Source organism: Hippichthys cyanospilos, chromosome 21 (assembly GCF_059441005.1).
Source record: "Hippichthys cyanospilos isolate Australia breed blue-spotted pipefish chromosome 21, RoL_Hcya_1.0, whole genome shotgun sequence".
NCBI classification, from domain to species: domain Eukaryota; kingdom Metazoa; phylum Chordata; class Actinopteri; order Syngnathiformes; family Syngnathidae; genus Hippichthys; species Hippichthys cyanospilos.
The window spans coordinates 12,265,010-12,328,912 of record NC_142389.1 but is presented as its reverse complement, the minus strand read 5'-3'; the positions used below and the strand labels follow the sequence as shown (position 1 = coordinate 12,328,912).

Sequence of the window (63,903 nt, the reverse complement as noted above, 5' to 3'; positions counted from 1 at the left end):
ATATAAACACAGTATACCTACAGTATTTATTCCCAACTACGGACCTCTTTCAAATGGAAATTCTCAAAACTGAAAAAAAAAAACTAAACAAAACAAAAAAAATGCATTAGTGAATAACACAGAAAGTTCCCGCTCAGTATAGTGGAATTGTGTCTGCTCCTCCTTTTTCAAGCTAATATCATTGAATCCAAAACAGTGACATGTAAGTGACTCTGTATTGTTATTGTTTGGCTATAATTACAAAAGATTTTACTGTTATTCATTTAAGTCTTGGTGATCATGGCGTCCAAAAGAAAAAGAATGGTAATGACCGTGAAATGTATCCGATTGAACAAAGCAGGATGAAAAATAAAAAAACATTCAGGAGACAATTGGAGTCGAAAAAACTAAAATCTACGAGACTTTGAAAAGTCACGACTCCCTAGGATACTGGTCTGATATTGGTCGGCGTCACAGTCAAAACGGTCGCATGCTATGGACTGGATCGCATCTCAGTGCTTAAAATAACTATTTATCGTGCATTTTACTGCTTAATTCAAACTTGAATGGGTAAGCCATGGGTCCTGAGATGGCTAGTGATGTTAAAGGGAGACGTAAGAAGATGATTTCTATGGAAACAAAGCTGGAGATGAAGAAATGAAGCCAACACAGCAATTCAAAATAGACTCCTTTGTTCCCAAGATGGACAAAACTCAAGATTAAAAATAAAGTCCAGTATATGACACTGTGGTTAAGTACAGTAGTGTACTGTACTGTATTGGTGTTATTTTATAAAACAGTAGAGCTTTTGGACCATGCTTTTGCATTTTCCAGTTCATTTACTGTACATGTTCTGAATACTGCAGTTTTTGTTTAATAAACAGGTTTTGGACAAAATATTTTTGCATTTTATTGCTTGTGTTGTTACACACGTCCTTTATTTTGTTGACGTACTTGCACATTCACGCAGGGCATGTACCATTGTTTCCCACAAATGGAAATTCCATTAAAAGTAAAGATTGGATGACGCACATATAATTCCTTACAAGAGGGAGATTACATGATATATATCATGAGAAAAGGTGCTAACCAATTCTGTAAAATCTTGTTTCAAATAATGAAATGCATTTAAATCGTGGTGGAAAGGTTTTGAATTTAAAGATTCATTATTGGTGTCTGTACTGGTCATGCATCATATGATGCGGTGCGCATGCATGTGGATCTTGTGATCAATATGAAATTGCACTCCCATTTTCAGTCCCTATTTTTCCTCTTCTGGAGAACCAATTAAAGATTCTTCAGCTCCACTTTGCTCTGCACGCTTGTTAATAACGTGCTTTGCAGTCTACGCCGGACAAGAAGTAAGCTTATTACATTTTTGTTGTATTGGAAGTGAGAATGAGGAGAGCCAAGCAATGAGATGAAGTGTAAATCCTCGGAACACATGTACAGTAATTATTGGAGCGCTGCTCTATTGAGGGAAATGAGCCAATTGATGAGTAGAAATCTTTCTCAAGTGACGACCTTTGATTGAGCGCATTTGCTTTTACCATTGCTGATGAAAGATTTTTTTCCACATGCACTAGCTAATGTTAAATATGCAAATTCTACCTTGACTAATGTAATATTGTAATATGTTTCTTTGATTATTCTTAATTAGAAACATGATGGGTATCGGTTTCCATCACAAATATCGATACCTTAAAATATTGTCCCGATCTTGATACTTAGTATCACCACTCGTTCAACCTGAAAAGCTACCAGAATTTTAGGTCATTATCTAAACAACTGCTTAAAATTGCTTAGCAAAATTACTTAGACACGCTTAATTTATATAGCCATTTTTCAGCAACGACAAAATTACCAGAATATTTTGTCTGGATCTAATTTGATAATTATTGTAATTATTTCTATACAATTTAAAAATGCATTTTCCGTCTTGCTGCCAACTGAAAACGACATCATATACATTATTAAGGCTCAAGTGATAATGACCAATCAGGGCTCTGCTTGTGAACGCCATATATGCAATAACAAGACCAGTTTAATTTATATGCAATATTCATATTTTGTCCATTTTTTTCTGATAGTGTGCTGTGGGGTTTTCCAACGGAAAACTAGCTTATATGCCTTGGCTCAATACTGTACAATTTGGGAAAAGATGCTATAGACAGTGGCGCCACACGCTTGGGAAATCAGCAGAAATCAATGACATGTGTCTGACACAAAGGTCACAAACCGAAGTCACATTTGGATTGTTAATGACAGTATATGGGGGGGTTGATTTAAAAAGTAACTTGCGACCATGGAATTAGCGCTCGCACGCAAGCAGTTGAGTGTGCGCAGCTAATTACAGTCTGTGGACTGATGAGCTTGAAAATGAGCCCACCTTGATGAGGACAAAAAGGGTGTCATCGGCGGAGCTGCCGTCTGTGATTAAAGCACACGAAGATGGCCTATAAATGCAGCAATCAAGGAAGCACAACAACAAGAGGCTTCCGATTCCCCACTAGGACATCTTAGCATTTGCGCAAATGCTAAGGATCCGACTAATTCTTAACCAATCTTGTTTGAAACGTTTTAAGTACCGAGCATGTATGTACACAGACTTTAACCAGTTAGGTTGTGGTGTTAGAATTTAGTTAATTATTCCCATTAGGGCTTGTTTGTTAGCGTAAAAAATATCATGCTGGCATTTTCTTTAATTGGACAAGGCTATAGCCTGGCTAAATTAAGATTATCTTCTCATTTTAACACACGCCGTTTGAAGATGTAAAAGGGTGGCTCCAAAAGCAATATTTTCAGATTATGTAGACACGGTTTTGGCCTGAGCACAAAACAAAGGATTAGGTCAGATTTGCTTAGCATTTATTTTTAGAGTTGCTTAAATGGCAAACGCAGGGATTCACGCTCGTCTTAATTCTTTCGTTAATGTCGAAAGACATGCCACGGATGTGTACAATTTAAAGTACAGCATCTCACACACAAGTCTTTGACAATACATCAATTTTAACGTGTAAAACTACTAATTGAAAGAAGATATGCATCTATTTTTTCACACCACCTCAGTATGAAATATGCTTTGTTTTTTAGCACCAACTTTTGGCTAATTAGTTGGCATTTTTTTTTTTTTATAGGTTCATTTTGCTTTGAACACCCATTAATTAGTTTTTGTACATTTTAGTTCGCACAAATATATTTACCAAATCTATAATCATACTTAAATCATCAACAAAACCCCGCGTGAATGCGTTGTTTTATGTCTACATGGAAAAACGTTTACATTTGACAGAGGTGAAATGCTCACGTGTCGTGAAGCGACACTAAAAGTACAAGTGCCCCATCTGGTGGTCGAAAGAAAAATCACACTAAGTAATTTCAACATTCAGCATCCACAATAGACGAGACAGACTTGAGTTGCTAAAAAAAAAAAAAGTTAGCTGTATCCTACTAGTTGTCATTTTAACAAGAGCTGAAGATCAATTTTGATGAAAGCATGCCACAGAAGTCATATTAAGACATTTGATAACAGAAAAATATACTTACGTAAATAATTTACTCTTCATGTTTACTTTTGCAAAGTGTGGTTTTCTCCTATTTCAGAACAAACCATTAAATGGGTCATTTTTACTTGACTGTTGCAGTGAAGTAAAAAATCTCCAAGAAATACTTACCCCCGAGCAGCAATCAGTGGAATTTGGAAAGCTGATCGGCGTGCACATTCTAAGGTCTACATCATCATCCACAATGTCACAAAAAGTAGACAGCGAATGGAAGTTTTAAAATGTTTATTTAAAAAATAAAATAGAAAAAACATACATAAAAATGTCCAGAAAAACAGCCCCGAAACAAAAGCTGGCCAAGTGGTTTCTGGCTCTCAACTATCAGCCAGGTTGAGAATAACAGGGGGACAAGAGGGGGCCTGCTTCTCCAAAGAGGAGCCACACTTTTAAAACCCCTAGTCAAATTCTTAACAGGAAGGAGGTAACATTGCAGCTCCACGTACAATTTAAGGGCTGAATCTCAGCGGCCAGTTGAGCAATTCTGACCTGGTCCAACAAACTGCCAATTGCTTATTTCCAGGAACCGTTGTCTATGATTCTATCAGCTGATTCTAGGCCTTTTCAAAATAATAATTAGCCAAGGGTTTATCGATTATATAATCTTACATTTTCTCAAGGCTTGCCAGGAGTTAAGAAGTTATGACAAATCATGGCTAACAATTGTCCAATATGCTCAATAAGATGCAAGTATGTAACTCAAACCTTTGCATGACAAAACCAAAAGTCATTTTATTTGATATCAATACTTTAGAATCATTGGCTAATTAATCATTTATCAGATTTTTTTTTCCTGCCAAATTCATGAATTTGAAGCAGCCTCCAAAATTGGTCAGGCCCTACCAATTTCATCCTCGCTTCTTGGTAAAAGCAGATGTCAACATTGTTTTAAAATGTGACTTGTAGATGGAGGAAAAAGTCTGCCGTTCTAATGTAATTATAAAACATTTGAGAAAGGTGGCGGTAGAATCCATAATTCAAATTTGGCTCAGATCATGTACGTATATTCATGTTGGTGATCAGCTCATGATCTACCTTTTCATCTTGGGGTCAAATTGATGCTGGGCAGGGCAGTTGTGAAGTGCCGGGTCAGAGCTGCCTGGCGCTTTCCTTCCGTGAATGGAGAAACAAAACAAAAAAAAAAAAAAAAAAAAAAGGAAAGAAAAAGTTAAAATAGTGTAACTGCATTGAACATCAATGTAATGTAAAAAGCTCGTCTGATGCTGCAGGTTGCAGAGGGCAAGCCGCTCTCTGTCTGACTCCAAAAGCGTCCGAGACGTTCCACACGCGCACTAGACGAGGGTACACACTGCACAGACTCAGACCCCAAACACGGATGATAAAATTCCCCCCTTAAACTCCTTACATTTGGCAGTTACATGTACAAAACTAGAGTTTTTGAGACATCTCGGGAGTTTCATACTAATATAAGAGGATGGGGGTTGTGGTTCACACGCACACAGACATATACTCTCACACATACACAATACAAATTACTCCTGTCTAGTCCAATTTAGCACTGCTTGTCTTCGAAGAGTGGCGGGCGGGGGTTCAAATGCACATGACGGAGTCATTCACTTGCATAGAAATAACACTGGCGTGCGTTAGTAGTGTAGATGGTGAGTCACAGCCTTTGCTGCGTCCATTCCGTGAGCACACCGGGTAAACGGCAGAAGAAGAAGGGGAAAAAAAAAAAGGCATCGCAAACAATTAGTGGAAGTACCTGGCCATCAAATATAATACACAAGATTCCTAAATGGAATCAAAATATAATTCCCTTTAAATTGGGTCCTTGGATTAGGAGGACCGCATCCCAGCCCTCCCTCTCCCTTTTTTTCTTCCCAGGCCACAAATGGGAAGAAGCCCCTTACCGCTGGGCACTTTCTGGTGCTAGCCTGGGCACAAATTTACAGCGTCACACACCCACAGTCGCTCTCACGAGTCAGTCTAATCCCCACCTTGGTGGGGAAAAAATAATAATAAAGGAGAAAAAGGCAGTGATGGAAGAAATATGGCAGCAACAGCGTCCACGAAAAGACGATAGACAATCTTGAGGTTGCAAAAGCCAAAACACAATTACATCCTCTCACCGAGATATGCCTGCAGGGTGCAATTTTCCTGTCGCTTGCGTCCGGGATCGAAGAGCTGGGTGACCTTCCTCGGGGAGCGACGGGCTGGCCTGGTTTCGGAAGGAAAAATGTGAAGCCTACTGAGAAAAAGAGCTCCTCCGTAAAAGATGAGGAGGGGTCTTGGACCTGGGCTCCTTCTCACCAGAAATACTCAAAAAGGTTCTGTAAACAGAATGTAAAAACTCTACAAAAATAAAATAAACTGTATAAAAATGCCTCTGACATTTACACACTAAAAATTAAATAAGCATTTAGGTTTCCAAAAGAAAAAAAAATATATGTATATATATATTGCACAAAAAGAGGATGTGGAAAAAAAGCCTCGTAAGAGCTTTGCGAGGCTTGCGAAGGGCAACGGCGGCTCCTCACTCCAAAAACGAATCAAGACACGAGCTCTGGAAAGAGCTGGAACCAAGGGAAGCTAAACTACTGAGCGCAATGCAATACTGAAAAGCTACAAGGCGGTTGAACAAAAGGTCACGCAGAAGCAGAGCTGCGGGTTGCTTCATGTCGCGACCGCTCCGCTCGAGCGAAAACTGCTGGTCTCCGTGAGGGTGGGGGGAGGGGATGACCCGTCTCTATCTGCTGGGGCTGACCGGTAGGCTGTCCCTCTTCCGGCGCCGCCAAGTGTTCCGGTGGTACTGTGCGTGCGCGTGAGCGTGTCCACGGGTCGTCGCAATCGGGTTGGTGATGAGCGGCGGGTTGTGAAAGCCCTTCATGTTGAACTTGACGGTGTTCTGAGGAGAACATGGTGGGGTGTAGAAGGTAAGCCAGTCAGTTGTTTGCATGACAAAAGGAGAGTGGTGTTCCACTCAAACCTGGACTTCGAATCACTCCATTTTAAATGTTGTGCCCAAGGGCCACATTTGATTTTTAAAAATAAGAAAAAACAAAAAATGGAGGTTGCCACCTGCTCACTTTATGTTAAACTCTAAACTCAATTATTTTTTTAAACATCAACGAATACCTTTTAAAAACACATTTTGGCCCTTGATGTCAGTTGAAAATGACATCACATAAACTTGGTGCTCAGGTAATGACCAATCACAGCTCAGCTAGCAAATGTCACATGACCAAACTCAGAAAAGAGATGAGCTGTGATTTTTTCTTACTTGAGCAATTTTTTAGCAGACAAGTGACACCCCCCGAAATGGAAAAAAAACCAAGAGGATTTTGCTGCATAATTCATATCTCATAAACACTTTATGTTTCTTCTTTAGCATTTTCAGCTGTAATTTAATATTTTGTCTAGAATTAGATGATAAAGTTATTTTTCACAAACAATTAAGACTGGTAAAAACACCTTTTCCCACTTGTTGTCGACTGAAAATGACATGTCATATGCTCAGGCAAAGATCGATCACGCCTCATTTGTTTTCCGGGGTTTGGTCATGTGTCAGTCGCAAGCTGAGTTATGATTGGTTGTTACCTGAGTCCTGAGTGAATTTGGTGTCCTTTTCGGTTAACAGAAAAGGGCAAAATGTGTTTTCAAAATATATTAATTGTGCATGCACAATAATTCAGTTATGACAACAATTACAGACAAAATATATATTATATATATACAGTATATATATATATATACAGTATATATATATATATATATATATATATATATATATATACATATATACATATATATATATACATATATATACATATATATATATATACATATATATATATACATATATATACATATTGTGGCGGACACTAGGACCATGTCTCTCACCCAGTAGGCATGTCGCTATGATCCTTTGATGCTTTGAACCTGTTGGCTTTGTCTTTGCTGTTTTGGACTTTGTTGTATCAGTTTTGTGATGGCATGCGAAGAGTAAAGATCTCCACTAGCACAGCGACGCGTGGTTCCTTCGCTTCGCCACATTGGTGACCCCAGACATTAGAATGGGTGACCCCGGATGGGTCATCTTGCCATGTTATTATCCCAGACGTTAGAAAGTTTAGTCAGGCTGTTGGAGATGTAGTCTCGCCACATGGGTGACCCCAGACGTCAGAATGTTTCAGCGAGGAATCACCGCAGACGTCCCACATCGTGACATTCCTCCACCAGCCTACTATACGTCAGGTAATGCAGCAAGCTGGTACCACGTCAGCCAGCCAGCACCCCGACAAGGGTCCTCTCACCCGTCGCCCAGTCCCTTGGCGCACCAGGGATCGAGCCAGCCAGCAACAGGCTGGTACGGGCGCTGGTGAGAACGGCTGTGCAGTCCAATTTCGGAGTCCCTGGCCGTCGACCGGGATCTTCCAGCCGGGCGGCCTCATCTACTACCGATGTCCGTCCGGCCTCAGCAGTAGGCCTCCAGCCACCATCATTCAGCCGCCCCTCCGATTCACCGTGCCCGCAGGTATGGTCCGAGTATACATCGGAGCGGGTCAGCTGGGGTTGGTGCCGCAGCAGGTTCATGCCCAGGCACAGACTGGGACGCAGCCGCGACCGGCCGTCCTTTGGAAGCCACTGTGCCTGCCAGCATGCGGGTCAGCACTGCCACTCCGGCTCCTGCGGAACTTCAGAACATCCCTTTGCCAACGCTACCTCATGGTTTTCACGCTGAGCGTCTCACCCTCACTCCTGTCGCACCTGGGGCCCTGGTGTCACATACACCGCCCAGGACCGGACTCAGGGTGCCAGACTGGTGAATACCCTGTGGGGTTTTCCGTTATGCCTTTCTGGGTGTTCGGGGGGGAGCTGTGTGGCGGACACTAGGACCATGTCTCTCACCCAGTAGGCATGTCGCTATGATCCTTTGATGCTTTGAACCTGTTGGCTTTGTCTTTGCTGTTTTGGACTTTGTTGTATCAGTTTTGTGATGGCATGCGAAGAGTAAAGATCTCCACTAGCACAGCGACGCGTGGTTCCTTCGCTTCGCCACAATATATATATATATATACAGTATATATATATATATATATATATATATATATATATATATACACACAGCTAAAGATAGCAAAAATAAATATTCCCCTTAAAATGTTTGTTTTGCACATGTGTGAGAGTAAATGCTACTTAAAACAGGTTTGATGTTAGAGGTTTGACAATTGGACAAAATATTTCACTTCATAGTGTCTATTGGATATAAACGGCTAAATAAATAAAGTACAGTTATCCCTCGTTTTTCACGGTTAGTTGGGACCAGTACCCCCCGCGATAAATGAAAACCGCTATATACACCGACACCCCCCCCCCCACACACACACACACAGAATTAAAAAAAATACGTTTGTTGGTTTTTTTTTTAATGTGAAAAGTCTTCATTCTATGCATAATTAAGACAAACATTACTGCAGTACTGTACTGTACAATTATTTACTTAAATCTTAAATGATCAAACCTTATACACTAACTGAACAGTAGTTACCACTTTCCATCTTTTGAACTCTCGCGAGCAGCTGCCTGTACATCGAATTAAAGTGAAGCCTCATATATCTTAACAATACACTTGAAATTTTCATTTATTACAACAGAAATCTAGGTAAAAGTCAGATTTCCAAAGCTGTGCATATCTTCGTTGCTGTCTATGTAGGCACACAGATGGGTGTGTGCGTTCACTCTCAGTACACCTATGAGTCACGTGATCAGGAGCTCCAGGAGACCAAATTGTCAATCGACGTGCTTACTAGCACATTCGTAACGTGTGTGCATGTGTGCTGACCTGAGCTGAGCGCACACAGGCGGTTACAGGAAAGACGATAGCAAGCTTTGGGATCCTCTTGCCTTTTGTAATAAATTGGAATTTAAAGTGTAAACTCTATGTTTTAATCATGTTCGGGAAGCTTCCTGTTACTCAGTCTCATCGGATGTCCGAGGAAGTGCGAAACGTATTAGGCATGTGACTAGACACGGAAGACATGGAAAAGAGAGGGCATACCAGTACATTTACTGTATAAGGTTTAATCATTTAAGATTAAAGTAAATATGTGTACCGTAGTAGTAGTTTAACTTCCAAGGAGTGCCAGTGACACGTGCACTTATAGATAACTCGCCTATTTGGCACGTCTCTCTGCAATATAGTTTTTTTTTTTTCCTCCCTCCAAAAAGTCCGCGATAGGCGAGGCGCGAAGTAGCGAGGGATTATTGTAATCCCTTTCATCAGAATGCTCTATTTAGACCAGTGGAGTCACATAGAACAGTATATTGGAAAGTTTTTTTTTTTTTTTTTTTTACTTCCCATCAAAAATGATGACTGAGAAAATGGTGCTGGAGAATACCTTATGTGCGTGGCTGGAGTGGGAGCTGGGTGGAGGCTGGGGACTGCAAGGGGCGGGGGCAGTGGCTGGGGGGGCCAAGTGGAAGAAGGCGGGGATCCCGGTGTCGATACACACCTGTCTGCCAGGTATGCTGTGCATTGTGAGACCCCCAGGAAGTGAGGAGCGAGCCTGGCAAGGGAGATGATTAAAAATGACTCGCTGCTTTTCAGAATCCAATAAAAAGTATTAAAATGTTATTGCTGCTGTGTGTGTACCTGTGAGCCAGGAGGCAAGAGCAGATGGTGTCCTGCCATTCCTGGTTTGGCGGTGCCCATGCTAAATCCTGGAGGAAAAGCAAGTCCCAGTGGTGGGAATGACGCAAACGGTGGCAGAGGGGGCGGGGGCACCGGGCAGGGTGGGGCTGAATCCGAGTCCTGATGAATGGCACAAAAATCCAAGTTAGCACTTTCCAACAGAAGGTACTTTACATTTAATACAGAGGGATGTTTACAATTAATGACATTTATGTTTTTCTTTTCTTAATGTGTAAACAAAAACTTTTAGATGTTGTTCTCTCAAGTGTTTGCATGACTGCTGAAGAAATGTTTACAACTTTCTTCCAATATTACTGGTATTTGTAAATTCATTGGCCACACAGATGCACAACCAGCTGTTGGCTCTCGCCACCTCTGGCATGAGTGTGAAGCACCAGTGGGGATTCCTCCAGAACTCCGGAACAGTATCAACAAGAACGCAAGGCCGGCGTGAAAGTGCCATATAAGAAGAGGAAATGCAAACTTCCGTTCGAGCTATCAACATGGGAAACATTAGGTCGTTTGCAAATAAAAACAGACAAGCTCGGTTCATTGATAACATGGCTAGCTATACAAACTTCACTGACACCAATCTTTGGGACAGTGCTATGAACAAAAAAAATCTTTTTCTCAGACGGAACTTCAATTTTTGTCAATGAGAGGTGGAGCAATCTGGGAGACATTACAAAGAATGTCTGCACACAGGACATCAAATTGTTAACTGTAGGAATTCTATCTGCTGTGGGAATCTTTTTCTAAAACAACTGTGTACATTCCACCATCTGCTAATGAAGCAATGGCAAGTCAGTGACTTTATACAACTGTTACCAGGTTAAAGATCCTCCACTCAGAAGCTCCTATTATCATCAGCAGGGATTTTAATCATTATAGGCTAGCACTTAACCAATTTTAACCAGTATGGCTACTGCAATAAAAGAAAAACAAAAAAAGAACAAAACACATTGAACTAGTAGGAAAACACCAAGGACGCACAATCCTGCCACGCTTCCTCCACTTGGATTATCAAACCTCGATCTCAAACAGTTCACACCTCAGTATGTTTCTGTAGCACAAAAACACAATAGCTGTGAAAGGGGTAACAGGATGATCAAAACAAAAGTCTATCGTCAGGGGAGTGTCTATTGCTTTTTCAACATGTTGAGTACTCTACCCTCTGCTGTTCATCTTCCCATTGCCTTGACCACGCCCAATTGGCAACCTCCAAAATCCCTCACCTTGCTCTTGATTAACTTGTCCTCACAAGACAGCAGCAGTACCCACAAGTGGCTTAAATGTTTGAATGATTGGTTTTCATATGGAGGTACGTTGAGGCAATTCAAGGGTTGTGTGAAATTTTAACTTTGAAGGTATCAGTCATTTTAATTTAATGCTGTGACAGCAAGTTTTTTTTTTCTTTACAAGAGCAGATTAACTTGAACATGACACAACTTACTGCTATACTGTGTTATAGCAACGCCCTTGAAAAAAGGTTGCATTTACAGTATTTTATTTTGTTCATTAGATTACTTACATTGTCAGATCCAGAGAGTGAAGAGACAGAGGAGGCCGATGAGTGCTGCTGGGGACTGGAGATGGACATTGGTGAGTCGGCACTCTGGGGGGACACAGAGTCCCTCTGCTGCTCTTCTGACCCGACAGCACTGTCAAGTGCACAGCTGGGGTCCTGATCGGACACTGGTTCCTTGTGAATTGGCACTAAACATGAAAAATGAAGGTAATGCTGGAATATACGCAGAGCGAATCCCTGCCACATAACAATATTTGTTTTCACAGCATACAGGCATGTCTAAATTTCCAATTGCTCACCTTGAGTGTAATAAAATGATGCATTTTGCAGTTTTGATACTCCCACAGAGCAGAGAAAGCTCGACTATTACTTCTATATTCTTACTTCATGTATTGCTGGCGGGTCAGGTGTGTTAAATTAACAGTTGTTCAAAGGCATAAGTATTGTAACCCATCTATTTAAAAATCTTAGCCTGCCCAAAGTGTTTTGCATTTATGTTAGCATTAAGCTAACACTTTGCACATTTTCCATATTACGAGCTTTCACTGAACAACAAATAGTACTAAAAACAGATCTGAAAATTATTACCGCTGTTATCCACTCGAGCCAGATCCCTGCCCCCCCACTTTTTGATGATCCACTCCCTGTAGTCGATCACTTCCTGGGTCAACTTGATTATTCTTCCTAAGGTGCTACAAAGAGAAATGAGGGAAGAGTTACAGTGTGACAGTTTTATTTCTAATCACTCCCTTCTGTGAACTCAAGCCCCCAACCTTTCGGAGTCTTTGTTGGGATATGATTGGGCGAGCGGTGACACGGCGTGGCTGAGGACCGTGTAGGCGTAATCAAACACCTGTCTGACGTGCATGGCGCCGTATGAGCCCCTGCCGACATCATTGCCTGCATGGCGGGAAGTTGGCATGTTGCATAATGTTGCATTTGCAGCGGTTTTCATTCACTCAGTTGAAGATACATATACCTGGAAGCAATGGATCTTCGATGCAAAGCTTGGATGGCCTGTATCCGTTGGTCATGGCCATGTCGTCTTTGGCAATGTACGCGCCTCCATTTTTGATGCGGATCCCAGTTTTCAAGTAGTTAAAATTGCGACCGTATAACTCAAAAAACTCAATTAGCAGGACGCCCAAGTTCTCGCTGGGGTTCCTGGCATCGATGCGAGGATGAAGCTGAGGATAGATGCACCAAGAATTGACAGTTCATTCATTAAAGACAAAACTAACCATAAAACTAGTACTGAAGCTTGTCAATGAAAGTTATTATTGTGACTATGTACAAGAGCAACATTCCTCTTAATTAAACCATCTGAAAAAAAAAATTGCAAGTACCTGTAAGAAGCTAATGACCATAAGGATGAGGCAGTAAGAGCTTATTCCGCCTGTGAAGACTTCATTGAGATCTCTCTGTAGCAGAAACTGCTTCAGCACAAAAATCAGGTAAGGCAGCACTGGATACTTCTGAAAGTGGACAATGCAACACATGAGTGAATTGAAAATGATGAAGAGACTGAGTTTCAAGTCTGTAAAAAAGTTACACACACACTTTTAGATGTTTTTTGTTTTTATTGTGTGCTAAATTTAAATTTCACCTCAATGAACCACTTTGTCATCTTTTCGGTAATTGTTAATTATTCGCCAAATACAGCCTAAAAAATGTTGGTGCACCTGGCTTTTGTACTGGCAGACCCAATAAAAATAGTGGGATGCAACAGTGCCAATATTTTTTTTGAAAAAGAAAAAAAATCGAGCCCTGAATAACTCTTTCACTCTCCCCTTTTTCCCCTTGTCAGAAATCCTTGATGCACCTAAATGTCACATTGGGCTGAAAAAACTTGTAGTCTTGTTTCCACACCTATGATTAAAATCAATATATTTATGAGGCTCCCTAGAAATGTTCTAATGCACTATGTTAAAAACCCAGCAGGCATGTAGACAGGAATTACAAACATTCGTGTTCTTTTTCCAATTGCAAAGATTGCAAAAGACTGTTGCGCATTGTGTGTGTGTCTGGCTTGACTGACTTTACAAAAGGCTTCAAAGAGGTGAGAACCAGACTGGAAGCTGCATAAGAGGAAGCCCGACTCCCCTATCTGCCCTCCGATAAGACTGCAGTAGAGCCTCACTCCCTGGCAAATTAACAATGTGGCCGCTCGCAGGGATTTGATTGAGTGCGGCTGTCAGCGGCAGGCTTTCAAGCCGCGACATGCAATCCCGGCAGAACGGGCGACGCAACATAAACAAAGGAACAAAAGCCAAAGGATGACATCTTGCTGGAAACTCAGCACCTGGAATTCCTGGGTTGTGTTGGCTAAAACAAGCATGACTAAATCGGGCAGACACGCGCCCTCAGGAGGAGAGACGGTCGGAGTACATTAAGCAGGAGCACAAAATCTGGGTCTGATTCCAGAATGAGGCAAAGTGAGTCAAGTGTAATGCTTTGAAGTGCTGGCCGGCAACAGTACACAGAGGGGAATTTCCAAACTTCTATATTTAGATGCCTCTCTAAAACAGTAATTATGCGACTCCACTGGCGCTCTGTTTGATTTAACTGGGGGGAAAATGTCAACAACTAAACTTGGGAGTTCAAACCGTCAGTCAGCAAATCTTATGATGCTTCAGATTGGCTGCTCAGTTCAATAGGAACATTGTGCTTTACCAACATACTTTTTTTTCCTTTTTTTTTCTTTTAACCCAGCAAATGGTAACATGAACATGGAAGAATAGATGTGCCAACGCCACTTTTTCCCCCCAAAGTACCTACATTTGAGTAGAATAGGATAGAACACATTAGTTCATTTTTAATTAGTGCAGGGGTTTTTAACTTAGGTTCTAACTTACTAACTTAGGTTCAACTGAACCCCTGGGGTTTGATGAGTCTGTTTGAGTTTTGTCAGAGGTCTGGCCACACATATTGTTGATGTGTGTGCTTCCACAAAAGTTCTTTTGCAGCATTTTAATATTATATTTTATTAAGTGTATGATTCTGTGAATGTGTGTATAAAATTTTAGGCGTTCCATACCGCCAACAAGGTTAAGAACCACCGCTTTGTTGTCAGTGTATTGCTGATATACAACAAAATTGGGAGCGATGCTCCGATTGGTGTATATAGCAGAGGCTAAAGGCTTCAAAGACCGAACGTTGAAATACTGCGCATTATAGATAAATGGCGAAGGCACAAGGGGGCGCTGTACCATGATGTGATGCCTGAGTTCTCTGGGGGGGGGGGGGGGGGGGGGGTGCTATTATGCTGTGCAGAGTTTTGTCTCATTGACAATCAGCCGCGCTTCACTTTTGTTAGTGCACTTCTCTTTTAACGTGTTTTTTTTTGTCTACTTGTGGTTCTCGATTTGTAGTTGTTTTTTCTTTGCAGATCATTTTCTTTTGTTTTTTTTTCCTTTCGAAATGTTTTTTTGTTTGCTATTAATTTTCATCTTCACTTTTTTGTTTGTGATTCCTTATTTGTAGATGTGTCGCATTTTGCAATGTGGTTTTTGCTTGTGAATTATTTTATTTGTTCATGTTTTTGTTTGCTTTGTTTGCAGCAGAAAGAAACGGATAGTGTTCCTGTATGATATAACAATGTGACAGCATCTCACCTGAACATAATCTTTAATGAAGCTTGCCGCCTTGACACCAGTTTCCACGTTGAAGCTGATGTCCACTTTCACCTCAGTCTCCTGGTCTGTTAGCTTGATGATTGGCACCTGTAAAACGCCAAGTGTAGTGTATGTGTCAGGAACTGATCATAATGACATTCAAAGTGTGTGCGTAGCCCTAAATAGCTAACACAAAAGAGACAGATTAGCGTTTTCAGTCGTCTTCTAACAGCAACTCCTCTCACCAGCTATTTTTATGAAACTACCTGCCAACAGGGTTGTCCGCACGCAAACAGATGGGGGACACCAATTATTTTTGCTAGTTTAGTGCGCCTCTTCTCCACTCCTCTTAAAACAGATAAAGGAGTGATGGCGCCAACGCTTTAGATTTTTGGCTGACCACTTGAAGTCTAAAAAAAGGCTTTTTTAGGGACACATAAAAAGTGGTGCCAAGTTGTGAATTGGCAGAGCTTCTTCCACTTCCCCGCAACGCTACTCATTAGAAGGAGCCTCCTTTGCTTCTACAATGTGAAAATATTTGAAAAAGCATGAACAAATTTTTATGTATTCTGATTTTAATCACACCAGGAACAGTTTCAAGTGATTGCTTAGAACAGTGGTTCTCATATGTGGGTTTGCGAATGATCTTCCAGAGTATGTGAGATTTTAACCGGGTTTCTATGGGTATTGGCAAATTCATGCTTTTTAATGTTAGAAATTAAGAGCACATTGATTGGAACATGAAGTAACATTTCTAAATTGTGTTGTAGTGACTCCGTTGTAAGACACTTTTACCAAGTTTTACAGGCACAATTTTTTTCTGCTAATCATTTGCCTTGATCGATCGTCAGGGGTTGCTGAATAATATATGCCAAGAGATACCAGTACAAATCTAGTTAAGGTGTAGTTGGCTGAAAAAATATTTCACAGGGGAATACATTATTCCAAAAAAGTGTGAAAATCACTGGCTTAAATACTCACAGTAGCTTTGTCCAGCACTTTGATGGAGAAGGGCTCGGCAACGTTGTGCTTGCGAAGAGCCTGCTCCAACTCTTGCAGTGGGGGACGTTCCCACTTTCCAAACACCACCAAGTCAATGTCGCTAAGGCGAGAGGAAAAGTCACATTCCAAGTCAAAACAACGGATGGGGGGGAAAAAAAACACACACACACACGGGTTACAGTGCCTCATTGACAGATTCATGTGTGAGTCTCTCTTGCCTTGTTGGAAGGTACAATCCTGTACTGAAGCTGCCAAATATTTGGACCTACAAATGCAGAAACATGAAGAAAAATTACGACAGCCCATTAGTCATGTGTTCTAGTTCTGTTGTCATGTTGACAGACATGCTACGTAAGTGGGGCCATTAATCTGTCCTGCACATGGAGAAACTCTCCTTAGTTTGAGGCCAACAATGGCTGCCTTTAAAAAATAAATAAATAAATAAAACCCACACACATTCAACATTTTCAATGAACCATTGGTATTACATAACTGCCCCATACGTGATAATGATTTACAGTCCATAATATCCAATTGAAATGTCCACACACTGTGGCACAATGCATTTCCGGGTTCCACTTGGGAGCTGGCCGACCGTGCCAAGTGGAGAGTGCTGCCAAACCAAGCAAACAATGGCGAGAAAAGAAATAGCTGCATTTCAGGCCGGCGAGAAGCGGCTCTCCAAAGAGGAGACTGAGTGGAGGTCCTTCCTTTAGCGTCTGGGAAATACGACGAAGCGGTCATTGCACAAAGACAGAGGGCGATTGATGGCAAGGACACAAACCGGACGACTGATAAGGAGCTTTGCCTGACAGCACATGTATATCAAAGGATGAAATAGTGTGACTTGTTTGGATTTTCTTTGAACAAAAACCCTATTGAAGATTGTGATTTACATCTGCAGTGGGCCACAGCTCCTTGATGATCCTCTCTATTCGGTTGACCACCTCTTTCCTCATTGCAGCTTCCTCGGGCCGTGGAGACATGAAGTTGTAGAAGTCCATCACCTCCTCGTGGAGCCTGAGCAACAAAAGTCAATATTAGTATTTGTGTAAAAGTGCAAATTGGAGATTCAAGTTATGCCAGTGGAACTTTCAAAGTATTACCAAAAAGTTGTAGGATTTGGAGTAAAACCACAACAATATGGAACATTTTGCAACCAAGGTCAGAATTTTGATGTTAAGCCAGTTCGGCTGCGATGTTTGTGTCTTATATTGATTTAATGATTACTGTACATTCAAATTAAATTTTCAAAAAAAAAATATTTAAGCTCTACTCAAAGGTTTGTATTATAGGTGTAACGATTAATTGGCAACTAATCACTTATCAAATTATTCAAGAATAGCATGCTCATTTTGAGACCAAAAATTGTACATATCCTTAGAATTTCAGCCTCTCGTTTGTATATAATCCATTTCTTTAGCCCTCTATAAAACAGACTATAAATACTATGAATCAAAATGAAGCCTTCACAAATACTAACATGTTTGCCTATTTTCTGACGTTACGGGCCACGCAAGTCACCAAATCAAAACAAAATATGGAAAGTGCATTCTTTGCACTGTCTACTGAAAAAAAAAGTCTCACATATTTTATTTGAAGGATGAAAATGTGATTTTTTTTTTAAACATGGTTAATCAACAAAATAGTCGACGGATTAATTCATTTAAAGAATACTCCTTAGTTGCAGCCTTACTTTGTAGACCATTTATACTAAACTCTATGTGTTCTTTTGTATTTTGTGGTAGCATTAAGCACAGATCCAGAGAAACTAGAAAATTAGTCCGTTTGTGGAACCAAAATAGTCTGGTCATTTTTTGTGTGTGTGACATAACGTTTCATCTAGACTGCAGCTGCAAAACATTCATTGAAGTGTGCGTTTTCTATACTGTATAAGTCACTATTTTGGTTAACTCCCAGTACAATGGAAATATGGTGCAGCAAAATGTAGCCGCAGACTCTGAAGACAAATTATACATTTGCATTTGTCAAAAAGAGAACCAGTAAAATGCAAGCACAGATGCACTTCAGAACATTAGCAGCACACATCAAATCGTCAATATGGCCGGAAAGTAATGCGATTCTTGAGGCCGAACAAAAAAAGACCCATATTTATGTCTTCAAGCATGATGTCAGAATTTTAAACTTGCAATAACATCTGATCTGAATTTAGTGTAGTGGGCATGCGAGGTGTATCGAGGCCATTTCAAACTCAAACACAAGTAAAAAGAAACTACTCTAGTCTAACATCAAAATGTTTGTATTAGGTACACAGCTGACCAACATTTTCACCGAAAAGTACGGACCTCGTTTCAGCCAGCATCAAAAGCATAATTGTACTCTAGTGTTGTGATTTAATTTTTACTTGGTTCCAGTGTGCCCGCGATCCACGTCAGTCTTAGTGGTTAAGATAATGGATGGATGGTAATGAAAGTCAGATATGACCTTCATTAGTCATATAGATTACTGAAGCAGTTGGTTATGTGAAGCAATGTTTCATACTGTCTTACATTGGTACATTTCTACTTTTACTTATTTTCCTTTTGGTGCGATCCAATTCGGAGAACAAGTTTCTATGACCTGCATTTGTATCTTCAACGACCAGTACCCAGCATTTGAGTACATGCAGACAGCCAGGTTAACAAATTATGTTATCAACTAGTGAGCTTGACTCTCACCGGGCGTCTTAATTAAATTTATTTCAGCATTCTGACTGTTGACCGTTATCACGTAACGGATTGTGGTCGCCTTTGGAGGTGGCACAGCACAACGACAAGATTTCTTAGCAGTCAAATGCCTTGGAACAGTGGGGCTCTGTTCCACCCCTGTGGCCGCTCATTTTTTTCTAAGAATGCATGCCATGGTGTCAGTGTGAAATACGGAACAGGGGGACTGTCACAATCAATTACTGAAGCCCTGCAGGACATTCAGTCAGTCCGCTTATGTGCCCACGCCTTGGTGAAAACATTCTGACAGCCAGCGAGCCAGACACTCATAAGTCGGACAGAGGCGCGTAAGTGTTGTACCACCCACCAAATATCTTTCCATTCAACCAAGGAAAAATTCAATGACTAACAGTGAAAAGACAAATACTAAATGTGCCCCTGAAGGCACCTAAACACAAAACAAAGGTGTAATTTACAAAAGCTACCCTGAGTGTACTGTATGGCTTGTTAGTATGGCCTTGAAATAGAATCTCATGTACAGTTGTACCGGTGAGACTGGATTACAAGCACATGCCTACCACAAATGAAACATTTACAACATGTTGATAAATCACTGCAATGTACAACATTGGTGCCAAAGTTTTTGGCAATGTTTAGCATGATTGATTACCTTCCACTAAGTTCCTTTCAAGTCGTTTGGAAAACAATGTTGTCCGTTTCTCCGCAGGAATGAAATTAAAGTCACAAAAACAGCTAAAGGGATGGAGTCTATTTTTTTTTTTAAACTATCTTCACTGTTGTCATTCAGTAGCAGGGTTGTAATTGAGCCTACCTTATATTTGTAGTTTAACACACAGATGTAACATTACATCCAATGTGGGTATCTAACAGTCTCTAGATAATTTACAGTCTTTTTTACATCGTGGTAAGACACCACATAACTCAACTGCCTTGTGTTACAGGCCAGATTTAATAAATATGAAGCACAGCTCAGAAAAAAAAAAACATGCAGTTGCATGTGTAAATATCAGTAATGACAAGTCATTCAAGAAATTTGTACATTTTAGTGAAATTTACACCAGGCCACATTCCCAAAATGTTTGTGTGTTTTAACAATAGTTGGTAAATAAACATTTCCATCCCAATTGCAGGACAGTTAGCCTATTTTGTATCCGTGAGAACCCAGATATATATAGAAGGTCTGGGCAATACATTGAATTAATTCAATTAATTGGTCAATTTAAAAATCAACTACAGTATTTGAGGTATTTAAGCAAGCTATGCACAAGCTAGCAATAGCTATTTCTTTTAAACAAGCTATGAATGTTTGTTAGAAAATATCAAGCTGTCTTTAATCATTGTGCACTATTTTGATCATTTTCTGCCACATCATCCTCGCAGTATTTCAGCCAATGGCACAGGTAGTGTGGCAACTAAAGCTTTGTCCTTTTGTCAACAACCTGGTTGAAAATTCAACTCGCTCGAATCATGTTTTCATTCGTTGCTTTCCCTTTGAAAGGATTGGACAAACTGGCGCAAAAGGGTTGGTTTTATTGCTCCGATTCTAATCGGTGACAAACGCAATAGTCCAGAATGACTGAAAAAAAGTAGAGATTTTTTTTATTGGACAAATCGTACATTCCTGATATGTAGTTATAGTCCCCCCCCCCAATCAATTACACATCTAGATGTATTAGTGTAATTACATTGAGTGGTTGAAGTAAAACAAATAACTAGATAAATAAAAACAACAGGTCACCTGGCGTTGTTGGGCTAACTCGGGAAGGGGGTTGTTGTTTCCATTAAAATGTGGCCAAGTTAAGAAAAGTTACTTCAACATTCAAGTTAGCAACTACTAGCCGAGCTCTTGGGGCAAAAATGTTTGTTTAAAGGTGTGTGTGTGTGTGTGTGTGTGTGTGTGTGAACTTTCCACCTCGAAATTAAATCATGTTAGGACTTGTGGGCTTCTGCATTTACGCAAGTAGCGTTAGCCGCCGATGCTATTCAGCAAAACAACTACGCCAATCTCGCTACGTACGGGCCTATTCAAACTAGAAAACTAGTATACCTGCCAATGTTTGTAACGCAACCCCCCGAAAAAGTGCCCAACGTACCCGAGAACTCCGGGGTTGTTCTTTCTCGTCTTCCAGGGCGTCCACATGCTCGTGTCGTTGCCATTAGTACAACTCGAAAGCAAGTAATTGACCCCGAAAGTGCTGGCCTTGTTGTCACTTTTCCTCCGGCCGGGATGGTGGTGGTGATGACGGTTTGCAGGAGGCACCTGGTGACTTTGAGCGCACAGCTGCTGAAAATTGAACACTTGACGACTGTGATGGATGAGCTGTTGGTGGTACCGGTTGTTGTCCGTGTTGTCACTCAGCGCGAAAAGCAGACCGACGTTTTTATTCCCAGCCGTGCTTCTCTCCAGCGGGCAGCCGGAGGGGGGGCTGTCCGCCGCTCGGGACTCCTGCTTCGGAGACACTGCCTTGCCTTCACCCGCGTCCGAGGCCGGGGTAAAAAAGTTGGAGAGCGCCATGCCTAGGGAAGATATCGCGGCCTCGTTCACACAAGCCGATCCGCCACCGTCGTTCGCGATGCTGTGATGGCCGCTGCCTCCTCCGCCGCCGCTGCCCAGGCTCTTGCTCGAGACCACGGCATTTTTCAATACGTCCAGCGCGGCGTAATTGACGCACTGGTTGTGGACGTGCTGAGCGGAGAGCGTCCGCACTCCCTGAGACATTTCCCAGACGTGCATCCATAAGGCGTTCGCCGGTCCTTTCTGTTCGGGCTGAATCCAAGCGACCCTCGGATCCATTCAACTTGGTTCTCCGATGACCCCCCTCCCACCCCACCAGCAAGTCCGTCGTGATGCCGCGCGCCGAGAGACGCCCCAACGCAGTCTCGGGGAGCACAAAAATTACGCGAAAAACCGAAATGGAACCATGAACGAGTAGCCCCTCAACACCGCTGGATAGGGGCAAAACGCTAATCTGATTTTTATTTGGATTCAATATGGCGTATTCGCTTCAAATCTTAGCGCATGCGCGTCGGGGGTGGGGGTGGAGGTGGGGGGGGGGGGGGGGGGGATCCTTACTCAACGACTACTGCGCCCACGCCTTCGGAAGCCCTCCGCAGGCCAACTGGGGTACTGCAACCATATTGAACTAAAAAAAACTTAAAATAAAAAAACGTTTTATTTCCTCCTCCACCGCATTACGATTGATTTTACACAGTAAATAGATTTAATACTTGTGATACAAATTTAAATATTGTTCGCGCGAAACTGGCTTCCCTTAAATATTTTACTACCACTCGGTATACACCATAACATATTTTATGTAGTATTATTTTAAATCACATCGTCAATTTAAATGATGTAGAATGTGCTGCCCTTCCCCCACTAAAATAGAAAGGCTCCAAATGTATAACAAAACAGCAGAATGTGGCAAATCTCTAGACCATAATTCATAACCAAATGCACATGAATGATGATAGAATATGAAATACTAATATGGGCCATAATCCCAAACTCTTTATATGCTGCTCACGTACACTGTTGGCCACTCAGTGAATACAAACCGAAACCATATATCGAGGTAGCCCCACTGAAAGACATCCATGCACAGCAGGTGCTGTCACGCATCACAAACCCCCACAGTAACAGCCATCTCCCTGCCTGCACGTTACGCCTCAACTATATGATGGAGGCGAGGCATAAAGCAAAACCTTCTGGGAAAGTGAGTATAATGCACACCATAAAAGGGGAGTGAAGGAGGAAGCCTCTTGCATAATGCCAAACCCAGCAGACCCCGGCTGCTCACGTGTACCATGTGACAGTCTGGGATAAAAAAAAAAAAAAAAAAAAAAAAGACCCTGAAGCAAACTATGTGTCAGATAGGATATGTGGCTCTCTTCTAACACACCCATGCAGGCATGCACACAGCTGCTGACTCCCACCGAGCAAACAGGAGCTTGCTTTCTCCTATCTTTAGCTTGATCTCAGGCTGCAGCATGGGTATCAAGAGCAGCAGGTTACAAGCCTTTCGCTGCGTGCTGTTTGCCAAGGCTGCTTGGCCTTAAATGTCATTGTTTAAGGGATTAACCACATCTGTAAGGACCAGACTGCATCTGATACAAGAGAGCAGCTTTAACAGGCGGAACCGTTCTGTACAAGTGCATGGTGGTAATGGATTCATGCAGTTTGACTTGAATCTACAGCATGTAGCGTGAATGCTAAGGAGGTCAAAAACATTCAATATAATGAATTTTCAATAAAACACAATGCTGCAGCTGAATGTATGTATGTATGTATGTATGTAGGTTTTTTCACAAGACAAATACCAAATAAATGTAGTTATATTAAGAAGTACTGCTGTCAATTCAGTGAGTGGTTCACAAGCTTTTTTCCCTTAAGTACCCCCTGTGAAATATGTTTTCAACCAAGTACCCCTTAATGCATTTTGGGGTTTAAAACAAACAAACAAAACACCCATGCCATCAGTGTCTGCTTTATTAAACTTTAGAACCTACCAAACTTCATTTGTATCGGGCCAAAAAAAAAAAAAACCCAACAACATGAAATGTCCTAATTTGGTTTATGAGAGAAATCTGTTATCAAAAAGGAATCTTTAATTATTAATATTTTTCCACAAAAAATATTCAACTGTTCTCAATAACAATTATAAATAAATATTTGTCCACAGAAAAAAATAAAGCATCTTTTTTGGGATTACAGTAGAGATTACTTCACAAAAATAAATGATTGACTTAAGTATTAATAAATATTTTTCCACAAAAAATAATTTTAAAAAGTGTCAAACCTGTTATCAGAAATTAATAATTATAAATAGATACTTGTCAACAAAAAATATTAAAGTCAAAGTGTCCTTTTAGGGGATTTCAGTAGAGACGTGTTCACAAGTCACGTGTAGTTAATTCAATAATTATTTTTTAATTATTTTTTCATGTTTGTTTGCTTTATTCAAAATCTCAAGTACCCCCATTTGAGAACCACTGATTTAAGTTAGCCAATATTTCCTTTGTGAGAATTAAAAAATAAAACACCTAGGGTACACGCCACAAATAGCCAAAATTAGTATAGAAGACAAAAATATAATCAAATGTTAAAAAATACTTATTCAATGCATTTTCTCCTCCCATATTCCAAAACGTTCTAGCTAGCTTAGCAGAAAACTAACACATTGGTAATGAAAACATTTTTGTTGGTGGCCACATGGTAGTTAGTGTTACTCAAAAAACTGTAATGTCTCTAAAAACAAATCATTAAAAAAAAAAAAAAAATCAATTAATATTAATGACACATACACGCGCAGTCCCATTTTATTGTTATGTTTTAGGTATCTTTAACAACAAATTAAATTTGAAAACCGATCATGAAAATAGTGGCGAGCCAATATTTGTGTAGTGTTTGTTCGCAGGTGTTTCATTCCTATAAATACCCGTAGGTAAACGAAATAGAGAATTGAACATTTGTTTCTTTTGTTAAAAAAATAAATACATAAAATCTATATTTGTAACTTCCGCGTTATAAGAAGGAAAAATATCAACAAAAATAGAGAGAGAGGTAATCCTGCATACTTATGGTCATAAATGACAATCCATGTGGTAGAGAGTTAACTTTTTAAAAAAACTAAAATTGCTCTTTATTTGATCTTAAACCTACAATAGAAAAAGTTATAAATTAATTTCCTCGAAAGCGTGAAGCTGTTATAACCGAGCTGCGATGCAGTGAGGGAACACTGTATACAACTATTGTTGAATTGAATAACATATTTGTTTTGATTACAAGTTCAATGCAATGCTACACTATTTAGTAATGAATAAGACTCACAATTTGCTTTTATTGGCTACTTAAAGTGTTGTGTTGGCCCAGATCTTGCCCCCAGGACTTGGGTTATATGCCAGTCCTCAAATTACGCTTATGTGTTAGAATGGTTGTTTGTAAGACTCAACAGTTGAACTGGCCAACTGATTATAGCCCTTCAAACATCGGCAAAAACTAATCGTCCAAATGGCAAATTACAGTAATTGAATACAAGCAACAATGTTGTTGCACATATATTTATAGCATATCCTTGAATGCTGCAAAAATATACCATCAAATTTCAAATTGGTAGATGCTCATTATGTGGACTTGCCATTCAAAATAAAGGAAATGTTATTTGTTCCAAACAATGCTTAAGTGAGCAATACAAGGAAGTTGAAAAAAATAATTTAATACAAATACCACCAAACAAACGGATAAATTATGACACACATTAAACTACGTGTTGGTAACGCAGATGACAAAGGTTAATGGACTTAGAACATCTTTAATTAAATGAATTGCGATTTGCAGAAAACATGTTATTTTATTCACTATGAAGGTTAATAATCAGTCGATTAATCAGAAATCTGTACTGTTTTTCTTCATTGGCTTCAAAAAATCCCTATCAGTCAGGCGCAAGTTGTTTTTTTCTTGTGCTTCAGTTCACCCATGACTCAAATGAGATTAAGCGCGATAGAAAACAGATCTTGGAAAAATGCTAAATTACTTAAAAACACATTGACATTCATTTATAAATGAAAGTAAACTTGCTAAGATGATGAGAATCAATGACGCAATTATTTGGATTTTTCCCAGTCAAGACCTCATTAAGCAACTGTGACAGAAGCTCAACAAATCAGATTGAGCATCTGTTACCCGCCCTTCTTTCTGCCATGCATGTTAAATCAACTGCTCCTTTTCAATCCTGCAGGCGATGTGGAGTGCAGAAATATGAATGCTGCATTTGGCGTCAAAGCATAAACCACATAATTGCTGGAGTAAATCTCCCCTCTTTGCGCCTGAAGACGTGTCGTATTACAGTCAGGCGTAATAGTGGTCATGTCATACAGTGGTACCACAAAAAATGGCTTCATTGGTGTTGACACAAAGGATGTTTCACATCACGTTCTTTTTAAAACACTCTCATACACATTTACTCTTGCGGTCAAAAGTTTGGAAATGCCTGCAAATTTGAAATAAACTTCTAGAAAAAGACAAGCCAATATTTTTTCATGTCAGTGATACGTAGTATTGAGCTACAATTTTTTTTAAAGATCTTAACGTATGTGTCCTCTGCTGACCTGTGCGAAGAGTTACAGGAAAAAAAATGCAGATGGCACTTGCTGTGGTGGAAGCTCAAGCTTCAATTTACTCTTTGCTCATTCCTGCCGCTAGTAAGTCACTAGTAAGTCATATACATAAGTGCTTCTCAATTATATTTTGCGAAGCCTAGGAAAGAGACACGCCCCAGCGCGACACACTGAAGGATTATTATCAATAAAAACTAATGAAAAAAAAACAACCTAAATCTAACTTTCAACAAAAAACTTCACACCCGCTCCCCACTTGACACACGGACTATGATTGAGATTATCATCTATAAAAACTAAGAAAAAAAAAAGTCTAAATCTAACAAAGTCAAATCTAACAAACTTTCAACAATTATTAGTTTGTTTGTTTTTTTACAGCTTTTATACATGTTACAACTTAGTCTAAAACAGAAAAAACACAAATGCATCAAAGTGCCTGAAACTGAAAAAAAAAACCCTTAAAATGACAAAAACAAAGCCTTTTGCCCGGGGTCATCCGCGCCCCTCCAGAGATTACCTCGCACTGTTTGAGAAGCACTGATGTACAGTAAATAGAGAATGCAGCTCCAGCCATGTTTTTTCTTCTGTTCTGCTTTTTTCGGTCCTCACCTTTCCTATGTAATCCAACACATATTATAAATTATACAGTTTGGGCTTTATTTGTGGAACTGGAGTCACCGGTGCAGTTTTCATTTTGTCTTTTTTTATGCCCGTGGAGTAAAAATCTATCTATCTATATCTATATATATCTATATATATATATATATATATATATATATATATATATATATATATATATATATATATATATATATATACACACACACACACACACGTGTGTATACACCCACACACACACAGTGGGCTGTTTGTTTCATTTAAACATTTATAACATTAACGAATTAATCTCATAAATATAGGATCTCGTATATATATATATATATATATATATATATATATATATATATATATATATATATATACACATATACATATACATATATATGTATATGTATATATACATTATATATACATCCCAAACCTATGTTAATTTGCTAATGCATGTAAAACCCCAGGTAAAAACATCAAAATTGTATATACAGTAAATATTAAAAAATCGGTATCAAAATAGTATAGTAAGTGCTACGTATGTATAATATACATATATACAATTAAAAAATATCATGAATGAAAAATATAGAAAGGATTTATTTACCTTTATGTGACAAGCTTGTTATGACCATATTCCCAAGTGAGGGTAGCCTCTTCCATTAAATCATCTTCTTCTCTCTTAAACATCACTAATAATCTTGGGACCCAGGGCTTACCCATTCAAGTTTGAATTAAGCAGTAAAATGCACAATAAATAGTTATTTTAAGCACTCAAGACACGATCCAGTCAGTAGCATGCCGCCATTTTGACAGTGACGCCGACCAATAGCAGACCGGTATCTTAGGGAGTCGTGACCCAGACCAATAGCAGACTAGCATCTGTGTGATGTGTTGCAGGACAGGCAGTTTGATGGGACCAGAAAATAAGAGCAATTACCTAAAAACGCCTGAAGATGGAGACAAGACAACACAATACAGATAACCATGGTCATGACAGTTGGTTTTGTCATAAAGCGGGAAATATACCATGAAGAAGGGACAACAATACGTTGGCGATCACATCGCAAGCTGAAAAAAATGTACGGCAGGAATGTTGTACCTCGGGGGTCCACTCTGTATCTATCTATATATATATATATATATATATATATATATATATATATATATATATATATATACACACACACACACACACACACACACATGTATATATATATAAATTTGAAAAGTGGGGGCACTAGTTTGCGGGTTTTCGGTCCCCATTAACCTTAAAAAATGAGGGATCACTATGTATCTCTCTCTCTCTCTCTCTCTCTCTCTCTCTCTCTCTCTCTCTCTCTCTCTCTCTCTCTCTCTCTCTCTCTCTCTCTCTCTCTCTCTATATATATATATATATATATATATATATATATATATATATATATATATATATATATATATATATATATACATATATATATATATATATATATATATATATATATGTGTGTGTGTATAATTAGAGAAGAAAAGCTCTTGTAAAGTGAACTCTCGACTAAACTGCTGTTCATTGTTTCTCACCTCAAAATATTGCAGGCCATTGTTTATGGGCTTTACAGTACATAGGCAGTTTAGAGCTGCAAACATTCAGTATAGTCCTGGAAAATTAGCAACCCTTCTGCAGAAAAGACAAATACAATAACGTGGGTCTACAATTAAACCCCCATAAAAGTCCATGTTCCCACAGAGAAGAGAGAATATATGGTTTAAATGAGTCTGAAAGCCTGGTAAAACAGTTGCCCCAAAATGACCTATCATACCATAATACATATTTTTACCTCGAGAATATTTTTTGCTGAAAAAAACAAAACAAAAATAACAAGGTTCACTATACCAAAAAAGGGATCAATGCCTTCCTTGTTTTTGGGTAGTCCTCAAATTTAGCAAGGTACCATCTGGAAAGAGCAAACAAACGAGTTGTTCTATTAATATTGCTTTAGAGCAAGGCATCTTCTGAGTGTGTTTATGTTCTTACTTGTGGTGGGCAAAAGCTCTGCTACTAAGGACCACTGCGGTGAAGATGGCAAAGGCCGTGCTGTGAACAGATTGGCCCGCCAGTGCGAAACCCGCCCACTCGGTCATCTCCCCTAAATAGTTGGCTGCCGATACATACTCGAACATTCCACCTGCGAAGGGCGCACATCAATGAGTACAAAAAATATTATCTGCCCCTAGAAACAGACTATTTTCAACAGGGCCACAAATAAGGTGTGTGAAATGTATTATAGTTCTTGATCCTATGGGTATTTGGACAAAAGAAACCTTATTGAAAAACATGATGGAAAAAAAAATCGTAAAATGACTTCTTTAATGATATAGAGGACTTGAAAGTAACAGATGTATGCCAGTCGTCACAAGCCAAAAGTATTTTTACCTCTGGGGATCTTATAGCCGCTCTCTCCAGGTCCCCTCAGTTTCCTCAGGATGTGGTCAGAGTGCAAATTTATTAGCCAGCCAAGTAGCCATAGCACAGAACCTGAAACAAACAAACAGAGGTGCTTAAGCAATCAATATGAATTGCACTAGAAAACCACTGTCATTAAAACTTCTCTGCCAAGTGCTAATCATAACCTAGCACAATAATAGTTTTCTCTCCAAAATAAATAATACATGCCTACCTGCGATGAAGCATGGAGTTGTCACCCAGTTAGCAGGATACTCTGCATAGTGGCTCAGATATCTGATCTGCATGTAGCCATTGTACGTGCAGAAAACAACAGCCAGGAAAAAGGAGAGGAATGGTGTCGGTTTTCCTCCTCGGATTAAAAATGGATATATGAGTGATCTAGAAAAGAAGGAGGTTAAAAATACAGTTTGTGTCGAAGCGATGCACGTGGTGGAAAGTCACGTGCACTAGTTTGTGTCGTACTGTATTTTGATCCCTGTATCTACTATTCTACTTTAGTTTTATTTTACCCCCACTCACTCACTTTTAGCCACAAGATGCCAGCAGACAGCACCACTGATATTTTTATACTATGACCAGCTTGACATTAAGTTTTTCATTGAGTATTGAGGTTCCTTAAAAATATCACCGACAACTGCATTTTAGCATTCATTCTACGTTTGCCAATAATTTTGCAGTAAAATAGATGAACACGATGTTGTGTTCAATTGTCCGAACCCAAGTGGGATTTCCGAAAGTTCACCTACCTCTGCGTATAGTGGCACACAAACATGGCAATGAGCAACTGATTGGCCAGCAGGGAGGTCTTCGCCGATGATGCCCACACTAACAGACATACGGGTACCAGGAACGCGGGCAGCTCCTGGACAAACCAGGCCAGCTTGGCATTAACCAGGAATCCGTATTTGCTCGAGGCGTACCTTCCGTACGACGCGTTCACAAACAATAGGCAAATAAACGTACACGCTGCCATTAAAATCATGAAGTAAGCCATACAGTCCAAAACGTATCGCTCTTCATCCGGAGAAGAAAACAACCCCGAAAGAAAACTGTCCATTATGGCGGTGTGTTGAGTTAAAGAGGTTAAAACAAACACACAAACAAACGAACAAACAATAAAGAAAAATTGTGTTTGTTGTACGAGAAGATACTAAACCGTATAACATGTGCCCAAACTTAGGCGGGGCTGCTACGGAGTCAACCAATCACATCGATGAACAGATATGGTTTACAATTCTTCATCCAATCAAATCGCGCGATGTTTCTTATGCCAATTGCGTAAGATACACCGCTGTAGTTACATAGAAAACACTCACATGCAATATTGACGCGTTCACTGCTACACACAAGACGCTGCTTTGTGGTTCAAAACTTAAACCATATTAATTGTGCCATCGTGATAGGCCAACGAAGACGTGGTTCAATCCCGAAACGATCTAACCTTATTGTTGCGTAAACGCAAATTAGCATTCAAAAATGTGGGTAGCCAGTACGGGGAAAATCCGGTACAACTGTCGTTTTGCGAAAAGTATAGTTGTTAAAATGAAACGTCAAGCACGCATAAAAGAAAACCAAAACGGTACGAGATTGATGTGAGCCTGCCTTCATACGTAACAACACTGACATCTGGCGGCATACTGAAGGTAAAGCAGGCAGAACCCCCCCAATTTTCGTCTATTTCAGTGGTTCTTAACCTTGTTGGAGGCACCAAACCACACCAGTTTCATATGCTCATTCACCGAACCCTTCTTTAGTAAAAAATAAAATGGTTTTTTTTTTATTGGTGCAAGAAATGAATTGTGCATTAATATCACCTTGTTCAAATAACAAAACCTAAACAGCGTATGGGAGGAAATCTCTGAGCAGGACGCTTTCAATGACTGTGCCCACTAACTGCAGACTAGACTGAGGGGTGCACCTCTGCGGCGGAGGCTCCGCCGAACCACTGAGACCGACTCACCGAACCCAGGTTAAGAAACACTGGTCTATTTAAATTTAAGTCACCTTGACTACCATAACAGATCTATCAAAAGCTGAAGAAATCACTTTTACAGCAACACAAATAGCGTTTTCAACACCTTTATTATTTTAGCGTAGTATCTTCACGGAATATTTTTCGATCATACCATTTTTTTTTTCGTTTTCCCATTTTTTTTATGTTCGTGTTTGTGTGACATGTTGAAAGTGTTTCTCGTCGCTCATTCATACCGTCGGTTTAAGTCGCGTCAAGTCACAGTTTACAAAGATGGGTCGCTTACAGAGGAAAAAAAATGGAAGGGAAAAAATGGAATAGAGAAAATAAATACAATTACAAAGAAATGAGAAGGACCAGAGCAAACAAGATGAGGGCTGGTCAGTGATGTCGCAAATACGAAAAGTTGTAGACAGACATTGTAAACATTTGAAGCATAGTACAACATTACATGCTGATGGACTTTTGATACAGATGGCAACACTTTCCCAGGACGGAAGACATAAAACGTCAGATTTTGGATTCCTCATGATTCCACCTAGAACATAACTTCCTGATTATTAGGCAGCTTTTTCCTTGACTTTTAAACCCGAAACAAAATGATCCAAAAATATATATTAGAATATCCCGCTCAGGAAAATGCTGAAAAAGGCTTCCCGTCGCCTATTTCTTGCCCATTTTTCCCACCGCATATTCCAAATGAGGCTTTTTGTCCACTTCGCAGAAGTGAATAGAATTGCATGTGAATCCCTGTCAATGTATCAAAACATACATATAATTAATACCTTTTCACGCAGGGGTGGGGGACCATTTCGCCTTTTAGAGTCCTCATGAGAAGACAAATGAAGCACCCATTAAACACAATGTTTCAATTATGTATTATATTTTTCGGGTGTTTTTCCAAGTTCCCCACTCCTGTTTGAATGTAAATCACCATTAAATTTCAATGTCAGATTTTTCTCAGCGTAGGAAAAAAAAAATCAAGTATGAGAGGAAGTAATGGTTGCCTTCAGAAGTGCCTGATTTTTGGACATTTATTGCAGTCTCGTGGGTTGGGGTTGACTTGAGTGATCGACTCCCTTGACAGTAAACGGGAGCTGATCAATAGCAAGAGAGGGACTTTGAATGGAAACATCACAGCCTTCGATTTGGGAAAAGGAACTTTGGTAAACGAAAAGGTCAAGTACCTGAAATTCTCCACTTGCATGGCCATGTGAAATCGATTTTCCGCAGCTTGACTAAAAGCACAGTGAAACCCATTTGCAGACGAATAAACTGGAGAAAGCAGTTAAATGCATCAAGACCAAATATGGACACTTCTTAATCAGGCGCCCACAGAAAAGAAAGCCACCATTTGTTTTTTAACAATGGCAAAATAACATTGAAAAAAAGGTAAGGAAAATAACAGAGCAGCAATTAGTTTTTTTGTTTTTTTTTTTTTTTGCACAGTATGTGCACATTCAAGTAAATAAAAGATATAATATATATTTATATATAAAAAGAAAAAAAATCTAGAGGTCAACGACGCAAGAATATCCAGTCTTTGTTGGTCGGATTGGCACTTTTGTGAATAGGAGTGCAGTTTTGCGGAATATAAATATATCTTCCTGGGTTTTTTTTTTCTCTCTTAACAATACTTAGCACACACTGTAAAATAATTGCAACGAAAATGAAGACTCCAAATCCTGCTACACGCATCTGTCATGTAGGGGAAAAATGTTGATGCTCATTTATTGATGTGCTTTCATTTTCTTGAGTTTCCCACTCCTGCTGCACAGCATATAAATATATATATTTTTTTATATGGGAGAGAATCTCAAAAGAGTCTGCGATTGAGTGGTGCTCTTATAAATGAAAAGGCAATCACTAGCGTTGGAGAGTCGTCCTTGTCCGTCCACAGAACACACAAGCTCAGGGACTCTGATGAGGGACAAAGTCAGAGTCGAGGCAAGCTCTTCTTCACATGGTGCCGCTCAGTCAAAACATCATTCGAGCCCAACGCTACTTCTTGCATGCCGGACCCCCACGTCAGCAATTACGCGGCTCATTTAAACCATCCAAAAGTCACAGTGGCTACAAGCAATGGCTTTAAAAAAAAAAAAAAAAAAGCTTGCATGTGTTATTTGATGTGTCATACACTATTATGAAAAAGTTAGAAGTCAGAAAATTAAGTTAAGTAAATTGGCAGCAGTAATTATTACTTTGGTGCCATCAAGTGGCATTTTGGTGTTAAAGTGAATTTAGGAGCTTCATTGAGACAAAAGTAACCCTAATCTGCTATAAATCACTGTAGAATAAGATTTCTGCAGGAGCATCGCTGTAGCGTATTTTGTATTCGTATACATCCAAATCCCGTATCGATTATCAAACATTGGTAATCTGTCCGCTTTAGACGATGTAAGGAAAGAAATATTTGTCAACTTAGCATTTGCTTGCATAAGTATGAAGCCTGAAATTCACCCAAAATGACTGATTTAAATTCAGTGGGTGTCTTTGAGATTGCATTTGTGTATCATGTTACAAAAGACCCATGGAGCCATTTATTTTCTAATTTTTCAGCCTGAGTTGTGGCGGTTGTGATAGGAACACCTAAAATAAAATGTTAAAATAAAATGTTTACCAAGATAAAGAAAATGTTAAGGCCCTTAAAAGAGTCCTTAATTTGGAAGAAGAATAAACACAGCTATTCCCCGAGTGCTGTGGCGCTGTCCAAAATTATGTATTTTCAAACAAACATTGTGCTTTTTATGCTAAGGAATACTAGGGAGACTGGGGAACAAAATTGATTAGAAGTGAGCAAAAGAGATGTCATACGATGAAAATAAATTTCTCATTTACTTTGTGCACTTTTGACTGACTGTATCAACACAAAGAAAACAGGAGCAAAAAACCTTACAAGCAAAGTTGAGTAATTTCACGTTGATTTTTTTTTTTTTTAAAGCTTGCAAGTAGCCACTCATCTGTGTGATGTACAGTGTCTGCAGGTGTTGTATGCAAGTGTGTGTGCGTGCAAACAAATACATTAATAATCAATGCAAAAAAAAAAAAAAAAAAAACCCTATGGGACCACACGTTGAATGGCGGGCTGTCTGCAACGCATCCCATGGCCATGGGCTACACTAGAACCATGCAAATCTGACTCATCAGCGCCTTTGAAAAGCTATACTGTACATCCACTAGCACTATTTGGTACGTGACGGCACCACGACATGATCACGACTACTTCCTGCTTTGCGAGTGAGGCCCGGGATGTGCAGACAACCACAAAACCATGCACCTGCATGCAGCTGGAAAGCACAACTCGTAATTCTGGCCTTTACTGTAAATATTCGCTCGTCTTAAATATACAGAATTGCTTTCAATGCGGCCACCATGCCCAGATTTTTCCAAAGTTAGGTCACGTCACAATTCAAATGGAATTCTATTAATAACACAGCACGCGTTGGGACATTTAGAACGGCAACTAAACCACCCACGAGAAAAACGATTTTTTTTCTTTTTTTTTTTCTTTTCAATGCGTTGTGATTTCACCCAAAGCCTTTCATGACATTCTCCTACCTGCCCACACGCAAAAAAAGTATCCCAGGTGACACAGAGAAAAAAAAATGTTAATTCGTGATCAGAATCTGAAAACCCCTCCCACAGATTTCTCCAGTCAGCCTCTCTGACAAGTGCTTTCCATCCATAAAAGAAAATTATTTGCGATGGGGATGGTAATTGGGAAAATATACTCTGAAAGTACTTTTGTTTACTCGCACTGTCAAAATGTCAGGCTGACATCAAGGAGGTGAGCGGTTTTCCTCGAAAACATGAACGGAAATTAAAATGTCTCCAAATAATCATGCCTGCTTTGGAGCGAACCCCAAAGTGAGTGGCAGAAAAGTGTGTGTGTGTGTGTGTGTGTGTACATTGAAGTTGGGGTATGGTTGACCGAAAAACATCAAAAAACCCCACCCCTTCTCCCCAATCAATTGGGCAAGTGTGAACCTTAGCCTTAAAGTTGGAAGCCCTCCATGGGCGCCTCCTGCTGGGGGAAGAGGAACTGCTGGTTGTCCTGATCCACTTGAGGGGCCAGGCTGCTGTCCTCATCTTCCATCCCAAAGTAGTGCTCGATCAGGTCAAAGGCCTTCTGGTAGATCTCTTGGTTCTCATGACTCTGGAGGAATTCTATCTTGTCCAGACCTGAACAGCAGAAAGTTAAAAAAAAAAAAAAAACGTTAAACATTTTTGCAACTAAAACAATTGAACTGGATCACCTTATAGTGTATGATAGAGCATTGGGTTCACACTGGGAAAAAGGTGCTATGAGATCAGTTTTTATCCATTGAATATTGTCAATGTTTTAAAATAATGTGATGCAACATTGACAACAAATATTCTTTTTACATTAAACATCACCTAGTGCTGGCCAATTTCTAAAATTAGCGACATATTTAAACTGATCTTTCAAGTGTATCAGCAATGGATTCAGGGTTTGTTTTTTTTGTTTTTTTTTAATGGGAAAAACCAAATGGACAATAACAACAAAAGAAGTTACCTGGTTATTATTTCCAAAGTAAAATATACATTATCTGAAAATGTGTTTAACGCATATGGCAAAAAAAAAAAAAAAAAAAGACATGGGTCTTTCAATAAATCAGATTTTCAGGGTGTTCAATACATTAGAAATTTCCAGGCTTCACACAATAAGGATTGTGGAACCGATGATTTATCAGTGAGTTAAAAAAAAGAAAAAGAAAAAGTAACTGAGTATCAGCCAATCAGATGGCCCAATCTATCTTTTTTTTTTTTAACGCAACTTCTCATATACTGCACAGTCGACCACCCCCATTCACGTGGATTGAGACTTGCCCCAAATAACCAAGATTCTTGTATCATTTGTAACCCATTGAAATGCAATAGAAAAAAAAAAATCTGCCAAAACTGGTGATAAACATTCATTGCGTGGCAAATGCATTGAAAAAGGTCTTTTCAAATATTGGCAAAATTCCAAAACTAAAAAATAAAAATGAATAACTATGACTGTATATGCAAATAATCTTGCAGAATGGCAGCACAGAACATCTCACAAGTGGGAGATGTTGTCATCTCACAAGATGTGTTTGTTGTCATTCTTTCTTTATGGATCTTACCGATTACATCATTGATGGATCTGCAAATTATGACATTAAAATAAATCCCCAATTTTGCTCAAAATGCAAAATATCTGCATATAAAGTCCTACAATTCCCCAATGTGTTCCCATGTGTGAATGTAGTGGCCAGTACCGTAAGCTTCTTCGATGAGACTGCAGTAAGGATTGATGCCCGTGCCGTGGTTCTCTTGCTTGGCTTCTTGCTCGCCCAGTCGAAGGATGTTCTCGAGGCCGTTGAGGGCCACCTGGACAATCTTGGAGTCCATCACAGTGAGAAGATCACATAGCGGCTTGATGCAACCCAGGTTCACCAGATATCTAAAGTGCAGACAGGTGGGGTGTAAAGTCATGTTCATAAATTAACCCAATCATCAGGAATGTGAAATTAGCCTGGACCTGATCTGCTCTGGCGTTCCTCCAGAGGTGGCATTAGAGATGGCCCAGGCGGCCTCTTTCCTGGTTCGGAACTCTGCTTTTTGGAGAATCTCAATCAGCACTGGAAAGATGTTAGCGTCAATAACTGTCTGTAGGAGAGAAATAACAAACATATCAGAATTGGGACTCCAAATATTAGCAACAATGAGCTCGGCGGCCGTGTCCCACCTGGATCTGCGCACGGTTTCCGGCTGTGATGTTGGAGATGGTCCAGCATGCTTCTTTGCGAATGGACTCTTTGGCACTGCTCAGTAGGTGCAGCAGACAAGGAAGGGCGGAGCAGTTCAACACCACCTGCGCACAGCAATAACAAAATGAAACTCAGCTAAATGATCCAAACATTTTGCAAACCAAACAAAAGAAATCAATGAGATGCTTCTCAAACTTTTGGGGTCCCAAAGTTTATTTGCCTAACTGTTAAATGTGGACCCCAAAACTCTCACCTGTGTCTGGATATCATCTCCTGTCACAATGTTTCCTACAGCTCTCAAGGCAGGTGAGGCAACCTTATAGTCTGTGTGCCTGCAAACAAAAGGCGTTAAAACAAAAGACTGGGAAACGTGCCAGCAGGTCATGCCATGTCGCGGGCTTACATGAGCAGTTCGATGAGGCGCCTGCAGACACCGGAGTCTATGACCGCTTGGATTTTGTCGTTAGGGCCGTCAGAAAGGTAGGACAGTGCCCAGCAGGCATCAGCAAGCAGGTCTGGGTCACTGCTGAACAGAAGTCTGGAGAGCACCGGGAGACATGGCGACACCTAAAAGCACACAGCCAGAATTGATCTCAAATCAGGAACAATTATAGAAGACACAGAAGAAAAAAAAATGGTATAGCAACTAAACCAGTAGCTCAACACAGTAGTTAACTACAGTGAACTTAACTAAAGTTAACTTAGCATTTCCCTGCATACCGGTGCTTGATTCCTCCCCCATAATCCCACAATTTCATTTTTTGTCCTCAGGCCCAACTTCAGTCAAATATTAAAAGCATGAACTATGTTGAGGTTGATGAGCATCAATTGAACCCCATGTAGTACTTTGATGCAATCTAGTTGCCAAGGAACTATGTTGACGTGAGCAAAGTAGCCTTTTTTTTTTTTTTAAACAACCGAGGTAACTAAAGTATGAACCAAGGCATGATGCGGAACACTAAACTGTTAAATTTCACCCAATTTTATAAATATTACTCTAATACCATTTTTACCTTTGTAAAGTTACACTTTTTATTGACTAATAGTCATTGTAGTCCATAAAGTGTCTATCCGGCTCAGCGGTTCTCAAATATGGGTAGGTGCAGGCCTTTTATGGGGTCAGTGAAATTTTAACAGGCTTTCAGCAAATCAAATTCGATACTTTTTAAAGCTGTGATAGAATCGCAACATTATTCTTTTCAATTTCTTTGCTTTTCAAATTAGCAGCAAATGAATCAGAACATGAAGCAAAAATTGCTAAGACGTTTACCTTAATATTCTTTAGTTTGTTATGGATGTGGATTGTCATTAATGATACAATTTTCTGTTAGACGAGCCAGAAACATAATCAGCTGAGCCGTTGAATAAAATGCAGAGAGACACCACGGCAAATGCAGTTCCAAAGTTTAATAAATTAGACATGGATGGCATAGCACTGTTTTAAGTCCAGTTCAAAACATGCTTTGCGCTGGTGAGGGTGTACTTGGCCGAAAAAATATTTCACATGGGGGTACAGTATTGAAAGAGGTTGAAAAACATTCATCTAGCTGGTTGAGTGATTATTTTTTTCAATTATGCTTACCTTTTCAAAGGAAGGTGGAGGGTTTTTTCCTCTGCAGAGATTAGACAGGGCCCACACAGCATTCCTGATCATGGTCAGTCTAGCAGATTTCGTCAAGAGACTGCAACAGCAATGACAAGCAAATATTTGAGTTTAATTGTTGATATGTACATTTGCTGAGTTTAGACAAGGACTAATCGGCCATTTTACGTTAGTAGTGGTGGAAGGATGTTACAGTTCAGCACATAGTCCCTGCACAAGGCACTGTCTCCTGCGATATTCCCAAGAGCCCAAACAGCCTGAGGAACAAAAATAAATAAATTATGTGCTGTAAACATGGGGCAAAATGCAGTCACACAACACACCTGCTCCTGCACATCCTCAAATTCTGAATTCAGAAGCTCTATAAAGATGGGCACAGCTCCCGCTTCAATCACAGTCTTGGTCTGCATGGATGTGCCTGATGCAATGTTTGTCAGAGCCCAAGCGGCTTCGAACTGCAAAGACACACAGTCATATTCGTTCACCCAGAAAAACTCAGTCACCAAAAACATTTGTCAAACTGACCTGTAGTGTGCAGTTGCTGCTCATCTTAAGGAACTCCACAAACCTCTCCACGACTCCGCTTGTGTTTATAACCTCATCTATAGGCGGGTTAGGCTCTGAAATCAAATACAGGAAAAATGTGTTGAAACTATCTGTTGGCTCCAACTCAATGTGTGCCAAACAAGTTGGCCAATACCTTTGGAGAGAAGTTTCCTGAACTTTTGCGTGGTTGTGAGCTGGTGCTCGGGGTCTTCTGAGAACAGCATTTCAACCATGTCTCTTGTGATAACTCCCTCCTGCAACAACAGCGCAAGAAGAAAGTCTATGACATCAAATAGCACGACTATTGCTTTATCGTCAACCCAGAAAAAACTAAACTAAAGCCCAATAAATCTAATGCTCACTGTGATTGGTACGCTGAGGTGCGAGTCCACTAGGGGGCTCTCCAACATGGCTTCCTCTTCAGGGAGGACATCCACGTTCCTCCGTTTGCAAAGCTTGATTGAAAATGGAGACAACGTTTACCACTTCAAAACTGAAAGATGCAAACTACAAGGGGGTTAAAAAATTTTTCTTGGGATACCTGTTGTTCTCGTTTTTGTTTCCTCAGCTGGATGCCTTCCTCCTCTCTCCTGCGCCGCATTTCCTCGGGGTTCAACGCTTTATTCTTGTAGCGGTTCATGCGGTAGTTATTATCCTTGGCTGGACTGGCTGAGGGCTCTGTAAAGCCAAAGTTAGAACAAAAACACTTTGAGGGTATGACTTGGACAAAGTTGATACATCTGAAATAACAGGCCATCATGATGAAAGTACTTGTAAACAGGCCTGGATATAAAAAGGCCTTCAACAAACTAGGTGACTGCAAGTAGATGGCAGAGTCTAAAAATACACACCCCGGACACACATGCACGCCGAACAAAAGTCTGCAAAGTAAAATCACAATCTGAACACGTTGCCAGTTATCAAAAAACACTGACGTTGTGCACACTGAGATCTTGTCACATTTTTAGTAAGGGGAAAACACTGTGTGGCAGATGGGACAAAAGTATATGGACAATTGCAAGGTTGGCCTAACGAACCACCACTATGGGTTTGTAATAGACATTATTTCGCACTTCATTGCGGGAAATGCTATCGATACTAAGCCAAGATTTGTCAGGATTCATTGTCACATGAACGTCAAAACAGCGACCGCGTAAATCTGTGGCTAACTTCACAATGTTGTCTAATATAACTTTAGTCACCTAAAGTCTACTGCGAGATAATTGAAACAACACTAAATTGTGTCATTTAGAGAATAATTGAAGCGTTTCTGAGTCGTGTTGGGCTAGCATAACATCAGCTAAGCTAATGTACGCATAGGCTGTTGTGCTCAGTCAAACTGCTGACATACGATCATTTTATGAGAACCGCAGAACTTTTAGGTGAATCGCACAAATATCGAAGTCGTCAAATTGTCTCGGTTGTGCTACAACGTGCAGAACGACACTTACACAATCAACACCCTCGGCGACTTAGCATAAAGCTCAGCGTGCATCTAGAGTAACCCAGTGAAACGGAACAACTCACCCATCGTGTTCTCCATGTGCTTTGGGGTTACGACGCAATGTATGCTAAATGATAACAACTTTATGGTTCTTTCTTTCTGCTTATGACGAGAAATTGACTCCGGTAAATTCAGCAATATGTCTGCCGGAGGCGGAACCATTAATATAATGACCACTTCCTGCCACTAGAGGCCCACACACACACACAATATTCAACAATTTCCTCACACGCCTCTAAGATAACATTTTTCTAGTTTGTTATATTCAGAGACGCGATTTTTCTTAAGTTTTATTATCTGTGTTGTTGAGTTATGAGGAACATGGGGCGGAGAAAAAAGAAGAAGACAATGTTAACATCTCCATGAGAGGCAGATTAGTTTTTACAAGATTACGCGAGACTTCATCAGATCTCCCTCAGCGACAACACTGGCCTCTGCTGGAAATCTGACAGAAGTATTCAAACGCGACGTAATACACCACAATAGTACTTACTGTACGTGATAAATCACTGCTACAACAGCAGTTGAATATACGTTAATTAGTGGTGGACCGTCACGGCCAGCAGGACCTTCTCTAATAGCCTAAAATAACCTGATATTATCATAACTATAATAATTATAAGAACTATAATGAAAGTCATTTTCATTTTACATTTATTTTAACGAAATATTCATATATTTTATTTCTCAAATTATTCTCGATATTATGTTCTTTTCGTGTCAATTTATATCCATTTGGTTACGCTCCTTGCAGTGCTGTAGTTTTATGTTAGACTTTTTAGCCATTTAGAATTCAGCAAACTTGTGTAGCAATGCTGTGTGAAATCTGCCTTTGCTAGAAGCCAGAGCATTCGCATCAACACGGCGCGGGTTTCTGCAGAAGCGCAGATAGATATGTCAGTGGCCCTAATGCTTAAGAGACAGCTGTAATGGTGAAGCGAGCCATACGTTCGCCATCTAGAGGCCTCACGTTGAACGTGATGTGACTGGATGCTCACTGCACGAAGGCAGTGCTATATTGATCCACCATGTTTAACGTTGGAAGTAGTTAAAGAAAGTTATTGAAAAGAAAAAACAAAACAAAAAAAAAGGAATAAACATGTTGCTCAACTGTAAACTAACAGCAACCACGAGGCCAAATGTACATCGAAGCCAGACCCGCGGACTTTTAGCAGAAAATTCAAATCTACTCGCTTTTTTTTTTAACTCACAATGGCTGAAGAAGAACAAAACGGAAACTGGACCGTGGCGACTTTCAGCATTGGCGTCCATGTCAATACAAAATGATTTATTATTGGAAATAAAACACAGAAACAGCATGTTATTGAAGTCTTTCAGAGGAAAGAAAGAAGGATGGATTTTGTATTGAAGTGGGAGACACGCGTTTCGATGAGTGGAGCATTTGATTCATTTTTTTTAATTTTTAATATGTTTTTGTGATTTTATTTTGTTCACATTCAATTAGAGGTAAATAAATAAAATAATGTTCTTATATTTAAGTACAATTTGTAATTTAGCGCACAATCTTGTTAAAGCTTGCCTGCTTTCATTGTCACAATCTGTCTGGGTTTTTCCTGTTGTGGCTTTATTTTGTGGAGTTTGACTATTTTGTGTTTCGCCCAGCTTCTGCCAGTATTAAATCATTTTATTGAGCTCATTTCATCCTGCTTCCCTGCATTTTGGATCCACCTTCCCACATCCGTCGCCAACATGTCTCACCGACATGACACTTGGTGGACTTCATAAAACTTTGTGGGCAAATAATTAGAAATTGTTATGAATTATTTTAAGTGTTGGCAGTATCACGTATAATGATAAGTTTCAATTGCTGATCATTGTCCATTGATGTTTAAATGCTCTGGAAAATAGCCTGTGCTGCCCAGTAATGCTTACATGTGCTGAAGGGGCCGAATCACTGAAGGCCTAATTGTGAAACCACAGACTGCCACTGCCACTGCCATTCACACCCACACACACACACACACACGCACACGCACACGCACACACACACATTTATATATATATATATATATATATATATATATATATATATATATATATATATATATATATATATATATATATATATATATATATATATGCACAGTATTTATATATTTTTTGAAGTAATTTAAATCGTGTCATAACGTAACCACATTTTACCACGAAATTATACTGTAGACTGTTCTTTATGTTCAAACCCTGTTGTTGTTTTAGTGTTCATACATAATTTTTGTTCTGAACTTTGTTATTGTTTTAAAACTGTTCAATCATTTTGAGTTCGATTGTTTTTCATGTACAGCACTATGTTCCATCTACGGTTGTTTTTTCCTAAAAGCCATTATAAACTCAATCGTAAACTCAGAGCGCTTTAAATACATAAAAAGACAAATAAATATAAAATAAATGCTAATTGATTAAATAGGGAATTGCTGATGGTGAAATTGTGATATAAAGCTTACTGCAAAAAAGGTTCTGAAACATATGAACATTAATTACATACACAAATGAATATTACCAAGCAGATGCTCACATAAACGCACACTTATCAATTCCAGAAAGACATTTAAAGTCCTAAAGTACCTGGTATATGCACATGAAATGTCAACCTGACGTATGATTTCATGTTGCAATCCTAAAAAAAAAACCCAGTCCACGCTGTATTTTCAACAAATCAAACATTAAAAATGTAGTATTGCACACACGTGGTTAATTTGGCTGGAACAGCTGCTTTTAAACTGCTTTGCTTTATTGCCAAGCAGCATTGCACTCCATAAAGATGGGAGCTGGTGTATGACGGAATAGGCAATAGGGGGCAATGTTGCCCAAATTAAACGGCGGCATTGCAGGCTATTAGGAGAAAGGGCGTGGGAGGTCAAGTGATCAGCAACAAAAGTAACAGAGATCCAGATACTTACCAGTGGTTGCCTTTTTGTTAAAGCTGGCGCACATCCAAACTGTCACTTTTGGGGTGAGCATCATTCCACTTGAGCCATACGTACCGCCGCACCCGGCGCTTCGGCACAGATGGACTGCTTTGCCGCTTCTTCCCCTTTTTCTCATTTCAAGGCTGGCTGAGGTACATCATACACGGGCCGAGCGGCAAAGGTTACACATTAATCAATGACACTGCCTGTGGGACGGAGTCATCAAGCGAAGACAAGAAGCATAAGTGAGGGCTTTCAAAGTGGTGCTGTTCTGATATACTTTCCCCACTCACCATTAGCCTCAAAATATTCCCCAGGCGCTCATTCAAATGTAAACAATTCATCATTATCGAAGCATGAGGATCACTCAATAGAACACATGTGTAGACTACTGTTCATGGATGCTTCATACTGCTGACCTTAACAAACTATACACACTATTAGGCAGATTTACACAATTGTGGAGTCCAATAGAGTGAATTCCGACAATATTGAATTTACTTTTTCGTATTGCCTGTAGCTGTGAGGCAGACTACTGTTCAGAATGAAAACATCAACACTGGTTACATGCAGTCAGTGATAGTAAAGAAGGTAACCCTAAGTTCAGTTAATGGCAGCTTCTAGTTTATTTTTGTGGTTTTGTGGGTGCTCAAGCACAGCTTAATTAAATCACAGCACCCCCCAAAATTATATATATATATATATATATATATATATATATATATATATATATATATATATATATATATATATATATATATATATATATATATATATATATATATATATATATATATATATATATATATATATATATATATGTACGTTTTAACAATCTTGTAAAGCATGTTAACATATAGTACTTAGCTGGAATATGTGAATGGTAGTTCACATTTTGTAGTTAATTAGGTGTTATCTGCCTAGAAAATGGTTAAGGTGGGTTGAGACAGAACCATTTTCCTGTATTTCAGTCCTTCTCAAATCGTGGGGCGGCCCCTGTGGGGGGATGACCGCCAGGCTTTGTTTTTGCTATGGAAAGTGTAGTTGTAGTAAAATAATTAATTCCAATCAACAATTTGGTGTAAAAAAAAACAAAAAAAAAAACATTCATAAGTAAGTTAGTTATCACACTTTTAAAGCTGAGCCATTTTTGGCTCAAATACTGTAAGTCTCATGGAAAAATACAAAAAACAAAAACATCTACCTATGGATTAGTAAATTCATGTATTGGACCACATTGGCGTTCCCAATGCAGGTGTACCCAACCCGTTTCGATTTTCACTCATGTTCCCCTCTAGGAGCCTCCCAAATATTTAATAATTGGACGCCTTGTAAACATTGCTCCGATGTTATCTGCTCATTTTGTTTTCCATGTGCCACAGATAATTAGCAAACATAAGGACCCTTACCGTCCGCCTCATTAGCAGTGAAAGTTCAGACTTATGCCGAGTCAGCGATATTGAGATGTCGAACTTGCATATTTTAGGTAAATTATTAAAAAAAAAAACATAAACACAAATTTAGCACTTTAAAAACATGCAGATGAGTGACATTTTGTCACGTATCATAACTTTAGGGATGTGATTTTGAATAAATTGTAGACTTTAATGACTGTTCCAAAGCCCTGTGCCAATGTCTGGGTATTACCTAATTAACGGAGTGCAGAGACTCTAGGCTTCACCTGTGGATATGCGAGTTGATCATACCATACCAAAAGAAAGAATCTACAAAGGCACAAAAAAAAAAATCTCTCATTTGAATTTAAGTGTTATTTAAGAGTTATTGCATGGGCGGTTCGGTGGCAAAGTGAATGGCCTCACAGTTCAAAGGTCTCGGTTCAAATCCACCTGGCTCTGGCCTTCCCCCGCCTACTGCATGACGCCAGCTGAGATAGGCGCCAGCAAGCCTGCGACCCCTGTGGAGATAAGCGGCTATAGAAAATGGATGGATGGATGGAGTTATTGCATGTTATAAACAAGTTACCTATGCAGTATTAAATATCTTGTATGGTGGCATATTCTTTTATTACTATGGGGGGCGATCGCTCCACATTGTTGTGTGTGTGCCAATACTCATTTGTTCCATTGTCTGCTCACACTGATCTAAAAATGCATTGTTTGGAAAAATAAAGTCTGAACTGGCTACCACTTGCAGAAATTCAGCACTCAACAACCAATCCCACAATCGACTGCTTTCTTTAATTAATCCATTATTCTTTTCTTCATTAATTAAACATTTGGCTGCGGAATTCAATTTTAAGATTTTTATTTTTTTTTTCCAAGGATTTACCCATCTTCTCTGCATGTTAAACCGTGTTTTGACTGTGAAGAGGTTTCACATGGAGAGCTTTTGCATAATGCCCCTGGCAGGTCACACTAATCATGCACTGAGTGATTGATCTCTGCAGGCGGACACCGCTAAGCATGAAGCGTGTTCTCTGACGACTGGGCTGGGTTGGTTGAAGACCTACGATTGAGGCTTCTGGAGACCCTTATGGCAGTTTGACCCAAGCAGCCAAAGGTCAATAGATAACTTCTGCAGTTTAGTGACCAGAAAGCAAAATTCCAGTGTAGATTAAACTACTTTCCCTTGCAACCAAACTCACAAAAACTCTTGTGAGTACAAACTCCATAACGAATCATCAAAATCAACTTAGTTTTGATTGTGCTTGTTTGTGCTAATTCGGCGCATTTAAGCGGCACCTTAATTCAATTACGGGCAATGCGATAAGGCTAATTTGTGCATAAAATGAGTTGTTCACAGTGGCTGAATGCTTGAGGACAGCAAGGATACACTGGAAAAAAACACAACAAGTACTTACAGTATGGATTTTTGTTAACACCTTTTTTTTTTTAAAAGATAGATAGCAGTACAATTACACAATTCCTGAGTAGCCACCAATACCAATATCAAGTACAGATACCATTAGAACTTTTGTTACATAAATATCATCGTTTTAAAGAGAGCGCTTTTAAAATAGCATTTTTTTTTTATTTTATGAAACTAAAGGCAGTTTTCTATTATTCTAATAAATGATTTCTAATTGAAAGTCATTAAAAGTACTGATTCATTAAAATAAGGCCCAGCATCTGCCCAAAACTGATAGTTGATAAATGGCCATCTCTAATTCATGCAAATATGTTACTTGTACTACTCCAGGGCATTATGAAAATGAAATGCAGAACAAGCATGACGATAAAAACCATCGACATTTCAAGTAATCACTGACCTATTTTTTGAACATTTGGCAAAATAAAGGCCAAATGCTAAATAAAAAAGAATAGCATATATATATATATATATATATATATATATATATATATATATATATATAAATTCAATATCTAGTAGCTTTACAGGAAAAATGCTATGTTTTTAGCATTTTTTTAAAGTACTACATTCAAATGTAATAGGAAGGACATTTGAATGTAATTGCAAGTATGTTTGGATGTATTCTCATATTTGCAAGTATTTTCAACCAAATATTTTTAATTAAAAGTTTTACGCATGTTTGCTAGCTTAAAATTTTGAATTATTTTTATTTATCGTTATTTTATAATCTATATTATATTTTTCAATGAAGAAAAAAAAAGTGCTGGGGTTCTTGATCTTTGAGGTATTTTATTGAATCCATATCATGTAATTCATCAAATTAGGACAACTGTAACACTTCTTTGAGATTTTTGAGTTTTTTTGAGGATGACCAGGGTTGCATAGACCACACTATGAGAAAGCCAGCCCTGTGGCTAATATAGAGAGAGCGATAACGTCATGCAGACAGCAGAGCGAGCAGCGCGCCGGTGCATGAGGTGCACAAATAGGGGAAAAAAGGAGATATGTCTTCATAATATAGTGTTCAAAATTCATTCTGCGCTGTCTTCCCCTTACTTTTTTATCTGATGAACGGTGCCTCTGCCTGCTCTCGCCGTCTCGCTGTCTGCTGGCTTGGCTTTGTGACATCTACCAGGTGGCGGAGCAGATAAGTAGGATGCTGACTAGGTGATTTTGGAATATTCTCGCGGATCATTCGATCATTCTTCTTGTGCGGTGGAGATTTGCGGAAGCCGTGTGAATACTAATGAGTAATTCTCATCCGAGAGGATACTAGATGCGGAGGAAGACAGATCTTTATCTAGGAAACAAAAGCAGGGAGTCGGAAAAAAAAACATGGAGGGAAACATCAACTTGACAGAGCTGTTTAAATCTTGCTATAATTTGATGGGTTTTATGATGTTATGCTTCATTTGCATTACATCAGCTTCTTGGCTGTCAAAAGGTAAAAAGTTTGCAAAATATTGCGGAACTCCCTTTGGTTACTTGAAGGTTTCCGTGAATATTATACATTTATAAGGCAAAGCACCATAATAGCAGGTACGCTTCCACATGCCATTGACATTCCAGATCGATTGAAGTGATATGAAATTTTAAAATGAAAGCCTTCCTTATAAAGATTTTATATGATATTGTACTATGTTTTTTACTATAGGGTTGGGAAAAAAATGGAAATTTTCCAAGGTGTGAAAAGATATGTACATATTTAGTCATATTTTAAGATTGTTCGCATGCATGACTGTTCTTGAAAAAAGCAAACATTTATGTTTTCTATACTTTTAAGGGGAAGTCAACACAATTGTTTCTTCAGAGTAATATGCTCTACGCACCCTCACAAGTACAAACACGGCATTGTGATTAATATTGTTCTTATGAAATCTGAATTGAGCAGCATCATCCATCTGTTTTCATCCACCTCACAAGGTGGCCATTTTGATTGAAATCACATTTGCAGAGTTAACGACCAATCACAGCTCATTTGTTTTCTGATAAGGCCATAAATTTGCAAGCTTAGCTGTGATCGGTTGTTACCTGAGGCCTGCGAAACTGTGATTTTATGTCATTTTCAGTTTACAGGTGGAGGCCAAGTAGCCACCTCATGAGATAGTGTTTTGTATTATAATTTGTGAAATATGAATTAAGCAGCAAAACATGTTTTTTTTTTTTTTTAAATCAATCTCCCCAGGTGGCCATTTTGCCTCTTGCCATCGACTGAACATGACATAATGACATCATAGTTTCACAGATCTCAGGTAACCACCAATTTTAGCTCAGCTTGCAAATGTACATGTATGTATGTATGTATGTATGTATGTATGTATGTATGTATGTATGTATGTATGTATGTGTGTATAAATGTATGTATCGCTGTATGTACAGTATGTATTATAATGGAAGTTATTTTGCTGTGAAGCCTATTGCACTGCAATAGGTACATGGCCATTATGTTGTTGTAATAAGCTTGCAAATACACAAGAGCACATAAACCTGCCCTTGAACTATCTTCCATTTCCTGAGATGGAGAGGCAAAGTATTATAATCTGTGAAAAACTTGATTACATGCAGTATATTGCTGATTCTCTGCAATCATCCGATAATTAAATTTCCCTATACCATTGTAAATAGCGCCGATATATCACAATAATGTTTAGCACGCAAATGGAAGCGTATTGTTATTTGAGTGATGGGGCAGAGGCGCAGGTAGTGAATGAATAAATGCTTTTGGATGGCGCTTACACTATAGTTTACATATTGTATAATAGGCCAAGGTCTATTAAAGGGTTTCTACTGTAGATCCTCATTCCATCACAACCGCTCTCTAAAAGAAAAAAAAAAAAGAAAAATGCAGTTTTGGATCAATGTAAGCACAGAAGATGGACATCCTGAGGAAAAAAAAAAGCAATGGATATTTGGATTTTTGGGAGGGGGTAGGGGGCGGAGCAAACCATATTCTGGTTCAACCTCCAGTTAATAAGATAGATTTACTTGAGGGAAGGTGCTGGTGGAAAACTGGAATGGCCTGACTGCTGTCCGGGTCAGTGCTAGCGTTATTTACTGAGTAACGTGTATGGGTGTGTGTGTGTGTGTGTGTGTGTGTAGACACACAGTGCACTCGGCCCCTCATTACCTCCTCTGTCCAATCACAAGGGGAGATTTATGACCACCGCAGGGAGGCAGTGAAAGGCCCATGGCGAGCTAGTTAGGCGCTATACACATCACCTTTACGGCCCCCCTTGTCTCACATCAGGGCGCCGAGAGGTGCTCTGAAAAAGCAAGGCACATCATTTGAAGGCCTTTCTGCTGTTTTTTGTGCAGAGGAGGCACAAACGTAACCGTAAATTGCAGCTAAAACAGAAGGGAATGTGATATAAATAAACATAAAAACAACCCAGACGCGGGATCACCCTTGAGGGTAAAAGCACTTTGTCGCAGAATGCTTAAAAGTAAGACAGAAGCGTCACCAGTAACTAAAAGGGTTTGCGTTAATAGCGTATATTGACCGGAATTGGATCAGTCAATGTGTTCATCAATTACAGTGCATGTACAATAATTGTGCCCTATTGATTGTGCTGCTTCATTGACTCCAGTGGTACACCTAAGTGCTTTGTGGTGTAAACATGTTCTCTTTCGTAGCTCGCTATTGGATTTGAATAGGTCACATGACCTCTGAACACGCATAACTATACTTATGTAGCCATTTCCCAATGCTTGTACATGTACATATATTTTTCCACAAAATAAAGATCCTAATCAGACAAGTTGACACAAAGTTCAGATGAAGAATGGAATATATCTTTACTTTGTGGTGAACTACTTATTACACTTGAACATGGCTTTACATGTCAAAGATTTGTTTTACCAGGCTTATATCGAAGAATAAAAATCCATTACTTGCAGTATACCTGTATAATTGATTTAATCCCACTATTTCGCAGAACACGTAACTCATTCACTATCAATGCCTATTATTGAAGATCCATTTTTACTGGGACGGCAAGAAATTAGCATACTGGAAATGACAGGAATAGTAAAAATAAAAAGGGGGATGTGTTCCAACGTACTAGCAAATAGAGTTAAAGTTACGTGTAGGCTAAATGCTAAAAAACTAAAATATCATTTTGGCATTATGGGTAAATCCCTGAACTGACCAAATAATAAAACAATGTTACTTAATATGTTATTTAATATTAATTTAATTTTTGAATGAATTGGTACAATGCAGACCAAATGCTTGATAAAAAATGCATTTTTTTCTCTCTCTCTCACACGCAAAAAAACACACACACACACACACACACACACACACACACACACATACACACACACGCACAAGCACGCACACACACGCACACACACGCCCACACACACACAACCACATGCACACTCACACTCTCACACATGCACACATACATACGTATACATACAGTGGCATCCCTGGCTAATGTTTTTTCACGTTCTGAAGTGGAATACTACGTTTTTTTTTTACGGCATTTTTCCCTCTTTACGGCATCAACAATTGTCATGACCTGTGGGGTTCGATGTGTTTGTGTTGTTTTGCCTCCCTCTTCAGGCGTTTTTTAGGTAATTGCTCTTATTTTCTCTTCACATCAAAAACTTAGCAAGGCTTATTTCATGACGTCATCAATCTGCGCATTATTGGTTTCTCTATGATGGCAGCTGCTTCTTGTTCTTGAGGTTTCCATTCACTCTTTGTGTTTAAAAAGGCATTGTTTGTGAGTTACCTTCAGCTTACTTTGTGTGATATGCATGTTTTCTGGTATATTTTATGTTCATAAACATTTCATTTTTTGTCTGTATTATTTTAGTTTTACAGAGAAAAAATTGTAACCTCAAAAGACTGAAGACAAAAGTAAACCACCTAAAATTACTCCAGCTTCTTTGCGTCTTTGATGAACTGTTCACTGAATACCGAAGTGTATTCTGACACAGACACACACTGAGAACAGAATAGAAGCTTTTTCAAAATTCAAACTAGGCCGTCACTCTGCGTGTCATATAACTGCACGTTACACCATGCTCATACGTCACTGCATACGTCACTAAAATGCTGGTTTATTATTGGTTGGCGTCACGGCATCCCTAAGATGCTGGTCTGCTATTGGTCGCTGTCACTGCATCACTAAGATGCTGGTCTGCTATTGGTTCGCGTCACAGTGTCACTAAGATGCCAATATGTGAAAGACTTGATCTCCTGTGAGTGCTTACAATGTCAAATATATTGTGTATTTTAGTGCTTGATTCAAACTTTAGTTGGTTCGCCATGGGTCCTAAGATTGCTAGTTATGTTAAAGGTAGAAGTAAGACAATGTTGAGTATGGAAACGAAGGTGGAGATAATCAAGAAATACAGTATGAAGAAGGCTAGGCTAGGCTACCCTCGCTAGGGATTATGGCCATAAGTAGCGCAAGTCAACATCACGCAAAGATAAATGAATCCTTTGAACATTTTTTATTCATTTTGTTATTTGTTATTATGTTATGATGTTATTTAATGGTATACATGTACATTATATATAAGTAGCACTATACCATTTTGTTACCATTTTTAATATGTACCTATAAACAATTTTGATGTTTTTACCTGGGGTTTCAGACACATTAGCTAATTACCATAGCCATATATGTATATATATATATATATATATATATATATATATATATATATATATATATATATATATATATATATATATATATATATATATATATATATATATATATATATATATATATATATATATATATATTTATATAAGCTTAAGCATGTAAGCTTAAATTTAAATAGACCAGTGGTTCTTAACCTGGGTTCGATCGAACCCTAGGGGTTCGGTGAGTCAGTCTCAGGAGTTCGGTGGAGCCTCCGCCGCAGAGGTCCACCCCTCAGTCTAGTCTGCAGTTAGTGGGCACAGTCATTGAAAGCGTCCTGCTCTGAGATTTCCTACCGGTCTGTTTGAGGTCGCTGGTTCATGCAGCAGAGTGAGACCTCCCTATCAGACCACTTAGAGAGGGCTGTATATGTGTCTGAGTGAGACTCCCTACCGGTCCGCTTTGAGAGCGCTGGATAAGCAGCAGAGTGAGACCTCTTTCTCAGTCGGGACCACACACCGGAATTAGCCCGTTATCTCCCGATAGGCAGATAAACTCCACGGACTCACTCTAATCATATTTTATTTTTTACTAAAGAAGGGTTCAGTGAATAAGCATATGAAACTGTGGGATTCAGTGCCTCCAACAAGGTTAAGAACCACTGATATATATTTTTTGTGAAGCACTTGTATTGCCTCTGTGTGTGAAACGCACTACATACATAAACAACATTTGGCTTAATTTGCCAGGTCCTCCGTGGAGTCAAGGAGGTGGGACATTTGATCCCGACCTGGCAAGATATGGTAATTCTGGAGTCCATGGACGAGGCATTGAGCCCTCTCGTGGAATTTACAGATGCGTTGTTTGGGGAGAAGTACAGTATGTTAGTGTATCTTATGTTAAACCTGTGCTGCACATCTTCAACCATGGAATCCTCAAGTCTCAGGAAGGTGAGTCACCGCTCACTGAACCATCAAATATATATATATTTATATATAAATATATATATATATATATATATATATATATATATATATATATATATATATATATATATATATATATATATATATATATATATATATATATATAGATATAGATAGATATATAGATAGATATATACTTCAATGATGGTGCTCTTTTATTGCCCGTTTGCCAAGATGAAAAACAAGAAAGTTTGCAAGAAGTGAGGAGCAGGACTTTTAATTCATAATCTCATCTCCTTCTCTGTCATGACTCCAATGATGAAAGTACTCTTAGAAATGCCTCAGAGGAATCATAGTGCCACTTTTTATTTATTTATTTTTTCTTCGATTTGATCCATGCACTCTGAATGGATCATTTTTACACACAACTAATTCCCATTGTTGTGTGTGTGTGTGTGTTTTTATAGTATCATTTTTGTCAGGCAGAGCATCTATCACATAGATGTTTGTAGGCAAAGTCATCTTAAAAGTAAAGAATGCCTTTCTTTCATTTTGTTCTTGTGTTACTGCTACCCCGCCCCCCTCTGTGCCATGGGTCTTTTATTAAGGGATGTAATATCCACCACACCATAGCGCCAATATTCCCTCGGGCTCCTTGTTACATACACATTCATGCTCAACAGCAGCCATAGAAATGACAGAAGCTGGGGAGCAATTAGACTTTTTTTCTCCTTTTAAATGGGAATTCCTCTCCATTTCAGCATGGCATTCTTCTGGAAGAAAGCTGAAAGTCAAATATAATTTCATCATTTTACAACCATATGGTGTCTTGATGTGATGATGTTTATGTATGTGGATAAGGGGCTGTTTGCAAGGTCATGTGTCATGTTGTTTATATTTTAGTTGCATTGTAATGCTACGCGATATAAATCTTATCACCTCTACAGTATTTGCAGTTAGACACATTTTGTGGACAAAAGTAATGGGACGGTTGGGTTTGAAAAGAGAGGATACACCAGCTATCCATTTTCTATAGCGCTATATTCTCAGTTGGTGTCCTCATATTGTAAAAAAAAATTCTTGAATGTTAATTCAGAATAATGGGAACTATGGTTCTCTTTTCTTTAAATGGTTCATCCGTTGTGAAATAATCTTTGAGCCAGGTACACTCTAATCATGGCAAAGCAATTTCAAATGCAATAAATAAATAAATAAATAAATAAATAAATAAATAAATAAATAAACAAAAGAAAGAAATTTCAAAACCAAGTACTGGACAACCGCTAACTTTGTAGTGGCATATTTCAGCAAATTCTATGCAGCAACTCCAGACAATAGATCATTTTATACCATCTGTTTTATTTCTGTCTCGTTTGCTGGAAAATTGCATCCATGATGACAAACGCTCATCCATATAAAGAGTAAAACCATCCAACAATTTGCAAATGAGTCACGATAACACAACTTAGCAATAAGTTGCTTCCAAATAATTTCCTCTTAATTTGAAAAGAAAACATGCTGTTTCTACCACAGGATTACAAAGCACACAAAAACAGATGGGTTAAAAATAACCCAATAATGGACCATAAAATGCACAGACCCAATATCATACAAAACATCTACAAACCGGTAGACTCAAAATTTGTTTATTTTTTTTTTAATTAATAAAAATCCAGAGCTCATTGTTGACTCATAATGAGGTTGTTTTTAAACCAAATGTTTTAAAGTGGAAACCCTGTTCTAATCTCACATAGCCCCTTGAGTGCCTTCACATGCCCCTCGGGTACTTGTATTTGAGAACCGTTGGTCTAGCCCAATGGTTGACAGGGTGCACGTGAACGGTCCCATATATTAAAGCTAAATTGTGGCCATGCTGACTTTCTTTTTGTACAGTCATATAAAGTTGCCTTCCACGGCAAAGTGTTCTTATTTGCAGGTCAGTGTTGTCAAGCCTAAAGCCCAGTGAGCATTTTAGTAAAGTGCTGACTTGGTGAGTTCGCGTTGGTGGGTAATGTAGAGAGACGATGGGGATAGAAGTAGGTTGCAAAGTATAAGGGCAAAAAAAAAAAAAAAACCCACACACAACGTCCCCTCATTCCACTTCCACTTCAGTAAAATTTACGGTCTTACAGCTTGGTCACACTCCCCAACAGAAATGAGGAAACCCCCCCAAAGAAACAAGAAAAAAAACATCTAAATTCTTTACAAGGGATTAGTTTTATTATTATGTTTTTTTTTTTTTTCTAGAGTATAATTGCTTGTGTGCTTCAGCTACCAGATCCCGTAGTCTTATTGGCCCTCGACTGTCGTGCACTAATGTGATTGTTGTGCCCGCATCTTTATGTAAGCATATTGTTCATTATGCAGCTATGAATGCATATACACGCACGCAGCCACTGTAAATAGGTCTATTGTTTTGTGTACCATATTTCCACAAATAGTGGCAAGGCGCTTGTTTACTCAAGTGCAGATAGAGGCAAAAGTGTCCATTGGGGACAGAGGTCTTCATTTGTGTGGAATTCAACTGCAAGTGTTTACGTGACTCGGTTAGCTATTATGTACTGACAATAAAGCAAAAGTATGTCAAGGAGTTACTACACAACACTTAATAAAAAAAATTTGTAATTTCACACCCATGGCATCAGGTGGTGCAGTGGCGCTTGCATTGTCAAAATCTGAGAAGCAGGTATGCACTTTTCAGGTATGCAGTTTTCTAAATCAAATGAATGAATATTGTGACTTGGAAAAAAATCTGCACAATTGTTTTTTTAACCTTTTTTTTCAGGTTAAAATGTTTAAAGGGACAATGTGTAAAATGTCCCGACTAGGGTGTAATTGTTTAGATTTTTTAACATGACAAGTATTTTCATCATGTAAAATACTTAATTCGTGTGCCAGTGACAAGAATTTTTATCAATTGTTTTTTTGAAACTCATGGCCAACGCTCCTCTTAATCATATGCCAATCGAGCACTGTTATAATGTAATACATACTGTTATACATACATATTGTTATACATACATACTGTTATTTTGCCATCAAAAACACATTCTCACTTTTATGGTCCTGTTTTATCAAAGGAAATGACTGTTAGGATATTTCAGATGCTATTGAAAAGGAAAATTGTATCAAAATGTATATGCGCGAGGATTTTTCTCTTTTTTGCCCAAAATAGCTTGGTGTCACTCAAATGACCTATTTTCAAACAGTGATTACTCAAGAATGGAATAATGTAGAATCTTATTTGCTTTTTCAGGTAAAGAATGTAATCTAATCTTTCATATGGTACCATCAATGTTTACATAGTCATACAATACAATATTCTGTTGGCCTTGAAAGATGCGTCAAAAAGCTCGAAATTGGCTGGGACTGTTTCAGATCATTTTACATTTCTTATTTACTTAATTAATGTTTTTCAACATCAAACGGTCCACTAGGTCAAAAATGTTCCTTGTTTGGATAGGATTGTCATTTTTTCTATATAAATTTCAGACTTTTTGATGCACGTTAAGATATCTTCTTCTGTTTCAGACTATCTCATAACTTGTATAAACCCTGTAAAAAGTAAAGTTAACATTTTTTGAAAGTGATTTGTATTGCTATTTTTCATGATGTTTAAAAGAATATAATTTTTTAAGGATAATTTTTTATGGATAATGATCTTTTTTATAGTTTATCTTATTATAGTTTATAATAATGGAGAAGCATTGCACTAATTTACAACAGCCGGCCACAATAGCATTTTGAACTCTATACTGAAAGGTACTGTAAGTGGAACAAAGTGGAAGTAAACACAGTGTCTGATTTTTAAAGTGTGTTTTTAACATTCATTGTAGTGTTTTATAGTAGGATAACAGTTGTAATCCCTAAAAACAACTGTTACAATAATTAACGAATCTCACCTGAGGTGGAAACAGGTGGCTTTTTTAATCATTTTGATTACATTCATGCCTGTTGTTGCTAATTTGCACCATACCTAAATTTATCTCTATTTTATGCACTATACTAAAATTAACACTTAACTTAATTTAGCTTCTACTTGAACGCAAATCACACCAATTCGTTTTAATTATTGTAAATAAAACCAGGCACCAAAGGGTTAAAAGCATTGAAAATGATAAATATTGAGCATAGCAGATCCCCCTGAGCCATAAAATGTGCATTCGTCACATTTTTACGTCCCAAACTTCCACACACACATGCTGTCAGAATGTATGAAGAGCAAATGACCATTGCAAGTTACACAATAAAGTCAGCACTCAGTGCCTCAAGAAATAAACACCGCCTGCTGGAATCTATACGCCAATGAAGGAGTCATTTCTGGGTTGTGAGAATTGCACCAGTGAGGTTGCGCCCCGCCCCCCCACCGAGTGTGAAGAGGCTGCCGCAAAAGCAGGCGGCGGCAGAAACGCACACACGTTCACTGATGTGCACAGATAATCGTCCAGCAGTGAGCACAGTCTGGAGCTTCTTTCATTAAAGTGTACAACCAACATGAATATGACCTAGTAAAGGAGATCTTCTTTTAGAAGAATCACAGAATGTGATCCATTCTTCACACTCTCTACAGCGAGGTGTGCCAAGCATGAGTATGACATCATCCATCTATTTGCTGAATAGGTGAACATAAATGGTGTGTTTTAAAGGGAAAATGTATAAAATGTAGACAGTTTTTTTATTAAAAAGGAATACCTACATTAAATGATAAAGAATTTAAAAAACTTGCAAATAATGTTTGAAATATAATAGTAGGTCCAGTTATCAATAAATTATATTAGCTGGGGGGTGGCACTCCCGAGGCTGACATGTCTGTTATAGCTACAGCCAATGGTGAATTCAAGATTCATTTATATCCATAGTAATACCACACAATGAAATTCTTATTCTGTTCACTTCCTCAAACAGACTACATTCCACAGTTCAAGGGAATTGAGTTCAAATCCCCCTGGCTCCGGCCTTCCTGTGCGGATTTTGCATGTTCTCCCCAAGCCCGCATGGGTTCTCTGTGGGCACTTCCTCCCACACCAAAAACAGGCTTGGCAGGTGAACTGGACATACTAAATTGTCCTTAGATGTGATTGGGTGCGTGAATGGTTGTTTGTCTCTGTGTGCCCTGCAATTGGCTGGCAACCAGTTCAAGGTGTCCCCAGCCTACGGCTCGAAGCCTGCTATGCGAGGCACCAGCAAGCCTGCGACCCTTATGAGGACAAGTGAATCTAAAAAATGGATGGAAATATTGATTGATAATTATTTATTTTTGAGAACAGGTATGACATTTAATGCTGAGTATTTTTTATGGACAAATATTTATTAATACAGTAATACTTTTGTGAACAGTTCTCCACTGTAATCCCAAAACAGGATGCTTTATCAATCAATCAATCAATCAATCAATCAATCAATCAATCAATCAATCAATCAATCAATCAATCAATCAATCAATCAATCAAATTTTATTTGTATAGCCCTAAATCACCGAAGTCTCAAAGTGTGTTGTAATGTTTAATATTTTTTCATGAACAAATATTTATGAATAATTATTTCTTTTTGAGAACAGGTCTGACACTTTATGTTGTTTATCTTTTGGGGGACAAATATTTATTACTAATTAGGTTAATCACTTATTTTTGTGAAGAGCTCTCTACTGTAATCCCAACACAGGATGCTTCATGTGTAATATTTTTCTGTGAACAAATATTTACTCATAATTATTTCTTTTGGAAAACAGGTCTGACACTTTCTGTTGATTATTTTTTGGGTACACATACTTATTAATAATTAAGTTAATGATTTATTTAGTTTTATGTAGTCATGTAGTTTTATTTAGTCATGTTTCCTGATTTTTACTTTGTTGTCCTCCTAGACGAGGGGGCGGAGTCACCAGTCACGCACACCTGTTCCCCATTAGTCCATTGGGCTTTATAAGGTGGCCGGTACAGGAGCGCAATTGCTGGGTTATTCCTTTGCTACGCTCTTTAGCCGCCTAGTGATCCCCGGTGTTTCCCGTTCCGCCATCTACTCTCTTGAGAAACTTTCGTTTGTACTTTGTTGAGGTTTTGCATTGTTCTTGTGGTTAATTTCTGTTGCTACTTTGTTTGCAGTCGCTCTCCTATTGACTCCGTCCCAATGTTGCCGGATCCCCCCCAGAATCATTTTCTGTGGACATGTATATTTATATTTTTTAGAACAGGTCTGACACGTTAAATTGATTATTTCTTATACAAAAAATATGTTAATAATTAAGTTATTTCTTTTTGATAACAGATTTCCTTTATGATCCAAAAGAAAACACTTTAGTTTGATTATTTTTTTGTTGACCAACGCAAATGAAGTTTGACAGTTTTATCAATCAGACACTGATGGAACGTTTGAAGTATTTTTTTTTTTTCCCGTAATGGAAAAGAAAACAACACCTATTTTTTAAAATCTTATTCATTGATTAAATGACAAAATAATCATTTGAGCAACTGATTATTAAAAAACAAAACAAAACAAAAAAAACATTGGTACTTGCTTCCCTGCTGATTTCCAAACATATCCATGGACTGGAGTAGCAGTGCCATACGGTGCATATTGCAGGGGCCCAGCGGGAATTTCCCAGAATGTCTAAACAACTACTGTGCCTGTTTGTTAGAGAAGGGCAAGTCACTCAAAAAGGAAACTGAAACATTGAAAAGTTGGACATGTGAATTCAATAGTTTAAATTTCAAGGTCACTTATCAAGGTTCACCCTGCTATTTCAGCCAAAACATATATAAATATCTAATTTTATGAATACTGTATCTTGTTTCATGGACCCCACTTTGACAAATAATGGTTTGAATAATCCCAAAGCACATTTTCACTCTCTCCTGAGGGAATCATCATCTTACTGTCTTTTCTCAGCGGAGCAGAGCTCATCTTATTCCTTTGATAAATAGCTGATTTTGATTTGGAAGCTATTCCTCGCACACAGATGAAGACTTTGATTAGAGCATGGCTATGATCGGAATGCACCGACTTTGCATATGGATTAGCGAGTGGTTACGTTCCACATCTCTCGGTGTCATTCTAACAATGTTTACAAGCCAATCTTTCCCCTTGCAAATCCCAGCGTGCGCCCTTCCACCTCGCCCTCACTGCATTCTCCCGCCTTGCCGTGACCACTGGCTATCCTCCAGTACCATTCTCATTTGCCTAAATCTCTTCCCGCGTCCCGATCTGTCTGACATTTCTGCAGTCACGCCTGTCACGCCGCTTGGCTTGCTGCCAGTGAGGTGTCATTAATTTGTTGAGCGTATTACCAGAGGTGTGCTTCCATTAATCTGCAGACTTTCATTAGGGGTAAGGCATGTGTGTGTTTGACTGAGAGTGAGCGAGAAAAAGTGATTAGGATGAAAGGGCATCTAATTACATGTGCATGAAAGAGTCCTGATATTACTCCACAAGCTCGCCATCTCCAGCTTGTCAGCATATCATATTGGCTCCACATGCTTGTGAAACGCGCCCCCCTGCACAATTCTGGGATGTGTTTTCCCGGCCAAAACGCTCCTTAGGCTGTCTGTGCGGGAAATACAAACTTGCCATTGATAGGCACAGTGAATGAGAAAAGGCCATAACATCATAAATAAAAAAATATATAAAGGAAAAAATGAAATTGTAATTACCTTTGAGTGAAGTTGACTTGAGCTACTTACGGCCATAATCCCTAGAGAGGGTAGCCTAACCTACACGAGCCTTTTTTTCTTTTTTTTCTTGATTATCTCCACCTTTGTTTCCATACTAATCATCTTCCCACTTCTACCTTTAACATCATTAGCAATCTTAAGACCCATGGCTAAAAAATTAAAGTTTGAATTAAGCACTAAAATGACCAATAAATACGATATCGTAAGAACTCACATGATTAAAAAACAAGGATCGACTGTATTTGTCGTTTTTGCAGAGAAAGAAGAATATACGCCTATGTACATACTGCCAAATGGCCTATCTACATATGTTGCAGCCATTTGTGTTCCAAAATAAGTTGCGTAAAAGTGTGCACATCAATTCTCGCTCTTTTAGCCCGCTTATGGGGTTTATTCCTTTATCCATTGATTTTGATCTTCACTTGTTGCAACTAATAATGATAAAAATATAATAATAATAATAATAATAATAATAATAATAATAATAATAATAATAATAATAATAATAATAATAATAACAACAATATAATACTAATAATAATAATAATAATAATAATAATAATAATAACAATATATTTTGTAATATGACAATATGGTAAAAATAGTGATTATACATTGCTATAATGAATAAATATAACTCCTTGCAATGAAGAAATACTTTGCTATATAATAAATATAACTGCTGGCTTTGCTATGAGAATAGATGCAGTGCTTGAAATGAAACAATGTGTGCTATGAGAAGGTTGCTCTGAGAAGGTTGCTGTCTCGAGCTTTGCCGTGGGAAGGACGACCGGCCTGATCAATCTTAGCCACAGTCAATGTCACTTTGCTTGTTATCTACAAAATATCTTGCCAAATCATCACAACGTACACGCACATAGAAAGACACGTGTACAGGGTTCCAGCCATGTTGATTTTAGGGTGGGAACCTTTACCTTAATTAGGCACTTCTAAAATCTAATAAAAAGAGAGGGTTTGGAGGGGGCTGCTTCAGAACGCCGTTAGAATTGCCTTTGCACAATCTTTCTCCGTTTTCCTCATGCATTAGAAAATGCCTTCTATCCTTCTCTGTGTATAGTTTCTCACAAATGTCCAACAGGTGAACCTGACAGCAATATATTTTGCATTTTTATGAACTAAGGGTTAAGTTCAGCAACAGGTGGATTTTTTTAAACTGTAAGAAATCGCATTGCATTGTAAAAAAAGGTAAAAAAAACAAGTGCTCGAAAAAAATAAAGATCTTTATATTTTAAAGCCACATCAAAAATAGCCATCTCTGATTAAATTCAATGTTGACAATGGTATTGTTCTGCCATCTTCTTAGTAGTCGTATCTCAAAATTTTGCAAGCAAAAAAAATCTGACTTGTGTCATCTGGCGTACCACAAAATTTGCGTCCTTAGTAATTTGAGGTACTACTGAATTTAGAGTCATTAAATGCACTTTTAGCCAGGCACCACGTTCCACCCGTCAACAATATCTGTTGACTGTTTGCAAAGATCGCAAAGTTTCATTTGGGTTTAAAGCGGGCCAATAAAAATAAAATCCCTGGCCAGACCTCAAACTGCATGGATATATGTCATCCCCCTTAGAAGCAGAAGCAAGGGAACCAGAGTATTACAGAATTACATCTTAAGGGAAACAAATGCTTTGAAATGTTAACTACACTCTTGCATAAGGGTGCTTTACATTTTCGACCATTTTTGAAAAATTGTTGACAGATGGATCATCTCTTCAGAAAAAAAACAACTTGTGTGCAAATAATTGACAGCTCCCAAGTTTGATCTCGTTCCTTGCCGTCTCCCTCTGGTGCAGAGCAGCTAAACATCTGGTGCCTTTCCGAAAGTGGGACGCTAAAGTGTCACATCGAGACGCGGGCGCCCAACTGAGCAGGGGTTCACATCACTTGCAGAATGTTTTTATTTTGATTTTTTTTTCATAACAAAATATTAACTTTTGGTTAATTTATCCATGCGGCAACAAGCCAGCTGCTGTTTCCAAAGCGTTTTTTCTTCTTCTTCTCGCACACGAACTTTTTGACAGACGAGGTTTTAATGCCGTTTCATCTTCCATCCGTCATATCTACAATGCGATCGCATATCTGCCTGACATCTTTTTGCTGTTTTTTTTTCCTTTGCAACTGGGGCACTTTCCTTTGCGAGAGACAGGCAGATTGCATCTCAAAATCCAACTAGACCTTGCAGCAAAATGCGCTCGTCATGTCAAATATCAAGGCGGCTGATCCGGCTCGTGAGCGCAGGCCATTTCCACGGTAACCTGCAAAGAATACCTTTGGGAACTTCTCGTCAGCCTCCCACCGTTGTTATTTTTCATCTATCTTTAGTTCCTCTTTTTTCGCAGCGAGACGTGACATTTTCCAAATCGATGGGCTTTAAGAAAACATTTTGTATCTGCCACAGAAAAGGGGGCCATGAGATGCTGGGAGGACAGCTCAAGTTGTGATTGTCATAGTAGAAATCCACGCTGAACAGGACTCATCGTAGAAAGGAAACGTCTTACACGTGGAATAAAAGGTGATGTGAAATAGTAACTGTACTTGAAAAAAATCACAGAGCCAGGTGAAAATGATCATCTATCTATCTATCTATCTATCTATCTATCTATCTATCTATCTATCTATCTATCTATCTATCTATCTATCTATCTATCTATCTATCTATCTATCTATCTATCTATCTATCTATCTATCTATCTATCTATCTATCTATCTATCTAGCTGGCTAGCTGGCTAGCTAGTTATCATATACTGTATATCTTTTTTTTTGTCATTTTGAGTATCTGCCGATGCAGATTTCAGGCCTGATACTTCAGCAATGTATTGAGGAGAAAAATAAATAAATAAACGAATAAATAAATAAATAACTGCCAATCATCATTTTGTTTCATTTATTTATTCATTTATTACTTGCTCACGTGGCTAGTGGGACAAAGTGGTAGTTTATCCGATGTTCGGATGATGTGATGATCTGCTTCAAGGTAAGTAAGCGCATGTAAAGTTATGTTGTATATTGTGTTATTTTGTGTTATGTCACAGAAGAGTTTCTTCCAAACTAACAGAAGACAAAAACAATTGAACAATATAGTTTTTCATCCCTCGATGGACAAAACAACGGAATGAGATTTTAGAAGAATGGACCATTGAGGCTTGTGGTATGATTGCACTCATACCCCATGACAGTTCCTTTCAAATCCAGTGGAGATAATCGCTTTATCACGCACACATTCAAAGACCATTCCCACTAACAGACATCTAAAAATGGTTTTATCTTTTTCTGTTAACATTTAGGAAAACGTATAGTCTGCACACTCACATGTTGTGTTTGTTATATGGAGGTGGAGATTTTT

General features: G+C 38.8%; 3 protein-coding genes across 5 annotated transcripts; all 3 read right to left on the bottom strand.

Moving 5' to 3' along the window:
* Positions 1–3,752: 3,752 nt before the first annotated feature.
* tent4a (terminal nucleotidyltransferase 4A) lies at positions 3,753–22,021 on the bottom strand. The gene is made up of 13 exons (XM_088404980.1): positions 21,116–22,021; positions 17,232–17,355; positions 16,554–16,600; positions 16,315–16,435; positions 15,334–15,441; positions 13,066–13,194; positions 12,699–12,906; positions 12,493–12,619; positions 12,308–12,411; positions 11,723–11,907; positions 10,153–10,311; positions 9,899–10,066; positions 3,753–6,405 (listed from the first exon to the last, which is right to left on the bottom strand). The coding sequence occupies exons 1-13, from the start codon at positions 21,814–21,816 to the stop codon at positions 6,247–6,249; spliced, it is 2,340 nt and encodes a 779-aa protein (XP_088261106.1). The 5' UTR covers positions 21,817–22,021; the 3' UTR covers positions 3,753–6,246.
* Positions 22,022–27,327: 5,306 nt separating this feature from the next.
* srd5a1 (steroid-5-alpha-reductase, alpha polypeptide 1 (3-oxo-5 alpha-steroid delta 4-dehydrogenase alpha 1)) lies at positions 27,328–30,480 on the bottom strand. 3 transcript variants are annotated; one of them, XM_088404907.1, is made up of 6 exons: positions 29,943–30,480; positions 29,408–29,574; positions 29,164–29,265; positions 28,765–28,915; positions 28,624–28,684; positions 27,328–27,697 (listed from the first exon to the last, which is right to left on the bottom strand). In XM_088404907.1, the coding sequence occupies exons 1-6, from the start codon at positions 30,251–30,253 to the stop codon at positions 27,623–27,625; spliced, it is 867 nt and encodes a 288-aa protein (XP_088261033.1). In that variant the 5' UTR covers positions 30,254–30,480; the 3' UTR covers positions 27,328–27,622. The 3 variants fall into 3 exon arrangements, with proteins under 3 accessions (XP_088261033.1, XP_088261034.1, XP_088261035.1); XM_088404908.1 differs by having other exon boundaries at positions 27,328–28,064; positions 28,201–28,684; positions 29,943–30,473; XM_088404909.1 differs by having other exon boundaries at positions 27,328–28,060; positions 28,201–28,684; positions 29,943–30,473.
* Positions 30,481–31,259: 779 nt separating this feature from the next.
* On the bottom strand, positions 31,260–40,726 carry LOC148406632 (importin subunit alpha-7). The gene is made up of 14 exons (XM_088404698.1): positions 40,604–40,726; positions 39,618–39,754; positions 39,439–39,531; positions 39,231–39,330; positions 39,056–39,150; positions 38,854–38,985; positions 38,699–38,787; positions 38,510–38,609; positions 37,331–37,494; positions 37,181–37,259; positions 36,906–37,031; positions 36,699–36,826; positions 36,436–36,620; positions 31,260–35,350 (listed from the first exon to the last, which is right to left on the bottom strand). The coding sequence occupies exons 1-14, from the start codon at positions 40,617–40,619 to the stop codon at positions 35,163–35,165; spliced, it is 1,632 nt and encodes a 543-aa protein (XP_088260824.1). The 5' UTR covers positions 40,620–40,726; the 3' UTR covers positions 31,260–35,162.
* Positions 40,727–63,903: the final 23,177 nt, after the last annotated feature.

Coding starts and splice junctions, on each gene's coding strand:
- tent4a (XM_088404980.1), bottom strand. CDS start 21,816: ATGGATCCGAGGGTCGCTTGGATTCAGCCCGAACAGAAAGGACCGGCG. Junction 17,356..21,115: donor AACAACCCCGGAGTTCTCGG/GTACGTTGGGCA, acceptor TTTGTTGCTCAG/GCTCCACGAGGAGGTGATGG. Junction 13,195..15,333: donor TCATTAAAGATTATGTTCAG/GTGAGATGCTGT, acceptor GTCCACTTTCAG/AAGTATCCAGTGCTGCCTTA.
- srd5a1 (XM_088404907.1), bottom strand. CDS start 30,253: ATGGACAGTTTTCTTTCGGGGTTGTTTTCTTCTCCGGATGAAGAGCGA. Junction 29,575..29,942: donor GTGTGCCACTATACGCAGAG/GTAGGTGAACTT, acceptor CTTCTTTTCTAG/ATCACTCATATATCCATTTT. Junction 28,916..29,163: donor CGGCTATAAGATCCCCAGAG/GTAAAAATACTT, acceptor CGCCCTTCGCAG/GTGGAATGTTCGAGTATGTA.
- LOC148406632 (XM_088404698.1), bottom strand. Junction 39,331..39,438: donor ACCTCAGCGTACCAATCACA/GTGAGCATTAGA, acceptor CTGTTGTTGCAG/GAGGGAGTTATCACAAGAGA. Junction 38,986..39,055: donor GCAGCAACTGCACACTACAG/GTCAGTTTGACA, acceptor GTGTCTTTGCAG/TTCGAAGCCGCTTGGGCTCT.